The sequence below is a fragment of the Alosa pseudoharengus genome, unplaced genomic scaffold (genome assembly GCF_046254945.1).
Source record: "Alosa pseudoharengus isolate Yale_2024_CS ecotype anadromous, Long Island Sound unplaced genomic scaffold, YU_APseudo_1.1 YU_APseudo_1.1_scf_2, whole genome shotgun sequence".
Classification (NCBI taxonomy): domain Eukaryota; kingdom Metazoa; phylum Chordata; class Actinopteri; order Clupeiformes; family Clupeidae; genus Alosa; species Alosa pseudoharengus.
In genome coordinates this window covers 48454288-48524659 of record NW_027468663.1, presented here as the reverse complement: position 1 = coordinate 48524659, position 70372 = coordinate 48454288, and the positions used below count along the sequence as shown (strand labels likewise).

Genomic DNA, 70372 nt, shown 5'->3' with positions numbered 1-70372 from the left:
TGGCACATCGCAGCACACTTTAGACATCGTTTCTGTCTCTGCCACATTCCCTCCCAGTACCCATGGGGGTGGAAAACATTGATGTAGTAATCGAGACATGCAAGCTTAACAGTATGCGAGGGCTTAGGTTCAACGCAAGGACCACACTCTGCCCCCATTTCTGCACCATCTGCCCAGGGCCAAGAGTAGGGACCAGATTATGAGCTGAGCGCACGGCTACGCAATCAAACACGCCGTTGTCTCCTTATCCCCAATCCACCATTTTTGTTAACTGATTTCCAATCAATGCCTTGTAAGAGGAGGAAAATAGGGGGAAAACAAGGGTCATGCAGACTGTAACAGTTATTTTGTTTTTCATTACTGATTACCGCTGCTTTTACGACCATAACTCTGATATCTGGCTGAAAACATGGCAACGTGTGGGCGTTTTGATTATTGCCACTGCTATCCCAGTGCTTTCCATAACCCACCCACCCACAAAGACACGCACAAACACACACACACACACACACACACACACACACACTTTTCAAGAGTGTGGCTATAAAGCTTGTTAAGTTCATCTACATTTTGGTGTGGGCGAAAGACACAGATGATTCATACATTTCAGTTCTAATGCTTTTAGTACCTCACAGTCATCTGTGAAGATGTCACGGTTGCTAGGTGAGAGCTGTAATTGACATGACCTAAAATTTCCTAATAAGGTCAGGTAATTCTAATTTCTTATTATCCATTTGAAGACTGGAACAAATATGATGTCAAAGATAATTGTTGACATTCTACTTGCTTTGAAAAAGTGTGAGTCCAAGGTGATCCCAATGAAGGTATGATAATAATAGAATTCTCGGAACTAGTGCCAAACATCAAACTTTGTGAAGGCCTTGATAACTGAATTCAGAGTCTTTTTGTCTGGGTTACTGAAAGGTGCTCTCTTTGAATAATTGAAATGCAGAACTCCCAAAAAGGCAAAAATGGTAGAGGACCATGTCATTTTGCTGTTGCTCACGAGGATTTTTATCTTGTGTGGTGTTTAGTATATCTGGAATATGTTCTTGCACTACTGAAATTTTGTATTGAGATAACAAATAATTGATTCGATGCTGATTGAGTGAAACAGTGGAAGATGGTTTTCTTTGTAAAAACTAATCATTTGGTCATTTGTAACAATTATATGTACCTGCACTCCCCCAAAGAAGTTTTGGTGCCACAGCAGAGGAGCTCGACTTTCTCATCTCAAGGCAGGATTACTGTAATGCTCTTGTCTAGCAGAGGTGCAGTGGAGTAAGCCCCAGATGGTGCTCAACTCCTGTTTTCTACAGTCTCACACATGCATGCAGGGCCACACACCATGGGATGTAATCCTTTGTTATGCATGGCCAAACCTTCCTTTCTTTCTTTCTTTCTTTCTTTCTTTCTTTCTTTCTTTCTATGTAATAGTCCTTGAGCCAGAGGGCTTTGTTGGTACCACATGAGGGGAAAAATGTAATTTGTCTAAAAATGTAATAAGTCTCATAGTGACTTTGGCCGGGTAATAGAGTTGGTAGAGTTAGAAAATAAGTGATAGCATTCCATTGGTGTGAGCTTTTTGTGTTTTATCACCCTGTTTATGTCTATATGTCTATGCAGGGATATATTAGGTAAAAAGGGGGGGGGGGGGGAATCTTAACTAATAGATTTTTCTTCAAAACTTCCCCAGCTAATTATTTACATGAAAGGGAAACTCCAGCCTAGCAACAGTTTGTGGATGATAATGATTCAGTTGTAAACGCATATTCCAGTCTTACTCAATTCTTCACTGATTGACGTTGTCTTGGTCCCAAACAAAAGATTTGCACTCATTATCATGCAAAAATCGTCTCTTATTGTTGGAGCGGAGTTTCCTTTTAAGTTAGTATTTTTTGTACCGACAGTACTAGGAGATCTATGTTGCCAGAATTCTCTTTAAATGTAAATAATCAGCCGTGAACGTTTTGTGGGGATAAGGTAGGTATCTCCCTGCATAAACATATATAGACGTAAACAGGATGATAAAACACAAAAAGTTGCAAGCAATGCAATGCTATCACATAGATTTCTAGAGTGGTATACCTTGGCAATAATCACTGAGACTTACCCCCCCCACACACACACACACACCACCACCACCACCCCCCCACTCCCCTATTGCTCCATCACATACTTCTTATTCACACGCCCATACACCATCATTCATACTCACTCGGAAACACACACACACACACACACACACACACACACCACCACCCCACTCCCCTATTGCTCCATCACATACTTCCCATTTCTTATTCACACGCCCATACACCATCATTCATACTCACTCGGAAACACACACACACACACACACACACACACACACACACCACCACCACCCCACTCCCCTATTGCTCCATCACATACTTCCCATTTCTTATTCACACGCCCATACACCATCATTCATACTCACTCGGAAACACACACACACACACACACACCACCACCACCACCAACCCATCACACACACACACTCATTAAATATAAGCAAGCATTTTGTAACCTTCTAAAGTTGAATGAAGGAACGAGTTGACCTTTTTCCAACTTGGCAGGGACAGGACAATGACTTGATTGTATCCAATTAATCTCGGTTCGAATAAAATAGTTACTTAACAAAAGTAATAAATAGCTGCTATATCCCTGTAAACAAAGCAATCAGTAAATGATTTGATCTACAGTATAAACTATAACATTAGAACTAAGGCTGTGCCATTTGGTATCGCATACCAATTAATCATATAGCAATCCTCTAGAATTTTCATGTCCCAACTCCCAATATTAACATCCTTTTGGTCCCCAACAAAAATGTACACTCATTATGATCCATACATAGACCCTTGGTTGATTTTAGACCAGATTTATCCTTTAAACCCACAACTGGCTGAGTTTACTTAAAGTTGAAGTGACTTCAGTGAATGATTATGGATGGAGTTATGGCCCTGAACAACTGAACCTTGAATCAGATCTAATCTGTGAAGGGAGGTGAAACATGCATATTGTGAATAGGTTTGCAGCATTTAGTCCATTTTGTTGGGGTGAAATGAGAGAGTTATAGGTAGCTATGAGTAGCCTATTTATGCACCAATCAACACAACATCCATAACACTATGTAGAAGCCTACTGTCCGTTGCCAAAAATGCCGTAAAAATTGAAGACTGCATTGCTGAGGTAAGTCAGTGGTAGAAGGCAGCTTATTAATGATGTTAAAGAGAACGAGTGTCTGGCAGAATAATCTTCTCAAACAATGAATTTGTGTATGAAATGAAAGGCTTTGAAACAGATGTCCATGCATTTAAGAGCCAAAAGCTAACAAGTTTAGAGTTATAAGCTCAGTATAAACAGTGTCATTGCTAGCTACTGTAGACTTCATTCAGATTTTTGTAGCAAAAGCTACTAGCTGCTACAGAAATCCTCTTCCTCTCCCATTGGCTGTACTATCCTTAATGCTTGTTTTGATTCCCAGCTGGCTAACTGGCAATATCTGGTGTGGATATCCACAGCTTGGGTAGAGTGGTGGGGTGGAGATTAAGATTAATTCCACCCAAAAGCTGTTCAGAGCTCCATCACTGTTTCCAGATCAGCAAAAGTCACAGATCACCTAACACAACACAAAACAGCCCAAGAACTGTTCTGTGGTGCCAAAGCTTTCTGGGCAGGCCCAAGATTAGAGTTTGAGCTCCTAAAAGCTGTTCTGCTGGCCCAACAAGGATCAGTGTGGAGAGAGGAATATTGGGTCTTATGAATAGTTAACACTGCTGGGGATCTGGATCCATTGTGTGCAAAAAATATAAACACATGGCATGAATGTGTGGTATACAGTTGATGATACAAAGGTAAAATGATACAAAGGTAACAGGTGTTATGAATTAAGCTTCAGATTGGAATTCAGTCCATTTGGTGTTGTTTTCAGCATTCAGTTGAAACAGTTATTTGAATGATGAAAAGCACTTATTTTAGTCTTTTTCAATGTCATCATCTCATTATAGCTAAACTTGTTTTGACATAGCACCTGCAGTGATATGTAAAGCATATAAAATCTTCAAAACACACACACACACATACACACACAGGGTGCGATTTGTGTAAAAACCAGAGGGGGGGATGATTTTGAATAAGTTTGTAAACCCCCCCCCCACCACCCAAAAAATAAATAAAAAATGAACGAACGATTCATAGCCTAGTAATGTCATGGCTAATAATACCCTGTATTGTTTTTGCCACCTTTGTAACATTTTAGTTTTAGTTTACCGTGGTGTATGACTTTAAACAGCGAGTGTGCTTGGTATGATGATCAGCTCCTCTAATGCAGGGTAGGACTACGTTTTGTCAAGCATACAAATTTACCTTGTTCTTGCCCCATCTGAAATGACTTCTCTACTTTTGCTGCCTCCATCCTTTCTGTATTTGTTGTGTAAAAAAACGTTGTATATGATGGCACTGAAGTCTTAGTGAATTGGCTAACAGTGTTAGTTGGTAACCAAATAGCCTACACAAATATCTCCTCATTTAATGTAAGTTCCTTCGGACAATAGGCCTACGTTCTGCAGTTGTCCTCCATCTGTTGCATCAGTTTTCTCATTTTGAAGGTTCTAAAACATCATTATGCTTCACTGAATCCTTCTCGTTTTCTTTCATTTGTCCAGCTAACTTTTCCATTGAACCTAGCCATTTATGATGGATTACACACTCGACATTCTGAAATGTCCTGCACGATCAAGGCCAAATGAAGTTATCACGCAGCCACTGTGTCAGCAGCATCAGTGCTGACGGTGACGGTGCGTTTCTGATGTCAGATTATTATGTAGGCTAGCCTACTAGACTGTTCTCACGTTGCAGCGCTTTACTTATAGCATTAATCAATATGAGGGGCAGAGGGGGATAAATGTTGCCCCCCCCCCGACGATAAAAATAATTTAGCAGAGGTAGGGATAGGAAAACCAGAGGGGGGGGAATCCTAACCATCCCCCCCTACAAATCGCACCCTGCACATACAGTACACAGACTGTTCATGCCAAAGGATCAGCAACACACATTGAATCAGCTCTGGAGTTTGTTATGAATGAGAGGGGTGTTGTGAATGTGATTACATCTGCAATGTTGGACAGAGGAGGAGTGTGTTTGTGAGCGAAGGCTGGCCGGATGAAAAATGGAGGGAGTGTTTTTACTCAGCACTCTAGGTTGCACTCCTAAGATGTCTGTTTCATCACGCACTGTTGCTAACATCTGTGAGGTCTTATGTAATGAGAGGGGCTTCATGGTTCAGTGGGAGGTTATTTGAGGTAACTTGAATCTGACATTTTTATAAATCTGGTTGCTGTAGTCATTTTTATGATTGCTGGCAGACCACTGTGTTTCAGTCTTTCTGGGACGTACAGTATAGTGTTGCCTTGTGGATATGTAATTATGTAGGAGAGTCGTGTACCATTTGTCTTCCAGAAAATGTTTCTACAACAACAACAACAGAAAAACAATTCCCAGCAAACCAGTGTCTTCCAGTGTGTCAAACTGTAAAACATTATTCCCCACAGCATTCTATCTGAATATGAACCACTTTGTCCAACATCTCCAAAATCATTTAATTGTGTTAGTACATTATATTAGTCATGCAATCATTGGAAGTGAAAAAGAACAAGAATCACACAGAATTGGCTATATCACAGTTGGCATGTCATGACTGCAAATCTTGATCTTGTTGGGCTGACAGAACATCCTGAGCAGAGGGCATCCTGACTCCCCCTTTTGAGGGCAGACCCAAAAGCAGCACAGTCTATGACACTCATATTATTGATGGTTCAGGAGAGTAGGAGGCTGTAGTGTATTGATTAAAAGTAAAAAGCATACAGTGTACTTGGACAGGGAGTGTTCTTGTTAAGATGGTGGATGATCCTATGAATGTTTGGTTTCTACTACAAAAGCATATAACAAGCTACATATTAAACAGATCAATGGGTTGCTTTTTAACTACTGTACATGAATTCATTTGCTCAATAGTTAAAAGCTGGAAAATGTTCAAGCTGTTAAATTAAACAGAACCAAAGAATCCTCAAAGTTCAAAAGTCGTCTTTTTTGTCGGTGAGATGTATGGCATGTCCCTTTTTAACGGAATTGCCATTAAAGCCTTAACTAGTCTCAATCCATTCATGAGCTGACCACAGAAGTCCTGTAGAAGTAGAGGGAAACACCTCCACCATCGCATCCTCTGTCCAAACTGATCTCATTTCTCATCTCTTCCTCCATGACCAGTCTGATGTCTGGGCTGGCTGCCCTTGATGCCAAGTGCTCCAGCCGCCTGGGCATCATGACCATCTCCTACTACCTGTGGACCACCTTTGTTGCCGTAGTGGTGGGCATCGTCATGGTGTCCGTCATCCACCCCGGGGGCGCTGCCCAGAAGGAGGACTCGGAGGACAGTGGCAAGCCCATCATGAGCTCCGCCGATGCCCTGCTTGACCTCATCCGGTAAGGTCTGCGGGGATGGGGAAGACAAGGAAGCATCAGTTGTCAGTGTGACTGTTTTGTACTGAAAGTGTGTGTGTGTGTGTGTGTGTGTCAGATTCAGCTGAATGTCTCATTTACATAGGTACAATTAGGACATTAAAACAAACACTCATGGAAAAAAATACCTCCCATGTTATTGTAGCACCCTTCTGCTCTACTTACTAAAAAAATGTACTTTAAAGTAAAAAAAGGTGCCTCTATGGGTTACGATTTGGTTTAGGCCAGTTCTAGGTTCGGCATTAAGGGGGGAGAAAATTGACAATACAACAGTATGTAAAATGGTATAAATAAATAATGCAGGTTTATTAAATACAAGTATATATTTTCTCTAACAGAAAAGAAGAGGAAATACTAGTAAATAGAAAATAAATAGTAATAAATATAAAACCCTATAAAATAATGAAACAGCTCTTAAAAAATCAAAGTATCAAATCAATTGTTAAAAATTCAAATATCCAAAACAAAAGAAATACCAGGGTAAGGTGGTGTGAGTGTACAATGTCAGTATATGTATGAAGGCTTAACTGTGTCCAGGGAACAGAGAATGGGGTTGATCCAAGGGGTCGAGTTCAAGGGGTTGGTTATCCAGTTTGAAAAGGGCAGAACAGTTCAAACGATCCAAGGGGACAGGCTCGCCATCCAGTGTTCCAGTGTAGGCTACATAAAAAACAATCGGAGTTCGAGATTTCAAAAACTTCAGAACTTCAAAAAGATTTCAATTCACTTTCCAGCAAACCAAAAAGAGAATGAAAAAGAAATACATATAATCATGTAAACTCAGCTTCTTGTTCTTGCTATTTGTTCATATTTATTTATTTATTTACGCGAAACTTTCATGTGCTCATGTGAAACTTTCATGTGCGCACATGAAACTAAACTTTAGATTTTATTTTGCTCATGTCCCCTTAGGGTCTCCGTAGTACTTAGACCATTCTAATAAGTTATGGCCTTAGTAACCAAACTTTAAGGTGGGTTACATCATGTTTAGATTTGATAACCGTTTCTGTGTGGTAAAATCGTAGGCCCTACTCTCTTTAATATGCCTCTGAAGTCCACTTAAACATTTTTGTGAATGCTATACTGATGTTTCTACTGTAACTGAAGCAACTTCCTCTCAGAGCAAAACTCTCGCCAAAATGCAACCTAGGGTCTTTTTTTAAATATATAGTACCCAAGTCAAACTTTCATTTAAAAGCACAATTACAATTGACCGTATTTTCGTTTTCTGGTCAAATGGCCTTTTGAATGGGAGCGCTAGGGGCACTACTATGATCGCTATTTTTTAAAACACTAAGAAGGCTCGACACAACATGAGACTTTGCTCAAAGTATCACCAGGGTCTCTACACATGAACTCGAGCATTGAGAACATTGTTTGTGTACACAGAGTTTAGCCTACTAAAAAGAAAGGTTTTGGTAAGATGGTGGCGAGAGGAAAAACCAACTGCTGAAGTGAGTTTTTCAAAACCTTTCTTTTTAGTAAGCTATACATTTATCAAACACTGGTTAATTGAAGCTTAGAGCTTAAAACTTAGAATAACACAATGTATTTTAGAAACTTTGTTGAATAATCCTATGCCCCTGTAGTTTGTTGGAGTAGATGTTTTCAGGACGCTGGTATAACTACTAGTTTTACAGCATAAAATTGATTAATCCAACTGAATTCTTCTCAAGACATCAAATATGACTTGGACAGAATTTTAACATACTGTATGTTTGAGCTGTTTACGGCACCCAGTCTTGTGTGAACTTTGAAGTCACAGCTTGAAGGCAGGGGCGAGACTAATGCAAACACTAGGCTAATTGCAGAGAAGAGTGTCCTTGAAGTGACCCATATCAGGACAGCAAAGGCCAGCAAATACCCTCCTCAGCCTCTTCAAACATGCCTGATGGATGACAAGCACAGAGATAGATATCTAGCCATTGTGTTTTAGATAGAAGTAAAGATGCATAGAGAATCCTACAGAAACAAATCCTGTCTTTTTAGCGTGCGCTGAAGCTGTGAGGCACATGCTCGATTAAACACATGTATGGTTGCGACTGAGAGCGCAGACTATAGGGCTGACTGCGTAGGTGCTCAGGGGGCGTTCTTTGTCACTATACTCGGCTTGTCATGCTGACATGCCAAAGACACAGGTTCTCTTTTGACTCGATGAGCTTATCAAGGGCTGTTCTTGGAGGTCTATGGTTACAGGTTCAATAGCTGAAATGTTTTTCATAAGTATAGGCTAAACATTTTCTCTGGTAACAAACTTAAATACCTCAGTGTGTGCGTGTGTGTGTGTGTGTGTGTGTGTGTGTGTGTATGTGTGAGAGTGTTTGTTCCCAAAACACAGCTGTGGTTGGGATTTAATGCTAAGCTACTTTGGCCCTTATCGCGTGTGTCTGTGTGAGAGTGTGTATTGGCTGAATTCAGGGTATTTTGTACTATTTAGATGGCTAGTAAGTTGTCTGCAAATATGTCTGTAATCCCACGAACTGCATTTGTGTAAAAGTACAATGCCGTGCATAAATTAACAGGTAAGGCTCTCAAGTGGCACTTTAGTAGATGAACAAAAGAAAAAACAACAGCGTTAATACACATCCAAATTGACAAGAGCCTGTGCATAAATTTGCATTAAGACTAGATAACATGTGATAATAACCCACTGTTTCTGGTTGGACACTTGACCCTCTTACAACAAAATAACAATGACAGTGGCCCAACCAGCGCGAAACGAATGGTTACCAACTGGGGCTTAAAAGAAGAAGTCCGTTTGAAGCGGCTTTGCATGTCTCCTCCTTTACTTTCCCACACCACCTGGGATTTGGAGATTTGTTTGTTCTCCCAGCTGGAGGCAGGAGGTAGAGAGTTTACAGTTCTCTGTGTCAAAGACCTTAGAGCGGCTTAAGTGCTGGGTGTCAGGCCAGGTGGGTGACCTGAGCGCCGGCACCTGTCAGCGGTGCCGTGGCCAGAGTCAGTGTGCAGAGTGGCCCTTGGGTCAAAGGTCATCTGGATAGGGTTAATTGCACCTGCACCACCTTCACCACTTCAGCATCAACCAACTGCTAACCCCACCCACCCCCCATCCCGACACACACACACACACACACACACACACACACATACACACACACACTAACACACACACACACACATACACACACATACACACACACACACACACACACACACACACACATCAGGTGTACATACAAGGATTCATACCACATACACATATGCATACACACATACACATACATACGCATCGCAACTTCGTGAGACACACTCACCTTTTGAGATCCCTGGGATCCATATGTCAGCTTTGAGAGCTTTGAAAGCTGTAAAGCTTTGACACTCTCAGCTGCTTGCAGACATCACCATATGGTCAGAAGCGACCTACGAGGATCCAGCCGAGGCATCAGAGAGGAATCAAACAGGGAGGAAGAGAGAGGAAAACTTACACTGACATAAATTATTACTGATTCCATGTCATAACATCACATTTTGATCCCTGTATTTTCAGCATATTTAAAAACTGTGACAAGATATTTCAGTATATGTTTAAAGTTTTGTTGTGACCAGCAATGTAGTCCATGGTGTATTTTTATAGAAAAGTTCCCCAGTGCTCATTAGAGGATTGGTGCATTAGATTGGAACACACTGATATCTGGACAGTCAATTTAATGCTGAATGCAATTTACATATGCTGTTGCTCTCCTTACTGTTTCACATGAAAGCCACACTATAATTCACACAAAGAACTTTTCTTTTAAAGTGAGCTTTCCACAAACCTTAAAAATGTCCTTGACTTGTGCCTGCCATTTAATGGTTCTTTTAATTCTCTCTTTCAGCAACATGTTCCCAGCCAACCTGGTCCAAGCCTGTTTCCAGCAGGTGAGTCACACAGTCATTGTATCAAGAGGGAAAATGTTGACCTTTTTCTGCACACCGAGCACTAAAAAATAAATCTCACTCGTGTCAGCCTCAATAATTTAATTGCGCTGAAGTATGTGTTATCAAATGCTATTTCCTCTTTCTTTTCCAATTCATTAGAAAGCATGAGAATCCTGAAAATAAATGAGACCCATCGACAATTATTCAAGCTCTCAGTTTTGATTTTGGATTTTCAGACATTTATTCCCAACTATCTCTCAGTGTGGGATTTTAGTCAGCACAATCAATGGAGGATTAGTTCCAATAATCAATAACATTTCATGTCTTGGGTGTTCCATGTTGCTCCCTGGTCCATAGTATCGCACCCAGAGTATCCCCATCATGGCCCCCAGGCCTACTGTGAGCCAGGAACTTGCCGAGTCCACCACGAGAAGACTCTTCATCTACGGCATCCAGGACGACAATGGCACCGACATCCAGAACTTCTCCCTGGACCTCACGCCCCCACCTGCTGTCACCTTCCAAATTAAACCGGGCACCAGTGAGGGCATGAATGTCCTGGGCATTGTCATTTTCTCTGCTACCATGGGTAAGATACGTACATAAATTCACAACAATCTGTAATATGAGAAAGAATAACGACATGGGGCAATAAAGCCATGTGGATTGAGCTCAAATCTGTTGCTAAAAAAATAATAAACCAGAGTTGATGGAAGTTCTTAGAGAGCAAGAAAATGTATTCAGTGAGTTTTTACTGTGAGTTTTTAGTCAGTATTGCAACTATAGTACACAAGTTTGATGTGTTGTCCAAAGGGACCAAACACATCAGACATATTTACAGAAATCAACCTTGACAGGAAAGGTAATCTGTCTCATGCTCTGCTGAAATGCTCAGTGTTTGTCTTATAATGTAATTAAGTTGATAAATGAGTCTTTTCAAAGCCAGGGTAATTTATCAGAGTTAACGCCACTCAGGTAAAATGGCACACACATTTCTACTGACATAGAGACCTCTCTCTGGGATGGAAATGAAAGCTGCAGGACAAGTCTTGGTGTAGGTGGGTTCAGTTAATTTACCATAGCCTACTGCCATAAGACTTCTCTTCCTTTAAAACAGGAAGCCCCTCTCTTAACATGACGGATCTTAAGCTTTTGTCATAATCTATGTGATGTTCTGTGTCTTTGCTCTAGGGATATAGCATGTTAAAATGGTCTAACTATCATGTGTCATGCCAGAGCGTCTGTATATATTGTGATGAAGTGGTACCTTTCTTAGGCATAATGCTTGGCCGCATGGGACCCAATGGCAGTGCCCTGGTGAACTTCTGTCAGAGTCTAAACGAAGCTGTGCTCAAAATAGTTGCCATTGTCATCTGGTAAGATCAAGGACATTCATCTTCACACATTCACCCCACAATGAGCATCTTCCTCTGAATGCTTCACTAAGTGCTTTCGTAGGAATAGGATGTAGTCACATACACTGTGTTATCACATATCACAGTTATGAAATCTGAGGCTCTGTGCCACATGGATATTTACATAATTCATCTTTCTTTTGTTTAGTAGATAACATAGCATCAGAGTGGATGATCACATGAGATTTTAGGAGCATGTCAAGATTCTACTTCATAATGTAGTCACTGTTTTTTTTATATATAAAAATGCATTATGCACTGTATGAGTAGAAAAGCTGTGTGGATATTAATCTGACATTTACATTAATAAGGGCAAATTTAGCAAGTTATTAAAAAACTAGCTGCTTTAAAAAGCTAATGGTTCAGAGTATGTTTGTTCAGAATGACTATTTAATGAACCAATACTGACTGCTCATAAACTGACCGTATCAACTGCACTCTAGGTATTTCCCATTTGGCATCGTGTTCCTGGTCGCTGGCAAGATTCTGGAGATGGACGACCCTTCCGCCATGGGGAAAAAGCTGGGATTCTACGCCATCACTGTGGTTATGGGGCTAGTGCTGCACGGCCTCTTCATCCTGCCTGCCATGTACTTCTTCATCACCAAAAAGAGCCCCATAGTCTACATCAGGGGCATCCTGCAGGCCCTGCTCATATCCCTAGCTACCTCCTCCAGGTAAACAAGCAGTCCACATACACTTGGTCTCGGCTGAGATGATGTGTAGACCCGTTTAAGTTTCAATAGCAAACATTGCAGTGTGAGACAATCACAGTACTAATATTGAGCATTGTCAACAGAATTGTATAATTGGAGTATTGCGCTGATGGTAATTTTGATACCATATATTTAATAGAGACCCAGTCAGACCAATAGTATGAAAAATCAGGAACAGAGTTTATTTACAATGATGCGCATCAAGGGAGAGACTGCATGACTTCACCTGAAGATCGATCCATCAGCTGCTCTAACTAGACAAGGAAATAGTTAGGGTTTAAGTATCCTTCCAGGCTGACGGGAGATGGCGTTGGTCATCCCATCTCACGTGGACTACACTGAATCAGACCTTGATTAGTGGCAACCTGGCAATCCGGAGCTGATAGCTACTGACGCAGCCATGCAGAACAGTGAAACACTGCAAAGTCATAATATTCCTGCTTATCTCTAAAGTCACACACAGATATACACAGGGACAGTACAGATATCATACAGTCATTACATAGAATCATAATTTTAGTATCAAAGTGACCCACTAATGAGAAATGCAGAACATTAAACCACACATTGGAATATTGGACATAATGCAGAACATTAAACCACATATTGGAATATTGGACATAATGTTCTATTCCACTTTCTCTCAGCGCCTTGTTCATTATAATCCCAGGGGGAGCAGGCTAGTAACAGTACTGTTATCAGTTACATAATCATACCGGTATATGCATATATGCAAAAACAACAAGAAATCTGTGCAATATCTATAGCTGAAAAGTTAATTTCAGTTCAGGAGGACTAACGGCCAAGGCAGGCAATTTTAACAATGCTGTGTCAAAAGAGCATTGAAAATATATACTGTGTACATATCACCAAGGGCACAGCTGGAAATGTTGGTCCCATGTCCATCAACTCAGACTATATTACAGTATTACATATCTAAGCCTGCTATGTTCCAGACAGCCAGACGGGGTCAGACGGTCAGACACACACACACACACACACACACACACACACACACACACACACACACACACACACACACACACACACACACACACACAGAGAAAGAGAGAGAGACACTCACACACACTTTCATGCTATGCTACTGCACATCATTGTCACCTTTCTATTTGTCAGTAGTTGACACAGCAATCTGTTCTTTGCCAGCTTCGGACCGGCCCTCTCAGCTCCTAACTGTCCATTTATGGCTGACAGTAAGACCTGCAACATAATGCCGAGACGACTCTGAATAACCCTGATAATATGTTTCTCCCTGCAGCTCTGCCACACTGCCTATCACCTTCAAGTGCCTGCTGGAGAACAACCACATAGACCGTCGCATCATCCGCTTTGTACTGCCTGTGGGTGCCACCATAAACATGGACGGCACGGCGCTCTACGAGGCAGTAGCTGCCATTTTCATCGCCCAGGTCAACAATTATGAGCTGGACTTTGGCCAGATCATCACCATCAGGTGAGTCTGCCATTGAGTGTTTTTTTTTTACCTGCAGTGGACATGAAGCCCTTGTACCATAAGCCTTACTTCAAAGTAGCCTTCTATCCGTCCAGTCCAATGAAATTACATGATGATCAGAGTAAGCAGATCATGTTCATGTTATATATTGTGTTCCCTAAATTCTCCTGACTAAATATGACAATATTTCCTGGTATTTTTTGCAATAATACTAGGCCACATGTCCCACCTGCCTAGTGTCTTGAGTGCATACAAAAACATGGGATCTTGGCTCTTCTGCCTTGTCCATGGTTTGCACTCCACCTTCCACCATGCTTGTTCTCATTCTACATGTCAGCTGCCTATGTTGCAGTGCGTATGTAAATACCATACGTCACCATTTGGCCAGTCTGCTTTTGAGTGCTTTTTCCGTGACATGTGAATCCCTTCCACTGGGCCTCTTACTTAAAAGAAGCCTTCCATCCATCCGGTCTAATGTAATTAAATGGTGATGATCAGGGTAAGCAGACCATGGCCATGTTACACTCTCTATGGTGCTCCTGTACTAATCTCTCATGACTAAGACCCATATGGCCTGTATTCATTTCATCTCTCTCATCATCTCAGAGTAGCCTTTTATTGATGTTGTTGCTGTCGAACTAGCCTGTTATTGATGTTGTTGCTGTCGAACTAGTCTGTTATTGATGTTGTTGCTGTCGAACTAGCCTATGATTGATGTTGTTGCTGCTGGAGTTTCACACAGACTGCCTTTATTTTGGCTGCTAATGTAACAGCAGTGTGCCACAGCTCTCTGGACAGTTTCCATCGGACTGCAGCGTGCTGGGTTGTTGAGAGCGCAGGTGTTTTGAGGCTGGCTGATGTCATAATGCAGACACCCTGGAGGGTGGTGGTAGAACCTTAAGAGGATTTGCCAGGGATGACTTTGAACAAAGTAAAGCTGTATATTTGAAAGGAGAAGCTCAACAGAAATGATCTTTTATACCTCTCTTGACCCTTTGCAGCATCACTGCTACTGCAGCCAGTATCGGAGCTGCTGGGATTCCACAAGCTGGCCTTGTAACTATGGTGATTGTGCTGACTTCGGTTGGTCTGCCCACAGATGACATCACTCTCATCATCGCGGTGGACTGGGCGCTGTAAGTTCTCAAGTAGCCTTGCAGCCTATATGCATAATGTGGATGGTCAACACTGCTCACTCACAAAGACTGTTTGTATTTGTATATACATTATAATATTTCCTTACTTCTTGTTGTTAACAAAACATTATTTGGCAAAACACATCACAATATTTTCATTTGAAGTTTCATTAATAATCAGTTTATTACATGAAGCAATGTGGAAAATGGGAACTTATCCAATGCTAATCAGTTTTAAATGACACATAAACTGACAGTGCAATGTTCTTCCTCACGGTACTTGTGTGTGTTCTAGGGACCGCTTCAGGACCATGGTGAACGTAATGGGGGATGCCTTGGCCACAGGCATCATGGCTCACATCTGCAGGAAAGACTTTGTGAAGGAGGGTGAAGAGGTACAGACAGTGTGGCCCTCTAGAGTGTTTTCTCTTTTCATATTCTGCACTCCAAGGACAAACAAAAACAGCATGAGCTTCTTCAAGTAGTCTTTAGAATCTCATATTCGGCAACGGGATCAGTACACCAATCCCAAACCGTCTGAATAATGAAACGAGTATAATGCACATTTAATGAAGGCCATCTGGAAAGGCTGTGCAGATATAGGCCTAGCCCAATGTCACACTGACATGATGGAGGAAAAGAAAAACTAAAAAAGCCCTCACATACTGTATTTCTGTGAGCCATTAACTGCAGATATGGTCCACCAATGACGGCATTGAGTCATATTGCCATGAAAGTAAACTGGAAAAAAAGGAAAAATAAAGATCATCTTATAATTCAAATGATAAGATTCAGTAATAACATTCTAAAAATAAACTAGTCCGCTAATAGTGAGTCATCTTTTCTCTTGTGCACATTCCTTTTCCCTCACACAGATCCCTCTCATTTGCGAGACCAAACCCATGATCAGCATCCAGCAGATGATGGCCTATCAGAAGAACGGCGGCTTCCAGCCCTCACCCACAAGCATGCTGAGGAAGCCGGAGCACTTCTCCCCGGACGTGGCCCGGATCCGGCAGCTGGAGGAGGGCCGGCCCATGGAGAAGAAGAGGTCCTCACACCATCACAAGCGGGAGCCTAAGGACAAGGACCACTGCGCCATAGACATGAATGGCCTGGAGACCAACGTATAGGCTCTCACATGGACCAAACACAGACACAAACACAACATATGTATACCTGCTCTGAAAGCAAGGATCAGAGACTAAGCCTGGAATGCACCGGACCTTAAAGGAAATGACGTTTTGAGGTGTGGGGTTCAGACAGACACCGTGCTCTTTTCATTTGTGTGTGAGTTTGGGCTTGTTTTTTTCTTCTTTTTTTTCCATTTTTTAAAGAAATGAATTGCAACAACATTGCAGTGTGTGGTTGAGTTGATCTATACGCTGTTGTATAACTTAACAGGAAACCAACTCAACTGACAAGAGGAAAGGGATGGAGGCCTGTGGTACTCTGCCATTTTCCATCCCAGCATCCCCACTGAACCTTAGCTCAGAGGGGTCAAGCCCCCGGTTGAACCAGCAAAAGCATGGAAGTGGTCTGTTTTGTGGTGGTGTTCCGTTTCTTGCTGGTGACATCAGTAATATAGGGGTGATGAGTATGTCTGATTCCTCCACGTTCGGGGGCAGGATATTAACCCAGCACTTAACGTTCACTCAGATGTGTTTATGTTTACTGTTATATAATGTAATTTAAGATTTCTTTCTTTCTTTTTTTCTCATGTTTTGACTTTTATAAGATTTCTTCATCATACTGTATATGAGTTTCTCTTTTTTTGAGGTAACAATGGTGAACACAATGTCTTGAAAACCGACCCATCTCAAATGTTCCTCAGAACAGTGCAATGTTTCTTGATTCAGATATCCTTGTTGCTTGGTCTTAGGTTTTAATGTTTATTAAATGCATGGACGGATCATGGACTTTCAGGCCCCTGGACCCAGATGTATTAAGGGCCCCCCACTAATTGTTGCATATGTGGGAGGGGGGGTTTGGGGGTCCTCCCCCAGAAAATGTTTAATTTGTTTGATGTGATTTCCTGTATTCTGGTGCATTTTGGGGATGGCCAATACTTTAATTCAATCAGATTCATAGCCTACATCCTGATGTATTGATATTGAGGCAATGATTCCATGCAAAGGTTTGGGCTTCAGGGCCCCCTGACCCCTTGGGCCTGGGTCCGGTAAGCCCGTGCAGTAATCCATCCCTGATTAAATGCTATAATCCTTTGTACAGCATCTTTTTGTAGATGCCTTGCAAGCGGGAGCCCAGTATTTGCTGATGAGGTATATCTGATGATACAGCTGTTGCAGCTGATAAAAGTTCCAGCTCTGGGGCCCTGGGCTTGATCATAAACAATTCTTCTAGTTTTAGCAAGGTCAAGAGAACTGTACACAGTAGTCCAGTCTATTTCTGTCAGCACAAGCTGAACCAAGCCTTTATGTAAACCAACAATTACCTAAATAGGATAAAATGATTGGAGAAAAAATACAAAAATTAAACTCCAGCTGATAAAAACTCTGGGACAGAAGCTCTGGGAGTGATGGTAAAAACCCATTCAACTGAAAACCCCAAAAGCCTGAGGTAATCATAAGAACTACTGGATTGAGTATGGACAGCATGTAGTAAGCTGAAAACAAACTCCTTTTTCACTTTATTTAATGGGGTTTAAACATCGCAGTTTATATGTAAAGTAACTCTGAGGCTCAGGCGACAAAGTATGAGTGATGAACTTCATTTCTGGGAAGCACATGAGACACCCCACCCACCCTACCCTCAATGTTCTACAAATTACTTACTGGGCAAAAGCACCAATGGGCACATCAGGTAATTTGGAACAAAGAAATTGTAATTATTCCAATATTTTTGGGCAGGAAGGTGACTATGGACCTTATGTATGTCAAGCCAGTTGTATGCTTCAATTTAAAAACCACTCTCCTCGTAAGGATTCTACATAATTCTTCATTTCATAAAGGACACAGGACAACATTGTGGCAGTACATTCAGAGAGTAAATGCAATAAATTATTTAACAGAAGAGATTGTAGAAATCAGTCTTCAAGTAGATAGAAAATTAATAGAAGCTTTATTTGATACAAATCAACAAAAGTGGCCTCCTCAACCACTAGTAAGGGGGAGGGAAATGTATCCAGTGTGAGTGCCCTTCATTTTCATTAGTTTATTTTTGGAGACAGTCATATCTTGATTCTTGGTGTCTTAAAAAGTGAGAAAAAAAATGTCTCCATTTTTTCCTGTTGGACACTGATCAATTACAATTACATATCTATACAGGTTGTTTTCTCAATTTTGTTTTTCATATCTTGTAAACAAAACTGGGCACATTTCATAGTAGTACCGGTATATTAGTTAAAAATATACCCTGTTCACCTGTAGTGTCTTGTTAACAGAGAAAAATATAAAATGTGAGAGAGGTATAAGAAACTACTCAGAAAAAATGGAGACACAAGTTCAATCACTACAGAAGACCAATCGCTCTTTTCAATTACATTGAAAATTGTGTAGACCCCGTACTACACACATTCGTGTTTTTTTTCCCCAAAATGTAATGTTATTTAATTATTCTGGTGGATGACAAGTATGTAATTTGCAAACAATTTATGTCTGACAAACTGCAGTAGAAATGCCTCATGTCTTATCTGCCATGGAATTCATCTGTGGTTCATATACAATGGTACTGTATGTTGAGACAAAGCATTGTACCGGTACTTAAATGTCAACAACTATACTACAAATCACAATTAGTCACCCAAGGGCCACTGCAATTGCACTGTCCACATGAATTAATATCAAAGTCTTCAGGGAATTATTAATGTAATGATAAAGTAAAATGGCATTTAAAAAATGGGAAGTCCATGTTTTAGTCACTGGCCAGTGACTGAATACAGAGCAAGGCAGCAGCATATCTCTGACAGGGGGGCTACACTTGGGGCGTAACCATTCCATTCGCGACGCATATGCTGCAGCACTTAGCTTCCACTATAATCAATGGAAGTAGCTACACCAAATGTGATGGCGGCACGTACGTTCGAAAGAAATAGACCAGTCTTCTAAAATAGATTTTACGCGTCACGAACGGAGCGCTTCAGTTACGCGCCCGGGGTAGCCTCCCTGTGAGACGTGCATACAACAACATTTACTCCTGCCAGCCTCATCATCAATTTTTATATGTACTGGAAATAGCACAAGAATTATTCAGGTTAAAGACTGTAAACAGTCTCACAAACTCATGGTAGGGCATTTTAACACCATTTAACAATTACTTGCAGTGTGCAGTGCTTGTGCAACAGAGACACAGTTTTGCTAGACATCAGTCTCTACAAGAAAGACAGGACCATGGTGTTTCCACACTGAGACTGACGTGGCCATAAAATGCTCTTGATCATTGTTAGTAAGCAGCAATTATTAATCTGAAGTTCACAGACAGGTTGTCAATCTTATCAACACTTGTGAAGGGGAAGAAAGACAAATACATGAATCAAGGATGTGTGACTTCACAGCTTTGCTTTGCCAGTGGTCATCTGCAGGCTCTGAAGTTTCATGGCCATTCCCATATTTCCAGTGATCTTCAGTTTTCCTTGGAAAAATGCCTTTGGATAAAATGAGATGATGATTAGAAAAATACTGTAATGAGTGTGATATATTATAAACACTAAAACACAGTCTGTGATGAACACATACACATTTACAAAGAACCCATTAACAACACTTATCATGCGTGCATAGCCACAGCAAAAAGAGAACGTGGACAGATAAAGAAATGCAATCTCTAATAGGTTTAAAAGCCAGAGACGGGTACCAGACTGCAATTAAACTCTCATTTCTGACAGGCGGGTGGAAATCGTAGTGGAGGAAAGAGAAAGAAGAACATCCTTGGGCAGCCAATCACCCAGCCATCTCACACATCTACACTAGTCAGCGCGAGCACAAGCAGTGTGAAGGCCGACTCCAGCGTCAGGTTGTCAAGCATGATGCATTTTCTGTGTATGACAGACTAATTTGCAGGCTGCTGAGGCACGGTCTTCATATGCAATCGTCACAAAAACAGATATTTCTCATCAATTTCATATCAATGTTTAATAAAAACAAATATTCCTAGTCTGTCTCTTTTCAATCAAATTTGATGACTTCTTTAATGGATGTGGTTGAGTTGCCGAGGTGCGCACATGAATACATTTTGCTTCATTAATAAATTAAATGGCAAAGCCCCGGGGTTTCATTAAACTGTTGTAGAATTCACTGTGAAATGACGTGGTTTTGATGAATAACAAATCGGGATATACAGAATGGGCAAGCTGTCCTTCACGGCACAATTTGTCTAAAGAATCCCAATGATGACCCAGTGCTCAGACGGTCATCAGTCACAATGACACAAAGAGTCCATCAGCTCTGTTAGTCTATTTATCATCAAGAGTGACTGCATAAACAGAACTATCTGTCTGAGATTTTGTAAACCAATCAAATTAGAAGGTGGTGATGAACGGACCCTTCACACAGGTGTGTAGCCCCTTCAGTAATGTGTGCAAGCAATGTCTCCCAACAGGTTTTCTCCTCTGTTCTATTTTGGAGGTGGTCCAGGTAGAGATGAAAAACAAGAGTTTGTTTTCTCAAATCAAAGCAGACACAATGCTGTCCTTCTCTTACTTCCAGCAGCTTTCTAAACTATTCTTGGAAATTACAATGAACACTTACAGTCTGTGGATTCATTTTCCCGGTCATCAGGGATAGAAGGTCTTCATCTGACATGGCGATGGTGCAATCTGCTTTTTTATCTGTGAGAGACGGGAAGGGGAAAGGGAGAGAGGTATAAATAAGTTAAGATGTCTGATCCTACAAGTCATTTTGATCTTCAACATCACTTCAATACAAAACAATAAAATAAAATCAAGAGGGGATAGTCAGAGAAAACAGAATGTTTACTTATTCTAACTTATTCATTCATTCTTCATTATATTATTCATTTATTTGGCTGACCCTTATATACACAGCTACTTCCATCTGTCAATTAATACAGGGCCAGTCTCCCCAGAGCAGGGCTAACTGCCTTGCTCAAAGGCACAACAGCGGCAGCCGAAAATCCCATGGAGCGGAGAGTCTATGGGGTTTTTGGATGGGTCGTGTCGTCACAGCAATGTATTACAGTAGCGGCGGGAAGTCACCACAGATGACCGGCAAAATGTATTGCTGAACGAACTAACCATGAAGTTGAACACGTTTTTAGCATGTTCTAGTTGGTCTAGTTAGTCCCCTGTAGTCTTAGAGCAATCGCCTCTGTACCACCGCCCCCAACAGTGTTGACATTTCACTTCAACTCACATAACACATAAAGTAGTTAAATATTAATCTGAGCTGTTATTTAAGCACGCGGACATGCATGAAATCATTTTGGTGGTCCTCCATTTGAGAGTGAAATAAGTCAGCAAGTAAGAAAAGGTAAAATCAGACAACACAGATCCTACGCCTTGCCCATTGTAGTCAGTTTCTTGTGTAATTTCGTTCAATTTTTGGGGGGATTATGAAAACTATATATTTTTGGAAACCTTAGAGTATGAAGAATCAGAAAATGTTTGGTTGACAATTTTCCAAGGTCAATATGGCGGCCATCTTGGATTTTCAAAATGGCCGCCTTCAAATACTAATTTCTCAATCTCACATCTCCAGGATTACCTAGAATTTAATAATATAATGAAGAATGAATGAACAATTTAGCTGTCAAAATGTCAAGTTAAATGGCAAGAAATCATGTCAAATAGATTTAGATGATCATTGACCCATATTAGGGTTTTTGTTTTATATTTTACTGCCAAATAGCTGCCTTAATGTTATGTTTTTGTGGTTTGTTTTTTTACCCACCACCACCCCGCTCATTGGAGGACATCTTTATTTTATTATATGTTGTGTTTTGTTTTAGTGTGTTCTTTTTATTTATTTTATATTTTTTTCCTTTTTCCAACAGCCTGCTTTTGGTCAACATGTCTGTTAGACCTGGCAAGGACCAGTAGTCTCCCATAGAGATTTTTGGTCTCTCTGAGATCCACAGTTTTACAGAGGATTTAAGTTTACCTGACATGAACATATTGTTGTCACCATTGATTCTGCCTTCAACATAGTCTTCATACAATTTCTGTCCAGTTGCATCAACACTCAAGATTTGTGTTACAAATTCTTGTGGGACATAGGCATGTGTGATCATGTTGTACAACCGGTCACCTTCAGCAGTAACTGGATTGCCATGACTGAGTATGGCAGCCTTTATCTTGTTTATTGCCTGATGGTTTCTATTTATCTCACTAGGTCCTAGTTGAGATGTTTGCATGCATGGTCTGCACCGATTGACACAAACGGAATGCCACTCCTTGTGACTGAGAGACTACCCTCTTGATGTTCCTTCCAGGTCTTAGGATGCTTAGCTTTGAGGTCATGCATGTCAGCAATGTATCTTGGCTACAGTCGCTTGTATCTGATTCTGTCAAATGCAAAGAAAAGTTTGCTAAGTCCTTCTGCAGCCTGAAGATGGAGTGCAAGATCAACAGTGCGAGAAGCTGCCACAAAATTAGGACTGTCTCCACTCGATGCAAGTAGTTCATGATGGATCTGAAAATTGCATTTTTAGCTTTCTTTGCTTCCCACTCATTTAATGATTTCACAAATTCTGCATTAGTCAAAGCTTCAAGGAATGTACCGTCAGCCTGCATTTGTGCACTCAACCTTGGTGGATTTGTCCTTTTCAGAGCAGGCCGATTCAACTTGCTCTGTTGCCCGCCAGCAAACATCTCTCAGTTGTGGGTTTTCCTTTAAGAAATCCTCCAGAACCAATTTGTACAGAGCCACATATGAGTCGATGGGCACGCAAAGAATGCTTGTAGTGTGTACACTTGAGGATTTGCCTCGTTGTTGCTGCACCAAAGACTCCACTTCCGGATATTCGCCCACTGCCTTGCTGAAAACAGTTGGCACAGATGGCCATGTTGACAAATGGCTGCCACGGCCACCATGTTGAAAATTCACGATGGTTCAATATATTTTTGAACATGCTTTCTGAACAAAGTACACAATTTTTCAGCTAAGCATCTCCATTAAGACAATAAAACAAAATATCCAGGATTCCCGAAGCTTTGTTAACATTCTAGCATGCTGCCTAACACCTCCATGGTGTTTAGAGCAGGGGTGGGCAAACTGCGGCACGCGGGCCGGATCCGGCCCGCCACGCACTTTCATCCGGCCCGCTGAGCATTTCATTTGGTTATCAGGCTGCTCGCTATTTTTTTCCTGCGATAGAGACGACGTTGGTTAGCTTTACTGCAAACTGCTTTTCACTCTCCTTAGAGAACGTTTACAATGTCAATGTCAAAACATGATGTTAAATAGAGATAACATCATGTTAAACTAAGTTAACTCTTAGGTATCTCCTTTGCAGCAGATCTAACGTGAACATGCGATCCATTTAATTGGGAACGCGTCTGCACTCGAGATCAGATCAGAGCCGCAGGTTCCAGCTGGCTTGTCATTGTTGATAATTGATATCTCCTTCTTATAAGAAACTTTTAAAAGGAAATCATGAAGGCACCAGTAGTTCCCACTATTGACCATTTAAAAAGTGTGAGAGGGCCATACCGTAGCAGGCAGAAGATCATTGAGAAATAAACGTGAATTAAAGCGACTGTCTTAAAGCGACAGTGCACAATTTATACATTTGTTAAACAGCATAACATTAGCAGTATTTTTAAGCCATTAATATTTCCAAAGAAATACTTTTCATAGTAAATTATAGGCTATATAGCCTATAGTGCGGCCCGCAGGCCAATTTTCAAAACCCAGTGTGGCCCTTGAGCCAAAAAGTTTGCCCACCCCTGGTTTAGAGGGACCTTCTTTACTTGCTGGCTACTATTATATCATTAAACAGCAAAGCTAATTTTTAAGGCTTCATCCAATATGTACGTGTCAAGTTTGGAAATTTGTGCACATTAATGCATATTTGCATTATTTGCACATTTAAACATTACATTTCAGAAAACTTGTAATGCAAAAAATACTTGTCTTAATGTAAGTGAAAAACTGGGAAAGTTTTGTGGTGATACATAAATTTTACATTTTTACCCACCAGTATTTTCTCGCCTGAGAGCAAGGCATCCATTTTTGAATGAAACTTCAGAGAAACTGGGGACCTGATTTAAATGTTATACGGTGGATTTGTATTAAGGACCCTTTGAACTATCTAAAAATGCTGTATAACAACTTTCCCTCAATTTTTTTACCACAGATTTACTTTAATTTCAACTCTGCAAGATATCAGCAAATTAGCCTATGGCGTTTTTAGTGTAATAGTACACTGTTTTCAGGTCCTAAAATGACTGCAGTAATGACTTCTAAAAATTGTCAACCAAAGATTTTCTGATTCTTCAGTCTGTAAATATATAGTTTTACAAATCCCCCAAAAAACGAACAAATTGGTCTGAACAAAGTGTCCTTCACTATTGTCATTTGGCTGTTAGGTACTCAAAGGGACAACCATTGAGGCAGGGTGCACTCTGATGTTTAGAAATAGCCACCATTAGTGGACATCGCCCATTAGACCCCCTCTTAGTGCTTCTACAACCAAGCAAATTCAATGTGATCATGGCTCAAGAGACCTTTTTTAGGACAAAAAAGTACCATTAAAATGTGCTTGACATGGTGTTGGCATGCTATAGACTTTCCTGTAGCCTCACAAGGCCACACATAATCATTCTCTGTGCATTTCTCTGTGCAAGATTCAAATACAAACAAGGTAGCCTTGGCTTGGTATCCACTGAGAACGGTTAAAAGCCTGTGAAGAGGCTCTCTATGTCTCCTGCTGAAGAAGTATTTGTTTGATGCAGTCAGAAAGTGTACAACATTGGATGTAAGAGCTGTGACCTTCCATATGAGAGATCATACATACCAACCACTTACTAAGGGGAAGAGAGGCTCCCACATCCACTTACTCAATGTTTTAGTACTTTCATCATCAAATTGAGAAATCAGTCAGACTAATGGTCAAGGCAAGCTTAGCTTAGTGTGACTGATGCACAATTGCACAATTTCAACCCATTTTTTTGCTGCTCTTATTTCTTCACTGTATGTGCCTTCTTATTTACTTTTTATATTGTTTAATTGAATGTTATGTTTTGTCTGTGGACCTAATTGGTAAAATGTCTTGTCTCCACCGTGGGATAGTGGGAAACGTAATTTCGATCTCTTTGTATGTCTTGACATGTGAAGAAATTGACAATAAAGCAGACTTTGACTTTGACTTTGACTGATGATCTTTTTGTCCACTGTTGCTGACCTGCATCGTTGGTCACTGAGCCTTTGCCGTTTTTCACGTCCACGACCCACAAGGCATCCGCACCCCCTGGGCCACCCTTCACCTTGAAGGCGAAGACGCCGCCGATCTTCTTCACGAGCTGCTCGCCTTCCTGCCAAGATGGGAATGTGGAGAGAAAACAGCTTAAAATTGCGTGCAGATAGCTCTCTTTTCACTACAGCCTTGACCTATTGTTTGTTCTCTATTCTTCCCGTTTGCAGAACGATTCACAAAGTAATGCGTGTTGAGTAACTGAATTATAAGAATTTGTGGTTCAACTTTGGTACCTCTTCTAATTTGTTGCCGATCTCTTTGAAGACAGCACTAGCTTTGAAGCCATCCAAGTCACTGGCTGCACTAGTGAGCACTGCTCCAATCCGGGGCCTGACAAGGCAAACAAAGAAACATTTCCTAAGGCCTGGGGCACATGTTTAGGTTATCACATGGAGAGAGACATTCAGCAACTACTTCACCCAGGTCCAAAGGTCTGCAAAATGACCTATAGCACTCTTTATGAGACACAATATCAACAGTTTGTCTGCTGTTCAAACAAAATGTTTCAACTGAAATATACTGTACATCCATATAAACATTTATCTGCATCATTCTCTGATTGTTGTTTGTTAACATATTGTATTAGTTTAGTAATGTTTGGTATGTTGACATTGCAGAATTATATCAAAATGACAGGACTCTGATAATGGTTAATCAAACTATCTAAACTGACATAACTAAAATGTCTGAAAACAACACTATGACCCTGGACATTTGGAATAATTTGGATAATTCGGATAAAGACTGAACAAAAACAACCGACTGTATTTTCAGCATGGTTGCATAAGTTCTTTACATACAATTATACCTTTGCAGACTGACTCAAATGATTGTAATGGTTTTTCATAAAGAGGTTTCATGAACTTCAGGGAAAAGGCTTTCTGTACAGAGCAATCAGAACGCTATCAGTCTCAGGCAATCTCACAATTTAACACTTCATACAGTACTACCCACCAAGCCAAGCAAAATACACATTCCAGTTAGAGAATGGGCATATATAAGACCAAGCCGAACCCCTGACCATTTAGGCCAGTGAAAAGCAACAGAGAAAAAACAAAGCACCCCTCTGACCGTGTATCCTGAGGGAATCCCATCCTGTAGAGTGTGACCACCACAGCTCCTCCAAGGCCGATGTTGTGCTGCAGGGCCACCTTTGCCCCCGGCACCTGCCTCTCCGCAGCCTCTCCTCTCAGCTGCCAGCAAAGCTCCGCACACTGCGCCAGGCCTAACCAATCAATCGCAGAGAGCGAGATAGAGAGAGAGAAAAAAAAAGAGGGAGCACATAAGCTATACAGTATTTAAAATCCATAATGTGTAAGCTCTTATGTCGACACTGTCAAGTGAAGTGTAGGCAAATATCCTAGAGTTTCAACATACCACACAAATGATCTTTTCTACAGCACAAACCAGTTTCACAAAAGTCTCCAAGTGCACTGCATTTGCATTTTTAAATCTGAAAATGTGCACATTGTGATAGAATAGAATTTCTGAAATGGGAGTTACATAACAAGTGAGATGAATCTTTTTTTCACTGGTGGCCATGGTGACTCGTATCTGAGCTCTTTTGATGAAGGCTTTTCAAAATTGTTAGGCTATCTCGGACTCTGAAACACTAACTCAGTTCAGCTGTATTGGAACCGAAGTCTCAAAGATCAGAGTTAAACTGAGTTTGATCAACCTCTTTCCTGAAATACCCACCAGAGCTTCATCAGGATAGATCAACTCAGGATTTGTTAAACCTACTCTATAGGCTAAAAGAACTCTATGATGGCATCAGTTGAAGAACCATACCCTGCAATTTGAGTTAGAAGACTGCACTGGATTAGAATGTATCTTTAATCCAGTGCAATCCAATGGCTGCAAACCTCATCCAGTCAACCACTCTACTCTCTAATATTCACTATCATTCAAAGATAAGCTCTTAAAACCTGCATAAAATGGACTTGGAAGTTTTCAGTGTGCCACCATGCAGAAGGAAACACGAGCTGAATATGCAGTGGGGCGATGTAGTACAGAGTAAACTAAGTACAGCACATATGAAAATAATAAGTCCTCATATATCGTCCACAGACAATGTTTCTTTGTGGATGTGTGGAAGTGTACATTCGTGTGGGTATTCAGCTCTGTTGCCAATAGACAGGAACCATTTATTTCCATCCGTGAACTCAGAGTGACCGGGCCATACCTTTCCCTGAAAGATCCCTCACACCCCTGCCCAAATAAACAGTCCTGTGAATACTGACACAATCAAAATAAATCCATAAGCCAACAGTTTCCTCTACAAGAGAGAGTGATGCACTTCACACCCTTACCCATTCTAATATTGGGTGGACCAGCTCCGCTGAGGCCACTGAAGCTAGTATTTCATCACCTTTGGCCAATGGGCTTTTTGCTTGGAAACCACTGCAAGATAAGGGACTTAGGGCCCTATCATGACATTCTAAAGTGCATCGTCACTCGTCAAAAGTCTATTCAAATTTAGTAGGATGTCCAGTTCACATTGGGAGGGTTTTCGTCCTCAAAAGTGGAGCGCATGGCGTAACAAGGTGTTCCTAGGTCTTTTAATCAGTCATATGGGTGTGTTTGGGGCGTAACATCATTTTAAACCAATGAGAATGACATCTGTCATTCCCTTTAACGGCGCAACGCGCGATATGTCAAATAAATGCATCGGTATTTTGGCATTCAACGGGGAATTTGAAGGAGGCTGCTTGCGAGACCGTATGGAATAGTCATTCTTAAACCATGCTTTACTAAAACCTAGCATAGCCTTCACGCATTTGCACTCGTCTATTATTTGAACTCATTGGCAAAGTGAAACTAACTTCACCAAGGAGTCAGTCAACGACAAGACAGTTATATGCAGTTACTTTCACTATTGACTGACAATGGGTTACCATCGAAAACATAGGCTGGAAAAAGCAACACTTACCCTAATGTTGCTCAAATGACTGAATAAAACAACATTTATCCTGCAGAGGAGTTGCTTATATCTCGTGACAGTGCGTCTTCAGCTGTGCTCCATACGTGTCTCTCGCCTCTCCCCTAATCACTTTTAACCGTCATTACCAATTTGCAAATGATGGTGAATAACTACTCATCATGAGATGTACAGTATTTCGTAATATCTTTATTCTAATTATGTTTACCATTGTAATCGTGCAATTTCTAATGCTTTGCATGGACGTGCGCTGGTGTGCGTTCATGAATGATAGAAGGATGGTGCGTGCACCTGCCAATATGACTGTTGACATGCGCTCTTAAAATAGCATATGAACAACTCGCCATTGACTTCTGACCAGGTTTAGGTGGTGTATGATAGCGATTTTTAGACAACGCGCCAGGGCCCGCCCTAGGTTGTTAATTGCCACACCCCTGGGCGCAATGCTTAAAAAATAAAGGTGCAAAATACCGAATTCAACTTCGCGCGACTGAAAAACGAACTGTACGCCATGCGCTGGTGCCCCAAAATATAGCCCTTAGGGTAAGGACCTTTACCCAGGGCTGGTCTCATGCAGTATTGTCCATTTTTCATGATCCATATTTGAGAAGATGGGGCGAGTATGGGAAATTACTGGGATGTGCTTCTTGACCTGGTCATGCTTATGGGGTGAGAGATAACTGCCACAATGTCTGAATCAGGATGACTGATGGGAAACCAAAAGTGAAAATCGACCTCCTTATTACAGCAAATCTTCTGCACATTTTAATAACAGACATCTAAATGTATGTGATATGTTAGGATATGCTGCTTTAGCTGCGTACTCTGCATACACAATCCACTTGACTGGACAGATAATAGACAGATAGATAGATAGATAGATAGATAGATTATTGATCCCCAAGGGAAAATTCAAGGTCTCAGTAGCATACAGACATCACACACAACATGCACTTGATACATGCCTTCATCTGACTCCGGTGGAGACTTTCTCACATTGTGGTGCACTGCTAGTTTACAACTCATGTCCTTGTGAGACAAGTCATTTTAATACACTCAAGCATCTCCCACATACCCTCTTCTCTCTAAAAACAGACAGTCGGGTGGTGAAAGGTAACAATTCATGGTATTGTTAGGACTTCATTACAGAGAGACGAAGATGGAGAAAGAGTGGTGGAAAAAAGGAAAAGCAGGATAGACACAAAGAAAGAAAAGAGAGAGAAATCCAATCAGTGAAGCATGTCCTCTCTGTGTGGTTGTGATGAAACGGCATGAACTTTCCCCTTCACGTTGGCCAACTGAACCAACTGCCACCGAGCACCAGAGAGGCTGACGAGAGGAGATGGGGAATGGATGAAGTGATTGATGGAGAGATGGACTTGAAGATGGAAAAAAAGAAAAAGGAGAGATGCAGGGAAAGAGAGAGTGGGAAGAGGGAAGGAAGGCAGGAAGGCAAGAAGAGAAGACTGTGGTGTCCTAAGACTGCAGGAATTACTCTCACAGCCAGTTGGGGTTAATTACTCTGCCTGGCATGAGTCACGCCAACTGGCAGGAAAGATTGTGGAAAAACAGAGGAGGGGAGGCGAGTGAAGGGTGGACTGCAACTGAGCTCTGGTGACCCCTGGTGGTATCAGATGATATTGATGCCGGAAAACTTCATGCTGAAGTTCATATCAACCGCCCGTTTACACTGGGTTTTAACCACAGAATAATTGGGCCTCTGTTTAGGTTATTAAACAATGGAATAATGTTGTCTACTGTTGTTGTCTTCCCTTGATTATTGCAGGATATCTGTATAACATGACTTTTCCCAGGGCTGGTGTCTTTTAGATCTTGTGGTCTTGCAAAGTGTCTACAGCTTGACAACTTGAAGAATCTCTGCCATCACAGCTGCTGAAGCTTTTAACTCCTTCAGAGTTGTCATAGGTGTCTTGGTGGCCTCCCCCACCAGTCATCTTCTTGCACAGTCACTCAGTTTGTAAGGGACAGCCTGGCCTCGGCAGATTTGCACATGTGCCATATGCCTTCCACTTCTTAATGACAGATTTCACTGAACTCTGGATGTTGAAAATCGTTTTCTATCCATCCACTGACTTATACTTTTCAGTAACCTATTCTATGAGTTGCTTGGAGTATTCATTAGTCTTCATGGTGGAATTGTAGCCGGGAATACTGATTGACCAGTGGCACCTCTGTCTTTATATACTGTTAGTCAAATGGAGATCGTCTGAGTGCAGTGAATGTGTACAGTCTAATTGTGAGACTACTAGCACCAATCCGGCTGGACCGCTGTTGAATTAGGTCAGTCAATTTGAGGGAATATTTATGCGACCACTTTTTCTACATTATATATTTCTTCTACATTATATATTTTTAATTAATTGACATTACTTTGTAGACGTCTGTTTTCACTTTGACATTAAAGAGGTCTTTTTTGTAAATTCTTGCCATAAATTCTTGCCATAAATGATTCCATTTATGAAAACAATAAAAGGGGAAATATCTAAGGGGATGAATTATTCTTATAGGCACTATAGTTCCAGACACATTTCCTCAATTCCACATAAGAAAGAGAGGTCACTCTTTGGGATACCTCAAAAGTTGAAAGGTTAAAAAAAGACACCAGTGGCTTACCTGTGGCTCCAAGGGGATGACCTTTGGAAATGAGGCCTCCACTAGGGTTCACCACCCACTTGCCCCCGTATGTGTTGTCTCCTCTATCTATGAGCTCGCCTGCCTTCCCTGTAAATGCCCAGACACACCATCACTGTAATTGGCTCACACCAACAAAACAACACCTCAGAACATCCAGTGGAAAACATGTTCATTAAATCCATTGAAAGATTCAGAGTCTGGGGAGTATAAAGGCGTTTCTTGTTGTTTTCCAATCACATATTGTACTCCAATTAGATGAAGCAGATGAAGAAAAGCGAATCTTCGCATTGTATCGCCAGAGACGGTTGTATATTAAGGATCTTTGGTATCGCGGCATGATTTATTATTAGCTGTGCAAAGTCTGAGTTGAAATGTCCAGGGATATTCCAACTCATGGAATGTCTCTCGGCCAATCAGAAACAAATAAATAGTTTCATAGAACCCAATTGTTGTATAAATTACTTGGCATTTTATTCATTGTAAAACTATTATAGTATAAGTATATATACTCTTTTGATCCTGTGAGGGAAATTTGGTCTCTGCATTTATCCCAATTCGTGAATTAGTGAAACACACTCAGCACACAGTGAACACACAGTGAGGTGAAGCACATACTAATCGCGACGCAGTGAGCTGCCTGCTACAGCGGCGCTCGGGGAGCAGTGAGGGGTTAGGTGCCTTGCTCAAGGGCACTTCAGCCGTTCCTACTGGACAGGGTTCGAACTGGCAACTTCATAAAACACAGACCCAAACCAAATGTCTTGAGAAAATTACTTCACACCTGAAGAATGACAAATCAATTTTCAGTACAACTGCTAATTGTGCTACAAATGACAGTGTAGTCCTTAGGCTGGAGAACATGTGTTCATATATTTGGACCTGAGGTAGACTGGCTGATTACATGTCATTTTTAAAAATGATTGATATTTTCCTTGATTCTAAAGTTGACAAAATTGAAGGGTTTGATTACCTTCACAACAAACTGACTGATGATGTAACACAACCTTTACACAAGAAAGATCCATGAGGCTGCAACATGAGCACACAATGTTTGCTGTCTGGCATTATTTTCCTATTTGCAGAAGGGACTGACTAACTTCTGACCATGGACAAACAACCCCCAAAATTACTACATTCACCTCAACCACGCGTTCAAAAAACACGAATGTGTTACTGAGGTGAAGAATGAGCTACAATCATCTTTTTTTTTTGGATATTTAGCTTGACAGGAAACCACAGTGTACACACCTTCTTCACACAGGCCTAGGGCTTCGTATGTGATGAGCTCATTGGCAGAGAAGCAGTCGTGCAGCTCAATGACGTCCACATCAGATGGGGTCAGCCCGCACTTCTCAAAGCACTTTGCAGCCGCTGTCCGTGTCATGTCATAGCCCACCTAATGGGGAGGGGTGAACTCGTATAATTTCTCATGTGCAATTTGATCAGTAACACGATGATGCACTAAAAATAATAATATGACCCAAACTGCCCTGAAGACAGCCTGTGTTTGTTTGAATGTTCACTGTTCCTCAGTCTATTAAAGGAACACGCCACCCAAAATCAGTAGTGATATATGTTCTTACCGTAACTTTCACGAGTTGAGTCGTACCTCTCCGGCGTCGGTAGGTGCACTCAAACGCTCTGTCGCGCGGCGCGAATGTGTTAGCATGTTGCTATGCTAGCGGGCTCTGCCGTGGCCGTAGAGAGAGGCACATAGCAGTATTCAAACACCTCCACGTTTTACCTACTTAAATACAGTTGCACGAGTAGTTGATGAAAAATGTTAGGGCACACAACATGAAACGTGACAATTTTCCAAGCGAATAAACATGAGAACTACAATGTGTGGCGCAATAGCACTTGGGAGTACTTCGACCTAGCGTGGTAATATTATTAACACCTAATTGTAGATCCTATCCACCACAGAGTTTAGAATCCATGCTGGATCGACCCTCAGCCTCTCCCTCCCCTCTGAGCGAGAGAGGCACACACACTAGAGATGCGCTGATGGGCTATTATTTCAACCATAACTGCATAGCAAAACTTATCATCCATCAGCCATCCATCAGCACCAAAGTTTGTTGACCAATTTTCAAAACTGCACCTGCCCACCATCCGCTGGTTGTTTTAATGTAGGCTATATGGGTGATGCAGCGCTGCTGACGTGAGGCTAGAAAGCCCTTGCCTGTTCTAGAAAGACTGATCTAATGCAGCAAATATATTAAAAGGCAAAAGTCGTACATTGGCTAGGCCTATCCCCAGAATATCAGCAGCAAACTCAGTCTCTGTCACGCAAAACAGTCTCCAAATAAAACGCACATCGGCCTGTTGCCTATTCTGCCAGCTTGTGACAATATATCGTCCAAAATGCTTGATTGCATTGCATTCTCCACATTTTTAGCTACATTTTCATGTACCACATCAGCATTTTTGTTCAGTGAATCTTTTGTAAATTGCTTTACAATTACCGTCGGGCCTATAGGCCTATTGCCTGGCTTGCCTCAGCTTCGGTCACGTCCTTTTACAATTTTATCATTGTAATAAAAAACGCAATTTGCCACATAATTTCAGCATGCTCCTGGCCTACTAATTAATGCCTATTGTACTTTATTTTTTGCAAAAAGAAAGAAATCCTTGATAAAATAACAAGGCATTCACATTATAGGCTACTTTACACACTGTTATGTCAGGTTGACTGACAAGCCTGTTCTGAAGACTCCCATTCATTTTGACTGCACGAGCGCGTCTTTTTCAGACAGACATCGCAATTCATTTTATAGCAGGCCATCGGACAAATATGACGCCTCGATATTAAAGAAACTCCGACTCCATTCATTCTGAAAGTCCACCGCACAACAATGCAACGTTCACATTTTTAGTAACAACCGCCAAACTTGCTTGCTTGCCTTACACATCTAAGTTTTCCGACTATTTTTCTTACCTTCTTTTTCCGCTGTGGATGTTAGTGAGTTTGTAGAAGTTTTAGCTCTTACGTTCTGAACATCTCGCACTGCCATCGCCCGATGTCATTTCTTAGTCATATCACTCTCTGTCTCTTTTAAATGCCTATTCCCTGAATAGTAGGCTACAATTATGTGTTTTATATATAGGCTAATATCTAAACAAAATAACCCAGGCAGTCTCATCTAGGATATAACACAGGTTGAAGTTGGTTCTATTTAGGGAGGTGAACATTTGTAGATTACTCAGAAATGACATCGGAAGACAAGGAGTGAATATGGCAAGAGGCAAGCCGAAGTCTGCTGACAAGGGCCCGACGGTAATTGTAAAGCAATTTAAGAAAGATTCACTGAACAAAAATGCTGATGTGGTACATGAAAATGTAGCTAAAAATGTGGAGAATGCAATGCAATCAAGCATTTTGGACGATATATTGTCACAAGCTGGCAGAATAGGCAACAGGCCGATGTGCGTTTTGTCGTGGTAGAAGGTCATCAAATCGGCCAGTAGATAAGTAGAAAATTTAGCTCACGACTTCAAGAAAAATCACCAATAAAACTTAAACTAAAGCATAAAAGAGCTTCCAGGCAGGTAGAATTCGATGCAAAAATGGTTTTATTGATGCTAGCAGCAGTACCAACAGCAATAAACCGTGAGTGTATCTCGAGAAGGCACTCCTGAACAAAGGTAGAACTCTCCTACTTATACCCCTCCACAATGCTGACACAACACTACCCCGAACCCACAGATGGCGTTATGAAAGGATCGTTGTTCGCTCTTATCTTCGCAAGTCAGCAATATTGCTGCCAATGGTACGAACTTTTCACCTTAAGTTTACAGAAAGTTCAGGGGTGTACAGTATAGAGTGATCTCAGGTCATACATTGTGCATGGGTTAAATATCGTTCGCCCCCCCTGCACTCTCCTACTGGTTGTTATGAGTAGAGCTCCCCTGTGTACGCGTTATCTTGCAGCTTCAAGGCCGACTTAAAAGGCCTAGGCTAATGCAGCATGAGACACGGTGCAACAAAATGAGACACAGGGCAGCAAACAGAGACATCAGGATACAGAGTGCACATTCTGGTAGGATGGCTTCGTTATGTTATTAGAAATAGTTAAACTTGTTATTTAAAAAGTTACGAAAGGTTATTATATAAGAATGATGTCTGGGTATTACTTGATTGTCATTTGAGGTTATATAAATACATGTTTTACCGTTTAAACACTCTTTGTCTCATCATGATGTTTACAGACATTAGTGATAATTTTATACCACAGTTTTATTTGGAGACTGTTTTGCGCGACAGAGACTGAGTTTGCTGCTGATATTCTGGGGATAGGCCTAGCCAATGTACGACTTTTGCCTTTTAATATATTTGCTGCATTAGATCAGTCTTTCTAGAACAGGCAAGGGCTTTCTAGCCTCACGTCAGCAGCGCTGCATCACCCATATAGCCTACATTAAAACAACCAGCGGATGGTGGGCAGGTGCAGTTTTGAAAATTGGTCAACAAACTTTGGTGCTGATGGATGGCTGATGGATGATAAGTTTTGCTATGCAGTTATGGTTGAAATAATAGCCCATCAGCGCATCTCTAGTGTGTGTGCCTCTCTCGCTCAGAGGGGAGGGAGAGGCTGAGGGTCGATCCAGCATGGATTCTAAACTCTGTGGTGGATAGGATCTACAATTAGGTGTTAATAATATTACCACGCTAGGTCGAAGTACTCCCAAGTGCTATTGCGCCACACATTGTAGTTCTCATGTTTATTCGCTTGGAAAATTGTCACGTTTCATGTTGTGTGCCCTAACATTTTTCATCAACTACTCGTGCAACTGTATTTAAGTAGGTAAAACGTGGAGGTGTTTGAATACTGCTATGTGCCTCTCTCTACGGCCACGGCAGAGCCCGCTAGCATAGCAACATGCTAACACATTCGCGCCGCGCGACAGAGCGTTTGAGTGCACCTACCGAGGCGGGAGAGGTACGACTCAACTCGTGAAAGTTACGGTAAGAACATATATCACTACTGATTTTGGGTGGTTTGTTCCTTTAAACCACAGCTGTGGTTCTCACCATTTTCAGACAGCTGTTCTCCTCAAAGGTGGAGGCCGTGTCAGTCACCATCTCCTGGGCAATGATCTCCACAGCTTTGTTTTCCAGACCATGACTCCTAACAAAGTCCTCACTGGCCAAGACGGCTGCTCCGGCACCATCTGATGTGGGGCTGTGAAGGTCAAATTGAACCCCTTTACAATGAAGCATACTAAAAACCTCTTATTAAAGTAAGCAAGTCATAGTTAAACACCCGAAAGCTATAAATGTTACGTGAAGGGGTCGCATAATCATTTCATTGTTTTGCACAAATATATTTGTGTCCCGATAAAACATACACTTAAGAAAGTTAAATACATAGGTTACAAGCAGGCTTGGAATTTCACCATTCTGGGGGCAAGGCCACTTGGCCTTCAGTTGGGCATATTTGGTGGGGGGCACAAAGGCCACATGTCAGGGCACCAAGGCCAAAGTTAAATATACAGTAGTAGGCTATAAAAATGATCAAAGTTGTATTTAGCCTATTCACTGCAGTAGACCTGCATCACTGTATGAAACATTACAAAAACATGAAACATGACATATTACATAGAACTGTAAATCATCTGATCATCTAATATTTGCAGATATCTAGGCTATATATAACATTTATTTTATATTTGGCCTGTTATGAAATCATGTATTGAACAATTTAAGCACAGCTCAGCTTTAAGAAACTCAAATAGCCTAGATGCATGCTTAGCATTTTATGATCGATCATTAAGGCTACTTTCACAAACTCTTAGTCAGCTGTCCTATGATTTACCAATATAGGCGATATTTGTAACATTTATTTTGTATTTGGCCCGTTATGAAATCATGTGGAACAATTTAAACACATTGTAAAATGTAAAGCCCAAATTTGGAGACATCCATGCATGTCGAAATTTACTGCCAATTCAAAACTAGATTACTCTGGAACGGCTAACTGTACAGGGGACTGCTTTACACTTTTGTGTTCGGTAAGGTCTGCTGTTTATTCTGATATATGGTTTGTCATGTGTTAAAAGAAGGGTTCGTGAAGTATTCCACCGAGATGAATGGGTAGGGAGATCATGGGACGCAAAACCTTCAGTAGAATGTATGATTAAATTGAATTATATTATTTACTTTTCTCACGAACCGTTCAACACAGCAATTATCGGCTAACATCGTTTAAAAGCTGAGAAAAAGCTCTTTCATGTGATACTTGTGATGTCTGTGTGATGAATAGGCTACTTCGCGAGTAGTTCAACTGAGAAGAATGGGTGAATTTGGACGCACTTTCTTTCTTGCGCTGTCACTTTCTCCACTGCGTAAAAGACTAAATTAATTTGCGCTGTGAATGCTAAGATTATTTTGACAGGCCACAGGCTAAATAAAAATCGCTATTAGTAGGACGCAAAGCAGAATATTGAAATAACGGGGCACCAAGGCCACCGTGGCCTGTAAACCTCTGATTTTCAAAGGGGCCTCACGGCCAATGCAAGGGGCTACAACGGCCATGGCCGTCGTGAAATTCCTACCCTGGTTACAAGGCTACTCAGTGGCATTTTACATATGATGTAAAAGTTGTAAAAAAAAATGCAGTCGTAGGGGTAAAAAACACCTTTTCTGACAGGGCAAAAAAAAGATCAGAAAAGATTCCCCTGTAATACATTTATCTTATCAGTGAACTGTGAGAAACATTTCATTACATCATTCATGGTCACTTCTCAAGTACAAAAAGGACCTTGACTTCAAGGACACTACAGCAACTCACCTGTTATCTACAGTAGCACTGATGGCACCAGTGCATTACTTCCATGCACCGCTCCTGCACAGTTGTAATTAAATGACTTCTTAGATAACTTTAAGGTTTGTTGACAAAGAGGAAACCCTTACCAGCACTGCAGTAGAGTGAGGAAATCAAATACTTTTCTGGACTTCATCACCTGTTCTAGACTGTACTCATCACGGAACTGAGAATACCTGTAACAGAGATCAGAGTTCAACCACACTGTTTCAAGTCCACCTCTGGCTAAATATGTGGTTCTAATTTTATTTAGGATACTCAATTTCTTTATATATTTGAGGGAATATAGTACACTGGTGCATGGATTTAAAAATAAGGAACTGGCTACAACATGCCAAAACATTAGGAAGAAATGAAGGCAATCTTTTTTCAAATCAAATGGCCCTTTACTCAAATTAAGGAGTAATTTAACTCTGGTGAGTTCCCTATTCACTGTGCATGGGAATGTGGGGGTGTGTTCACTCACGGGTTGTTGATTGAATGCTTATGGTTTTTCCAGGCAATTTTGGCAAAGTGCTCAGCTTTGGTGCCTGTAAATGATCAAAAATAAATATCAGTGCCTTGAATCTATATAAATATCTCACTATGTCATAACACATAACACATACATTCACCATAGCATTTGACTTGACTGACTGTAGTTAACTGTTGTTCAGAGTACAGAGCACATTTTTGGTGATAAAAACTTTGCACTGTACATTGAATTTATTCAACCAAAAAGTACAATTAACAATCAACAAGCAAAGTTCTCATGCGTGAACTATAGCTATTGTGTAGAATGTGGCATCAGTGTTGGCAGTTCAAGTCTTGTATTGCCCAAGGTGTTAAAGTAGCATATTCATATTTGCCTAGTATTTAAATTAGCTCTAGCTACACTTAAGACTCATTCAAAGACATCATTCAAATTAGGGCCCATTGTTTTTGATAGGTAGAAAACTGTAACTGATGGATAAAATATCAGCACTAAGTTTTGTGCTTGTTCAATATGTATAAACTTTCTAAGAACTAAGGTGGTGATAGTGTCTTGTTTCCAATGTTGGTCTTTACAAATCTTACAAGTTGTCTGAACCAAACAGACTGAGCAGCCTTGCGTACCATACTTCTCCATGTGTTCCCGGCCAGCATTGCCAAACATCTGGGGTGCTGGTGGTGCTGCCACCATCCCGTAGCGGTTGATCATCACCTCCATGTGTTTGTCCATTGGACTAGTCCTGTCCATGTACTGCACAAAATGAAACTCTATATGAGACCACCATGATTTTACTTGACATTTTACATTCAAATCAACTCCCAGCAACCCATTAAAACATGAGGATATCAATGGTTTGTGCAAAGTTACTAACATGACCAAAACTAAGACTACACAGAAATATGCTGAGTAACATGGCAGTTGACATAACAGCAGACTATTATACCTTTGAGGATAGAGACCCCCTCTCCATCTTCTCAAAGCCCAGGGCAAGCACACAGTCAGCAAGACCTGACAGGGACACAGGAAAGGAAAACATGAAGTGGACGGTCATGCTCTATCAGTATGTTATATTTAATAAATCAAACTTATTCAATATATTTGAAAGACAAATACTGTACTTTTGACTCCACTACATTTGAAATATGAGCATGAAGTACTAGTTACTTTTGAAGTGAATTCTGAATACTTTTGAAGTGTTTTTTTAAATGCAATAATGCGATAGATCATCTTGAAGTAAATATTTTCACTAGTTCAATTTGAACTTGGCTGTGGTAATGATGGTGACAGCAGATTTTTCATCCCAACATCCTCCATGTAGCCTGAACCCAGACAAACTTGTAAGCAATTGAGATTTGAGAAGTGGTCTGGTGTTAACCAGGCTATCCTCCATGATCATTGTGAAGTTGGAATAAAATTACACAATCACCTGACATTCACCACATAGCTAGATCTTTAGCCTACATCATTAAATGATAAATAATCTACTCATAATTGAGTTATCTGATTTTGTACTGAAAATGTTTTAGATTTGTGAACAGAGAATTAACAATGATTAAAGTGTATTATTGCATCTATTTGAACAGTTGCAAACTAATGAAAATAGGTCAAATGTTTTTTTTTGTTGGATGTAAGGAACTATAGGTCTGATCAAGTCCTATGACCAACCAACGGATGTATACCCTATTAATGACCAAATAAACATTACATTACAATACATTAAAAAGGAAAAATACTTGTACTTCTGAATACTTAAGTATTTTCTAAAGCACATACTTCTGTACTTCAACTTAAGTAAAAATCTGATTTAGCATCTTTCACTTGTATTGGAGTAATATTTGACAAGGTGTATCTATACTTTCACTTAAAGGCACACTATGCAAGATTTTCACCTTTATGAAGCCAATTTGATGGTAAACAAACTTGTAATAGGCAAATCATTTACCTAGCATAGCTATACAGCATAAAGTCCCTACCGAGAAAACCAGCCATGCAACTTCAAAGAGTGGTGCCCCGCCAACAGAAAAATAAAACGTGGTGATTTTCTAGGCTGATTTGACATGGAACTATACTCTCATTCCAGCGTAATAATCAAGGAACACCATAGGCACAGCAGCACAATGATATCTTGCAGCACCTGAAAATAGTCCCTGTAGGCTAACTTCCAGCAACAAGGTTGAGCTGCAGCAGACGAATTGGTTAGTGACTGGATTATTATGCCTGAATCAGAGTATAGTTCCATGTCAAATCAGCCTAGAAAATTGCTACATTTCATTTTCTGTTGGTCTTATTAAACTTTCTAACTTGAGAGGAGACAAGTTTTAAATAGGAAAACTACCGGAAATCTTAGTCACTTTTAAACCTGATGCTAGCAGGCGAGATGCTAATGGTGTAATCTGATTCAATGATCTATGCTAGGCTGGAGCTAAAACTGGTATCACCAAACTCAGAGAACGGCTGGATGAACTGGAGAAAGGTAAAAATCAATTGTTTAACTCAAAGGGAGGTGGGGAATGAGTGTAATTCCCCAAATGGTGGAATACCCCTTTAAGTAAAGGAATTGTGTACTTCTTCCACCTCTGCCAATAGCTAAGAGACCTAGTGAAAAATAATCACAACAATAAAATACTACTACCAGAGGATGAGAGTACAGAGGTTTAATAACAAGGCAAGTGTATCAAAGGAGATGGTGGTAGGATATGCCTTCTAGACAGGCACCAAAAAGTGCCCAAATGAGACATCTGAATGTGATATGAGATTCATTAGCATGTCAAAATGGTAACATGGTTTGGTTTCACACACTTCAACTGCTGCATGAACAGCAGGGAGAGCTAGCAGTGCTCTACTCCTGATCTCTCACCTCCCTGAATGAGCTGGCGAGCCATGAAGAGTGCTGTGGAGCCCGTGGAGCAGTTGTTGTTCACGTTGACAATGGGGATGCCAGACAGACCCAGGCTGTGGTAGATGGCCCGCTGGCCACAGGTGGAGTCACCTACCGAATACAGCGGAAAGTGAGTCTAACCATCACATATGAGCACAGATGTGTGTAACCTCACGCTGAACACAAACTAAGAGATCCCAAATCTATGTAATTTCATACATTTATTCATAAATGAATTAATAAGTTTACAAGGCTTAACTCCTCAAAGCAGATGTATGCAAGATATTGCTCAAATATAAGTAGAGAATAGCCTACCATAGACATAACCCACACAGGCCTGTTCTATTGCGCTGTAAGGGATTCCAGCGTCTGCTAGGGCATTTTGACCTGGAGTTAAAAAACAGCAGAATTTTTTTTAACTCATTCATCACATCCATTCATTCATCACTATGATTTCAATTTCAAAGTATAGGTTACCATACCTGCTTCTTTTGCCATTTCAGGGTAATCTCTCGCCCCTGGTTTCATGAACTGAAAACAAATCCTTACATTACCACCACATAGAAAAAGTATTCATTTTCAAGGCAGTAGCCTACTCTGTCCACCTGTATGATTTCACCACAGTTCACCATATGAGGGCGCTCTCGCACTACAAAATGACTTGCTTTGTAGTGGTGAACCATGACCTACTAACTGATATCAAACCTTGAACTTTGAATTATGCCTGTACAAGCTCTGCAGTTATTATGTCGATATAGAAGGATCTTGTAAATATGTTGAGTAGTGAATATATCCTCATGTTCTGCCTCGACACTTTTGAAACACGTGTCTGTTATTTGTAAATATCAGCTAGCTAGAAATTGCTAACTTTAATTTAGCTAACGTTAGGCTACTCCATGGCCTTTTTTTTACTGTCGATTTGACACATCATTAGGCTGTCACCTTGCATAGTGTGGGTTAGGTTGGGTTGGGTGCCTCTCACAGGCAATATACTGTTTGGTTAAAACTGGTCCAGCAGTAGCCAGCTAACTTTGCACAAGCTAATCAGGTCCTTAACATGCAACGTTACGTACAAGCACCAGTCACAAATAACGTTAACGTAAAGTTGCAATAAAATGAAACTATACCGTCAATCAATAAACTATATTCAGCTAGGTTAACGTTAACTAGTTCGATTAAGACAGCACGTTTAACGTAGTGACAACTCAGTTGTTATCACTTAATAGCACACCTTAAAACATGAAACATAACTTACTTGGTTCAAGAAGTTTCAATTAACTTTAACTTCTGTGAGCAGCTTGTTCACAACATATTCACTTTACGACGTTAACGTTACAGTAACTTAATTGTTAACCAGTTGCCTAACAATTACGTTAATACATATCCAGATTTTTCGGTTCAGTGCAATTTTAAGATGTTTACTTTGTATACCTGCTACACCTACCTTTGTCATTCCCACTCCAATAGAAAATACTCTGTTCTTTGCAGGAGCCATGTTCAAAGTTGCTCATCTAGCTCTCAGTAGAGAACAATGACAGAGTGTTGGCAGAGAATGTCCGTAGACGGGCTCTGGTGCTAGTCGAGGTTGAACCGTGTACGCCAATTATGCAACTCCGCTGTCAGGGGCTGTCATTCTGACAGACCACAAGTGGGCTAGATACAGCTGTAAAAAACATCCAACTATTCATTCAAATTCTGATTTACGTTTGATTTTGATTTTTTATTCGGCCAAAAAAATTATTGTCTGGACATGACACCATCACAGAAATGAAACAACTCCTTTAAAAACATTTAAAGGATTCCTTGCCTTGATAGCGAGGCAATCAAGACAATGATCTGAAACATCTAAGTGGACAAGAAATGGGTTGCAGCAAACAAAATCAACCTTTTAGAGTGACTCAGCCAGAGTCCAGACCTGAATCCGATCAGCTAAAGGGTACACCTCAAAGATCACGGTCGAAACATGCAAAAAGCTTATCAATTATAAGAACAATTGTAGCCTAATTGCTGTAAAATATTAGTCATTCATTATTTAGAAAGGGTATGGATAAGAATTAAAATGTTTTTGAAAGAGCTATTTTAAAATTCATATCTGTAGCCCAAGGTCTTGCTGTTTTTTTGACATGTGCCAGTGTAATTTCCAGTCAGAAGAAACCTATTGGTCAAATAATAAGAAACAAATCACTTTAAATCTAAATATTCCAGGAGTATGAATAATGTTGGGCTTAGTGATATGTTTAAATTAGGATGCATGTGAAGGTTTGCAGTAGTAGGCTAGGTACAGCAAATCAGCCATATCAGTCAAAATACTAAGTTTGGACAAAACATTTAATTCTATAGGCTTTACCAAGCATCACATCTGCAAAGTAACACTGAATGTTTTTCCCTCCAACTTTATTGTAGAATCAATCACATTGCATCAGCACATTTCAACTGATAATTCTTGTAAATTATCCCTCTTCCTGCTTTTGCTCCCTGCTCCTTCATCGCCCAAGGCCAAAACCACACTGGTTTAATGGAAACTTCCACAGATGCTTGCAGTTGCAACTATGTCAGTGTTCAGCACTTCACAAACTTGTGTGTGACCTCATAGATGCCAACTGATTCCTTGACCTTCTCATCATAGTCTGTCCAATCCTAAAACATGAATAAAACAATAGGCAGGTTGTTTTGGCATTGCTTCATTCAAAAAAAGACAAACACTTTACTTTTTCAAACATTTTTAGCCAGGCACATGTCATATTACACACACACACACACACACTTACAATATTTCAAGAAATATAATCTACTCACTTTCTCCAGGAGGTTGACCTCTGGGAATGGTGTCCCTGACTCTGCTCCCTCTGCTGCAAAGCCAGCCTGGGGGAAAGATGGGGATGATGGGTGACGAGTTCACACAGTTCACTGCGTTCATGGTCAAGGTGTTGCTGAGTGATGTGCAATCTTTAGAGCAAACAAATGAAAATAAATAAATTTGTCATAAGAGTAGGAACACATGGAATGTAGGCAGGTATTATTTTTGAACCCATCAGACAAGACAGGTTTTGACTGTAGCTTTCCATTAACCTCTATTAATCTCTGTAATTTTAAGATTCTTTGTATTTGTGTAGATGTGACATTTAACGGATCACCTGTGGCTGGAAGTCCACTGGCTCCAATCCTCGACATTCAAACTGCACCATGGTTTTGAATGTCTCATTGTCCTCTGCCTACAGTACCAAAAAAAGAAACATTGAGACACATGGATTAAATTATGTACACTCTTTTTGTCACTTGTTGGGACATGATGTGGCGCAGACAACACTATTTTTTTACTCACATTATATGGTGTAATTGTGTCTTTCAGGATATCTACAGGGAACATGTGAAACATAGGAGATAACATTAGCATAACTTTAATACAAACTGTAGAAGATGCAAAAAATCTTTGATTATGTTATATTAATGGTATCCATGTGTATGTTACCCCAAATTGGAATAGAAACACAAGAGGTATACATTGCACAATAATTAACCAGCATGGGTACTTACCATAGACTGTATATATAGAATAATATATTATACAGTCTATAGTACTTACCAATTGAGTTTTCTCGAGAGCAAAGCTTGCATTTCTGGACCATACTTGCACTTCCTCGTCCACCTTTGAGTGGTGTACTTTCCTGTGCAGAGAAATATCACAGGATTTGCTTCGCTTTGTTACAGTTACAACAAATTCAAATTGTGCAAAACAATAAAATGTGTTCACAATAAAAATGTGTAGTGAAAGCCTGAGAACAGTACCTTTGATTATTCAACTTAAACTAGATCATTACACATTGCTACTCAATATAACATTCTACATTTAAATATTTCAGTAATTTGGGAAATCCAAAGAACAGCACTGAATACTGGGATTTCTGGATGGAAAACAACAAGAGTCCCAAACAATACAGCTTTTGTTAAGCATCATCATCATCATCATCATCATCATCATTATTATTATTCCTGAGGCACGAAAGATAAACAATTTTACTTGTAAAAACTGATTTTGCTTACCATGAGGTTCACATACTGCCATTTGTCTGGGACCTCCCCGCAATTTCCACACTTAAGCTTAAGATCAGAGGACCGAACAGATACACATACAGATCACACAAGCAGGTGCCAATGAGCATACTACGTGGGCCAATCAAGCACACATTTAGTTCAAGTTGTGATTATGACAAATACGCCCAGTGCAGAGTAAAACATAGGGTTACTGGTCAGTGAACTTTCAAATTTTCACGTAGCAGAAGCTTTAAACGTAACGTAGAATACAACATCAGTTGAGATAGACTTTTGTCTAGGTTTGTAAAATAGCATGTTTCAAATTCAGTTCTACATGTCATTCTATGCATCCAGTTTTCTGAGCTAATGATACCTTTAAAAACCACCTGAAGTCGTCCCCCACAGGTCGTACATTTGTGACATTTTCTAAAGTGGCTTTGAATTGCAGTCCAAATTTCTGCATGAAAGTAATACATGTGATTAATTGAATGTATAAACACTGAATGAACCATGACAGCAACACTTATACCCAAACTTACCACCATCTTGGAATAATAGTTCTAGTCAAGCACGCACGCCTGCATACGTAAACGTAGGCAGTGCGCAAGCGCTGTCAAACACTCTCTAGTGGCTGGCTCTCCTGGGCTCATTCGACTTTATGCAGCGCTGCGCAAATCTGGCTGAACGTGATGCCTGCCTGACTTTTGCCAATGCCAAACATACATTAAGTCCAGCATGCATCACGTTTAGCCATATCTGGCCAACGCAGCACGAAGTCGAACGAGCCTTCATTCTGTCGTAAACCAATGTGGAAGTTACTGTGCATGTTCAAGCATGTACCGACACAAACAGGTAGTCCATTACATAAGACAAAAACAACGACATAGGCCTAAGATACAAAACATTTATTTCGTCTTCTGACAAATTATACAGGTACATGTACCACATGAGTATGCAATATCCGGCTACTCGTCTGGAGATCACTCACTGCACTACACGGTTCAATATGGTACATTTCACAGCTTCGCCTACCATTTAATATTATCGATTCAATCTCCTTAAAATGCTCACAATTAAATGGAAAAAATCTGCTAGGCATTACTCTGCATTTTGGTGTGAAAAGTGATACATGATACAAAAAGATCAATCCATTGAGGCAAACCACTCAAAGTTTTAATAGTATGAATCTACTTATCCACAGGATAACTCCAGGAATTCTGACCAGATAATGCTAGAGAAGACCAATGTGACAACACATGGCTCATTTTCTCCAAGAAAAGGTCAGAAAATATTCCTATTCATTTGTTAAGGTCCTCTTATTCAAGTCTTTCCCAGTTTTTGGATTTTCACCACTGCAATCTGCTTTAGAAAAGCTAGGTACTTTACATTGAGTGCCACAAAACTGTCCCCATTTGCACCAAAGTTACATTAGCTTTTGAAAGTAATTCTCAAATATACATGTAAATTGCCACCCTATTTAATTTAAATATGATTAACATGCCAACTTAACAGAACAATAGAACCAAACTGACAAATCTAATGAAACCCTGAAAGAAAAAAAAAAACTCCTCAGGTAAATTACAGTAAAAGTACAAAAGTAAAAACCCAGATTGGGTTTATTCATTGCTTAGTCTACAAAAAAAACAAAGAACTAGGCCCAGAGTTTGAAAATAACATTTTCTTTTCTCCATGTTGCAATCAGTTCTCTGACATGAACCTCCTTTCACACGTAACACATGATGGCAAGATGCCAGTCACCAGGGTGCAGGGAGACAAAGCTGGAACCTCAAAAGCCTCGCCTCTAGTCTCCTCCATCCACTTTATTTGATGATGCAGTTCAAGGCGGGACAAGACACAATGGGAAAGCAGTGAATTTTAAGATAGCATTTCCCCACTCAACCCATTTCCAATCCCCCTACTCAGAAATTACACCCATCATCACAAAAATTCCATTGTATTTCCTTAGATCAAACCCAGGAAGGATTTCTTTTAAAAAAACCATAGCTCTTCTGAGACAAAACTTACCTATATCAGCTTTTTTTTTTTTTTTAACAGAATCCATTTCCTTCTTTCTTCAATCACTTTGTTTTTGTATATATAAAACAAACTGTATTGCTATTATGGGAACCATTATAAATTCCTAAAATGTTAAACAATACAAATGCATGTAAATCCTGCCAAGGCCATGTCATTTTCGCCTTGTCCCCTATCCACAGGCATTGCATATGGGCCTCCTTCTGAAGAGGACAAAGACTGAACATCAATGGGGCCTGCTGGACTCTGAAGTCCTCCGTTTCCGTGGTGTCACATGACCGTTCATGCAACCACTCTGTCGTTTGGAGAATCCACCATTCATAATGTCCTGTATGTGCTGCACGATCAAGTTTATTGCCACTGAAAAATGAAAGACAGCTTACACCATTGCCAGACATTAGTCCATTACATTTCATGGTCCATTATAAATATAATAAGAAACATTCCTTCTCTTTGTGGCTCGTCAACAGCCGAGAACCCCCCCCCACACACACACACATACATACATACATACATACATACATACTGTACACACAGTCTCAAAACTCAAACAATGCTGTCATACTGCAGAAGAGATGCATCCTTACCAAGATTGTCTGCTCCACGGGGAATGATGACATCAGCATATTTCTTTGTCTAAAAAACAATACATACGTAACTACATACACAAAATAGAAAGTAAAAAGCAACATCTGACTAACTGTAGGTATGAGAGTCTGAGGATTAACAGAGGGACAGGTAAGAGCAGCAAACTCACTGGCAGGCAGAACTCCTCAAAAGCTGGCTTCACAAAAGTTATATACTGGGTCAACACCTGTTCTAGGTCTCTGCCGCGCTCTTCAATGTCCCTTAAAACTGGCCCAAGCATAAACAATGCATGCAATTACAAATGTGTAATACAGACACCAACACAACTTATTCAGTTTGAATTTCAGAGCCATTGCTTTTCTTGCATGCATAGGGTCTCACCTCTCCGAGAGAGACGAGTGTCTGCATCTGTGTCCACAAAAAGCTTCATCTGAAAGAGGTCTCTGATCTCCTGGGAGTAAAATATAAGGATACCCTCGAACAGCACTACATCAGCTGGGTACAGGGTCACAAACTCATCCTTTCTGAAATCAGCAATGAAAGAAATGCATTCTTTAGATTTATCATTTTACAGCGATTAACAGCTCTGAACCTGAAGAGTTCAAGGTATTTTTAAGACCTGGAATGGGTGATGAAGTCATATACTGGAATCTGTACGGTCTTTCCCTGAATGATGTCATGTAGTGTCTTCTTGATGAGTTCATTGTCAAAAGCATCTGTCAATCGAAAACAATACAGAACCAAATGTATGAGACCAATAATAAAACAACTCTGAACAAAAAAAACAAGACAAAGAAAGCAACAGAAATGATTGTTCATGTCATTTTGGGTCCTATGGGCTTTATCTTACCTGGGTGGTCAAAGTTGAATTGGCCTTTGATTGCTTTGGCTTTTTGTTCAGGGGTGAGCTCTTTGTAGAAGCTGTCCTGGCTGAGGGTGGCCACCTGGCGTTGGTGATGGTCAATCTTGTTCTGCCCCAGCAGCTCCATTATCTTCTCACATACTGACGACTGCCAGAGTTAAGCATTAGTAAATTTCATGTAAGTTCATTGGTGACCAAATCATAAGCAGTAAGAATTTATTGAGGCAGGAATGTTTCCAAGCTAAGTGGGTCATCTCATGTGTTAGACCACTCTGAAGTCAACCAACACCACATTCCATGTAAGGGAATTCCATGGGACACATGTGGCACAGGTCCAATTGAACTAACTTTATAAAATGGAACACCCAGTAAAGCTTTTGGGACTTCATCAAAGACTTTAGGGAATGGTGTACACTACCTATTCTTGTGTCAAAATGTAACTGATGTAAACCGATACATTAACAATTAATCTCAATTTAGAAACTAACAGAGTAGGCTACCAACAACCACATCGGCCACTATACTGGAGCCATATAGTCTTGACAGGAAGGGGCTTTATTATTGTTTTGTCTCCATTTCCTTAAACGGAGATCAACGTCTTTAGGCCACCGACGTCATTTTATAAATATTAACATGCACATCCCAGGTACTTCCTCCTCCCGACGGACGATAACGTTACCTAGCTAACATTAGCCCATGCCCCGGACCATATCTGAAGTCGCACGTGTCAATCTGATATTATCCAGATGGAGGAAGAGTTCCATTTCAGTGCAGGAAAAAACATCTTAAACGCATTAAATGTATAATCATGGGGCTATGTTTAATCTATGGAATATTGCTCTGCCACGCAATGTTATTTCCAGCCAACGTTAGCTCCACTTAGCTATTCGGCTGAGCCAATGTTAGTCACGTAAGTTTGTCAACAAGGCCATAATATATAATAATTATGCGACTCATTGACAGTAACTACGTTAAGGTTCAATGACCAAAGAGAAACACATTAATTTTCCCGGAAAAACGTGAACGTTATACAAGACACGATACCCCTGCATGGCTTTCTAGCGAAAACCTGGGGTCTAGATTAGTCACAAATTCACTTGAAGTTAATATAAATATCAATACTAACCTTGCCACTAGCTGTTCCTCCAGATACGCCGATAAGAAAAGGTTGTTTGCTTATCTGTTCATTTTCAGTGGATCTGAGCCGTGTCTCACTGTCCCCAGCCATGCTCGCAAATGGCTTAACAAATAAGAAGTGCAACCTGTTTATAGTTCCGAAGTGGAAACATGTACCATCCCCCACGGACCCCCATTTAAACGTTCCGATTCGGTTAACAATGAGCCTACACTGAACAAAAAATGTATACATCACCAAACGCCATAAACCCGGATATGTAATAGATCTTATCTCTTCAATTGGTCCACTTTATTTTATAATAATAAATAATGGAAGTGCCCTCTACGTCACTTCAACTCAACCTATCAATATTGAACTGTCCCGTCTTCGTTGTCCCGCCCTCAAGCTGTTTGCTGAATGTTTCTGAACATTTCGCACAAGATATTTAGCCTAACGTCTCATCAAGAATGTCTAGATCTGAATGTGACTCATAGTCAAGAAGAACAACATATGACTTCAGAGCAGGTAAACAAACATTGCGGTTCTCTAAACGTTTAAACCTATCGTTGCTCCAGTTCTTCAATGAGTGTTTTGTCTTGTCTTGCTTATATTATCTTACAAACATAAACAGACGCTTATAGGGCAAATAAGCACTAAACAACCGACTCTTCAGCTGTGCAACTTCATGCATAGCAAAGATGCCACTCGTGAAGTTCTTGGTCCAGCGCGTCCGTGTGCCAGCTCTACGGCACGAGATCTCAAGAAGTGCCTCTTCAGGTACCATGGTTATCAAAGACCCTCTCAACTTTTGGGGTGCCGGTCGAGTGAAACTTCATGACGCAGCACATACAGAGGCTGTTTATGAACCTGCCACTGGTAAGTATATCAGGTCTTTGTTTTTAAGGACTCCAGATCCAGTTATTGAACGTCCATCAGACTTCGGTCAGTTGTTGACACATGGTTCATCACATGACCAGGCACTTTCAAGCCTTGGATGAGCTATGCTTGGCTCCTGTGTGTTAAATCATAGGATCAATTTTAGTGGTATTTGACTTACAGACAGTATGCCTATTGCACATTGATATGTTGATATTTGGTTTCAGGACGGGTTCTATGCCAGCTGGAGCATTGTGGAACAAAGGAGGTGAACCAGGCAATGTTGCATGCACAGACAGCTTTTGGGGTTTGGAGTAAGATGGCAGGAATGGAGAGAGCCAAAGTGATGCTGGAAGCAGCCCGCATTATTGAGGTATCACTGATTATGAAGAGATTTATGGGTAGTTGATTACTGTTTCAAATACATGATTGTTGATTAAAAAACCAACTATCTTGCCAGAGTCGAAGGGAAGATATTGCGGAGGCAGAAGTGGTGAACAATGGGAAATCCATCACGGAGGCCCGTCTGGATGTGGACTCAGCCCGTCTGTGTATCGAGTACTATGCTGGACTTGCCACCACTCTAGCAGGTTGGTACTGCATCAACTTATCAACTTCAGGGCAAAAGAGGAGTTTACAAGCAGACATTGTGACATTGTTTCTCTGTAGATTGAGGATGTATAGAGCAAAACAATAGATCAATGTACTGTACTAAACCTAGTAATTTGTCCAAATGATCATTCTTCTGCATTAAATCAAGATGCAAGCATTGTAACCCTGAGAAAAGAAAGTGCAATATTTTCTCTACATCCTACATGTGAATTTTGTCTTCCCATCCTAGGACAACATGTCCAGTTACCTGGTGGTTCATTCGCCTACACACGACGTGAGCCCCTTGGTGTGTGTGTTGGAATCGGTGCCTGGAATTACCCTTTTCAAATCGCAGCCTGGAAGTCAGCACCAGCCCTTGCTTGTGGTATCAAATGCTTATCCCCTCACAGACATATCTAGTGCTTTATAACAAATACTTCTTTTGGAGCTGAAGAGTTGTCAGTCAGTCCAAGTCTTATTGTGTCCCTAGGGAAGAATCCAGACTATATTTACTGAGTATGACTTGTTGGTTATTTTGGGCCCTATTATCGTGGTCTAAAACACATGGTCACTAGTCAAAAGCTTATTTAAATTCAGTAGGATGTCCAGTCCACGCTGGGAGTGTTATCGTTATCAAATGTCGGGCGGATGGGGCAACAAGGCGTTCCTAGTTTTTTTTAATCAGTCATGGGTGTTTTGGGCGTAACATTATTTAAACCAATGAGAATGACATCTGTCATTCCCTTTAACAGCGCATCGGTATTTTGATAGTCATTGGCGTATTTGAAGGAATCTGCTTGCACGCGAGACCGTATGGAACAGTTATTCCACTAAACCATGCTTTACTAGACTAAACCTAGCAGAGTATAGCCTACACGGAGTTGCACTCGTCTATTATCTGAACTCATTGGCAAAGTGAAACTAACTTCACCGTGTTGTCAGTCAACCACAAAACAGTTATACACAGTTAATTACTTTCACTATTGACTGACAATGTGTTACCATCGAAAAACATAGCCTGAAAAAAGCAACACTTACCCCAATAATGTTTGAATGACTGAATAAAAAACATTTATCCTGCAGAGGAGTTGCTGCTTGCATCTCGAGAAAATCTGTCTTCATCTGGGCTTCATATTTGCCTCTTGCCTCTCGCCTAATCACTTAAATCCGTCAATACCAATTTGCAAATGATGGTAACTACTCATTGTGAGATGTATTTCGTAATATCTTTATTCTAATTATGTTTCCCATTGTAATCGTGTAATTTGTAATGTTTTGCATGGATGTAAGCTGCTGTGTTTATGGATGACAGAATCAGGGTGCGTTGTGTAACCGCCCATATCACTGTTGATATGCGCTTTTGAAATAACATATAAACAACTCGCCATAGATGTCATGTGGCGTAATGCGTTTTAGGTAGTGGTAGTGTACGATAGCGATTTTTTGACAATGTGCCAGACCCCTCCTTAGGTCGTTAATTGCCACACCTCTTGGTGCGTTGCTCAAAAAAAGAGACGTGCAAGATAAGAATACATTTTGCGCTGGGATAATAATATGCTTTCCGCCAGGCACCGGTTTCTGAAAATAGGGCCCTTTGTGTGAATACACAGAAACTCAGCAACAAGACCTTGATGAGCAATTTTATGAATATGATGGGGGGGGTTATAGGATCAGAACTGTGATCTGCACCTTTAAAATAGGGCCCTATTTTGAATTATGTGCAAAGTCTTCAGTGTAACGTTAAAAAGTTAATCTAATAACACGGTGAAATCAATTGGGTTAGTCACTTTGGACAAAGGCTTGTTTGATGGAGTGTTGATAACTGGGATTTGTTTTTACTAGGAAACTCCATGGTGTTCAAGCCATCGCCAGTGACCCCTGTGACTGCAGTTCTTCTGGCTGAGATCTATGCCCAAGCTGGTGCCCCCAGCGGGTTATATAACATAGTGCAGGGTGGGCAGGAAACGGGCATGCTGCTGTGCCATCATCCATCTGTAGCAAAGGTCTCTTTCACAGGGAGCGTCCCCACCGGCAAGAAGGTAACACACCACTTGTCCTTCAGGGAGGACATTTCTCTTGATCTCATTGCTTAGCAGTTCAAAAGATTATAATTCAAAATTTTTATTTTAGGTATAGCTTAGGGAAAATGTACAATGTGTATACAGATCTATGTGTGATATTGTGCACGTCATGAGCATAAACAGCATCGGGCTTACGTGGCCTTAGCTACTACTACTGTATACACAATCAGTGAGTCACCGTGAGCTAAGAGACCCATTTTTATTTGTCTTCTTTGTGCTGTCCTCACTCTGCAGATTATGGAGATGGCTGCCAGTGGGGTCAAGCCAGTGACACTAGAGCTTGGTGGGAAGTCTCCTCTCATCATCTTTGAGGACAGTGACTTGGAGAACGCCGTCAAAGGGGCACTTATGGCAAACTTTCTGTCTCAAGGCCAGGTGCAGAAAATAACAAACAGTATACTTTGAAAAACAATGTAACCCTCCTGGTTTGGCTTGGTGTGTGGATTGATTGATCGTTGGATTGAGAAGAGTTATGGCTTTATCATATGTCATAGTATCCCTGATGAAATTGAAGCTTCAAATGTCCTCTTATTCAGACAAAGTAGTTAGTATGTAGACTCTGCACATTTCAACTACCTACACTTTAGAGGTGTCTTATGCTTGTCACTTCTGATCAAAATGACCCTTTGTGATTTTCAAATGTAGCAGTATTTTGGTGTGCTTTATTGTAGTGCCATTTAATATCTTATACTAATCTTAATAACTATCTCACAGGTTATATGGTGCAGGTTTACGAAAAAAGCACCTGTTCTGTTAGTTTCACAGAAGAAAGTGTGCACTGGTAGCCTAGAAATCTAGACACACCCTAGCGGCGGCAAATTGATTTGCTCAGCCTGTACATCTAGTACCAAACCATAGGGATTTCTATTGGCTGACGCCGTGGACGTCATCCAATCACAGCACTCTATTTTGTTAGAGAGTCTTAAGGCGGGCTTAACAGGATAACGACAGTCCTGCGAAGGTGAACAACAAGGAAGGTGGCTATGGCGAACGAAGAGCGGTTGTTTGAATCGGCGTTGGCGTCAACTTTGGAGGAGTTGGACTTGTGCTTTTCTTTGAAAGTTGAGCAACACAATGCACTTAAGTCATTCCTTTCGAAGAAGGATGTATTTGCCGTTTTGCCGACCGGATACGGATATGGTCGTTGCGCTGGCCTATTGCATGCCTAGGCAGTTTGAAAGACAATTCTCTGCCCGCCCCTTGGATTAAGCGAGGTGAATGGTTCGATTCCAGACTATAGATTTCAATGATATAGGATGGCCCGCCAGGCTAGTGCACTGGGGTTAAAAATGGAAAAACTGTTAAGAGTAATGTACTTCTTCCTTATAGTTTGTCCTTTACTCCGCTCTCTGATGCATTTGCCACTGCCCTCCTGCCTTTTAGGTTTGCAGTAATGGGACTCGAGTGTTTGTTCAGAGGCAGATTTTGCCTCAGTTTTTGGAGGAGGTGGTGCGAAGAACTAAAACCATCCAGATAGGAGACCCGCTGCTGGAGCAGACACGCATGGGTGCTTTAGTAAACAGGCCACACCTGGACAAGGTGCTGGGATTTATCAGCCGGGCTAAAGAAGAGGTAAGAAAAGATTTAATCATATCTATCATCATCTTAATTCATTTCAATTAAAGGAGAAATACGGCAAATTTTCACATAGATCTCCATTTCTCAAGGTCACCGAGTACTGTCGGTATGAAAAAACCCCAAAAACTATGGGTTTTACCTAGCTCGAGTTGCTACAGCCAGCAGCTAATGCAGCTACAGCGCTACACTCTGGGGGAAAACTCGCCGCATTTCTCCTTTAATTTCACACTGTATGTTTTATTTATAAAGTGGCACAAAGTGCAACACAAAGCGTTTTATATATATTGAAATTACGACATAACAATTAAAAAAATATAATTAGTCCAACAGTTAAAAATACTTTGACACTATAGAAATGTACAGTTAGTGAAATATGAAAGGTCTAATTTTTTTTCTGATGATATCGCTTTAGACGTTGTATTTATTGGTTCAGTTTATCAGGTTATAACATATAATCATTGTATTTTATAGGGAGCCAGGATACTTTGTGGGGGAGAGCCCTTTATCCCTGCTGACCCAAAGCTCAAAGATGGTTACTACATGTCTCCATGTGTGATTGGTTAGTTTTTTTTGTGTGTATTGGTTCTATACAGACTGTCCTATGCCTAGAGACTACTGTTATTTTTAAAGTAGCATAATATTAACATAGTGATAAAAACGGTTGACTGTATGGTCCATTTTATATTTAAATTATTTTAAACACAACTCTGTGCTACAATTTATATGCATAAATGTATGTGTATGTTTGTCTACAGATAACTGTACGGATGACATGACATGTGTACGGGAGGAGATTTTTGGGCCAGTGATGTCTGTATTGCCATTTGATACAGAAGAGGAAGTTCTGCAGAGAGCCAATGACACTACCATGGGCCTAGCAGCTGGGGTCTTCACCAAGTAACCAAATCACATTTGAGAATATAATTCTTTGTTCAACCCAGTTCACTTGGAGAATATCAAACACAGTGCCTGTTTAGGAACCTAATCATGCATTGGCACTGTTCAACTTCATTATACCTATATCAGAGGGTATTTGAAAACTTTATTTAAGCACAGATAGGGATATGACATTGGTTAGGTATCTGGTGAGCTTGATTGAGATCTATAGCAAATGCATGCTTTATGTACATTACATTAACCTTTTAAATATGTCAGCCCTGGCAGTCGCACATGAAACCTCTACAGCTGACATTTTCCCCCTGCTATTTTGTCGTTTGCTGCATTGCAGAGATGTGAAACGTGCGCACCGTGTGGTGGAGAACCTGCAGGCTGGTACCTGCTTCATTAACAACTACAACATCACTCCTGTGGAGGTGCCATTTGGAGGCTACAAAGCATCAGGTTTGCTCACATGCACATACACAAAACACACACCTCTGTATTTAAACCTGTATACTAAGCAATTTGGACGTTCTCACAGTTTTTCTAAAACTTTTATGTTTTATCCCAGCTTGATCCAATCTATTCACACTGCAAAACCATTAACATCCATGAAAGTCATGCCAAAAATGAAGTTTTACTTGATTATGTCATTTGGATCATTTAAAATGAAACAAATACTATTTTATTGGATATCGGTTTGGTTCTGTGTTGTTTGTTAACATTTTCCCTGTATCTGTCACAGGTATCGGAAGAGAGAACGGACAAGTGACCATTGAATTCTACTCTCAGCTGAAGACGGTAGTGGTGGAGATGGGGGATGTGGACAGTCTCTTTTAAGTACAAGTCCTGTGAGGACACACCGCATGCTGCTAGAACATGCCATGAGCCTTAAACATGTTGAAGCTGGCCACCTGAACACTGGCCCAGACCTTACAGTATCTATTTTGTGTAAGTGCACTATTTTGATTAACCACAAGGTGACACTATTGGGCTGAAATGTGCTTCATCCATGGGAATGATTACGGTACACCTTTCATGACCAGCCTTATTAATTTTCAGCCCATGTTTCAATTGAATTTGTAAAAACTTTGACTAACCAGATGCTACTACCCTGCCACTTACTTGTACAATAAGAACAGTTGATGTATATAATCACTGTTACAGTTTTTGTGATGGGACTGATTTTTTTCTTTTACACAAGTGTGCCAATATCTTAAATATTCATTGTATAAATCATTAAGATTCATTCTTACTGCAACATTACCCTGACAAATGTGATCGTGTAAATCAATATCTAAGGGAAGGACAGAGAGGGGGAGTAATGAAAGACCATTTATATTTTTCATTTTGGGTTCAATAAAGGATAATACTATTAAGCGTGAACAGTAAATGATAACTTCTTAATAATCATTTCAACAATTTATTATTTCTTTACACTTTGTGAAAGAGTCATATAATAAAGTAATACATGTGCAGAATTCTACTCTCAGCTGAAGACGGTGGTGGTGGAGATGGGGGCATATACTTGTTACCCTTCACTGCTTAAAACCGACTGTAAATACATATCCACATCACAGTTCTTTCCTTGTTCTTTTGGTCCGTTTGTTGCCCTGGATTTTCTTCTGTGTGAAAAAAATAATACATCTTATCCTCACCAGTCATCCACAACATCTAGTACTGTCTTTTTAAAGTCTGGAGTCTTTCACCAGTTACCGGAATCTTTTTGGGTTTCTTGAACTGCTCAACAGACTCTACAAAATGGGAATAAAACACAAATTAATGAAAACATCATTAATTTACAATTGACTGTTAATCAAAATGTCACTAGTGGCAGTATGGCTGTGGGTTTACCTTCATCAGATGGTAGGTTGTCAGCAGGACATCCAATGTGGGCAGCCTATTCGGGAGTTGAACATAGAACAGAGTACATTAGTCTACCACTGACTACTAACTACAATAACTGGATAATGTTAACACAATAGACCTTACAATGATTGTATCTGTTCTGAAATCCATGTTGTAAACTGTACCGTATGGACAACTGCAAACTGCTTTAAATTGATTCACACAGAGAAGGGCAACAAAATGTAACTGTAATTGTTGCCAACACTAAGGCCTTCAGCCATAGATCTCCCAAGCACACCTCTTGGTCAGAGGTGAGAGGCGCCTTCCCATTCTCCCTCAGATGGTTGCCTTCCTGCAGCTTCTTGACACGTCCTTGTTCAGCTGCCACACGCACCTTCATGGTGTGGAATGGGGTTTGAAGCTCACCCACTCTGAAGTGTACCGCCGTGCCCTCAAACCACAGGTCATCACTCACGCCCTCCTTGAACCCGGGCGGCTCATAGTCTGATGGCGTAACTGAGGGGTAATAAAATGTATGACTGAGAGCGAGATAGGGAACTTTGAACTGTCCGCTATATAATTAACCTGTAGACCAGACAACTGGCAACTCCTTTCTAAAACCTCTGCAAGTGAGATCACTTTTTAGAATTTTCTAAATACGATGGTCATATCATACACCATTCTACATATGTGAGCCCTACGCTTTTATTCACTTGTCCATGATGCATGTAAAAAACAGGTTTTCAGCAGTTACGTTGATTTATGTAAAAAAAAAACACTTCATTTTAAACATGAACACTTAAACATTTAAACATTTAAAACCCACACCCAACACCTAATTGATTCTTGTGCCTTTTCTGTATCAACTTTTAACTTACTGAATACAATTATGATGATTATTTTTAATTGGCAATAGATATGTTTGCTAAAGTTAAAGGCCAATTCACAGCACATGCAATCTTCTTCACCATCATCATAGTAGTAGAGTCTCATGGTGAGAGAAACTTCGTTTGGGAGAACATCCAGATTCTGCATGAGGAGGAACAACTTTCTGATGAGAAGCACAGATGCCTTCTTCGTGTCCTCCATGGTCACCCTCATCTCAACGTTCTCGTTTCTATGGTGTGGTGGAACATACATGAACGTGAGTGCGGAAACCAGAGTACCTTACCTATACATGTGTAACTGAGCTGTCTGAGAATGTTGTTAATAAACGTGTTACATTCTTCTGCTTCCACTCAGCAACTTCTGTATGTCCCTCACCTCACTATATAAAATCTATTAAGTGATTAGCTCTGGCACTGCAACGCAAGACCTTAAATTGATTGCAAATGCAACAGTCAACAGCCTCACCTTATAAAGTCCATTTGTGGCCCGCCCTCTGTGTATACAAATTTAAACTGGTAGGACTCAATGATGTGCTATTAACATATGAAAAAAAAAAATCAATTAAAAGATCAAGACTATACATATGTTTTTAGGGTGTAGCACCTAAAATTGCTCAGAAGTACTGTATACATTAAGTGATTGCTATCATTCATTGTAGCACTTTAATAGAGCAATGTTTTACATGGTTCTCCCCTTGTTCTTATGTTCACTTACGCAAGAGACTTCCTCTATATTACAAATTGTTCCAATATTAAACTGTAAAATAATACATCCTACTTCCTCTATATTACAAATTGTTCCAATATTAAACTGTAAAATAATACATCCCTACTGCCTAGCATCACTACAACCTAATACCAGTTATTTAGAGTTAGACAAAATAATGTAAAACAGACTTACATTGACATCTGCAGTTTTTGGGCAAACCTGGGGGGGTTTTTAATGTGCATAATACAGTTGTATGTATATTGTACCTTCACAAAATACAGAACCTCTCCTTTATCAGAACAGAAATAGGTGTGGAAAAATTTTACATAACCATTCAGCGGTTCATGAATTTGTAAACTGCTTTAATCTTATTTAGTCTCCTACTTACCCCAATGAACACAATTTGCAACTGTAAAACCAACAATTGATCATGATAAGAAACAAACAAAAACACTACTTATAAATTTGACTTGTAAAATTATGACAATATGCTAAATTAATGCTTACATATGATTTCTCCAAAGCATCAAAACACCCCATCATCCTACAAAAAAAAACAAACAAACAATATTAGTCATCTTAGACTGTCAGTCTCAGAAATATCTTAAACATCTTATCAATGAAGCAATACTTACCACCTAACAATTTTACAGGCCCCTACTGAGGAGCTATCTTGTCTTAGAACTTTAATGCTCAAGTCTGCAAAAGGGACAGTAAGGAGCAACAGTGCACTAACGTTATGTGTTATTTCAGCCCTGACTATAACCACCTTTGTCCAGTTATGAGTACAAAAGTAACAAAAGTAACAATAATCAGAGGTTAATGTTACCTTCCAAGTATCGTGAGCGGTAGGCATCCTCTGGGAAAACCCCACGCAAGTAGGTAATGGAGGACACCGCAAGGGCCATCATTCGCTTCACAAAAATAAGCGACTGTTCTTGCGTTTTAAGTTCGTTGTTGAACAACCCAGTCCACTGTGTTAGGGAACAACTTAATGTTATGTTAACAAAACAGCAAATTATGTTTAAAGTTACATTAACGTTAACATGTAGCCTAAAGGCAGCAAATGCCTGGGCCCCTAAAGGTCACGTTAGAATATAATGGTAAAGTACATAACTTTACTATTCTTTACATTTCTAAACAATCAAAGTAGTGTTAGCTAAACAGTCATTGTTAACTCTAGCCCAGATTCTGTAACTATAACGTTAAGGTTATAACACTTGTCTGACTAACCAGCTACTTCACGGTAATGACAATCACATGAAAACAAACAAGTGAATGTCAATTTCCAAAAGGAGTTAAGTTAACGTGAAGGTTGTTATGTAACACCCCCAATTATCACCACTTTTGTTCAGAAATTCTTAAACAATGAAGTTTTTTAACACTTCAAAATAACATTTGCTAAATGAACCTTACATTTTTCAGTAGCCATAGTCTAGGTGTGTAGATTTGAACAAAATCTGGTTTGGTTCTTAACGGGAGCATTTAACTTACACGGGACAATTGTCTGACTAACCAGCTACCTCATGCTAATGACAATCACATGAATTCTTTCTTTCTTTCTTGAATTTCTCCATGGGGATCAATAAAGTATCTATCTATCTATCTATCTATCTATCATGAAAACAAACAAAAGTGTGAATGTCGATTTCGAAAAGGAGTATAAGTTAATGTGAAGGTTGTTAGCTAAAGTTAAGGGATAGATAGCTGCTACCGGTAGCTAACGTTAACGTAACATTAGTAGCCTAGCAGCTACTCAGATGACATTAATTCATTAACGTTAATTTCCAAAGATTGGGAGACTACATTGAATTAACATTGTAACATTGTAAAAAAAAACTTACCTCGGCAGTATCTTGTTTAGTTGGGAGTTTAGTAACAGTGGCCATTTCTTACTTGTCTTGGATCTTGTCCCTGAGAACTTTTGGCAACCCTAAGAACTGATAGATGAGATCTCTACACCTTCACGCCTGCTCGTGCGTGCTCGCACATAGAACTCTTGGTGAGGCGCTCTCCCATCTTTTGAATTATTTGAACAAAGCTCTACAGCTAATTTCACTATAACACAAATTGTGTCGGCTTTGTTAATTCTATTCTATTCTGGTGATATGCTTTCTTTTTCTTGGGGCAGCCGTGGCCTACTGTTTAGCGCCTCGGACTTGGACCTGGAGGAGGGGTTGCCGGTTCGAACCCCGACCAGTAGGCCACGGCTGAAGCCCTTATTAGACATTCTCTGGCTGAAGTAATACCTAACCCCTCACTGCTCCCCGCGCGCCGCTGTTTTTGCAGGCAGCTCACTGCGCCTGTATTAGTGTGTGCTTCACCTCACTGTGTGCAGTGTGTTTCACTAATTCACGGATTGGGATAAATGCAGAGAACAAATTTCCCTCACGGGATCAAAAGAGTATATATACTTATACTTACTATATATACTTTTATTGTTGTCCCATTATAGGCTACTTTAAAGGTCAATACATGGATTTCTATGCAACATCACGAAAACATGCGTGCGCAACTAAGAGGCAGAAAGCACCATAAAACAGCATAGAGCAGCTCTCCATGAAAATAATAAAATGAGTTTTTGTGCTGAAAACTGCACCAATTCGAAATCACGGTGGTTAGAGAATGTTGATTATGTTCAATATCCCTAATGGAATGCATGTCTTCGCCAAAAATGACAAAATACAATGTTATATTAATAATGCAAATGAACGGCAAACTCTGAAATATAGCCTGAAATGAGATGTTATTATCATTGAGACAACAGGGGTATACAAAATTATGATTGTAGCTTACAGCAGCCGACTATTTTGGTCAAGTTTATAACGTTGTGGACGGCCACCAAGCCTCTTCTGCCCACGGCTGCACGCGCATCTAGTTTTGTTGGTAAACGGGAAACCCGTGTATCCAGGATTAGTAGCCTTTACTAGATAATGTAGGCGATCCGTACTAGCTCCGATTTAACCCTCTCTGTTAATCCTACTTGACTGCCAGTGTCTCAACAGATCTCATGCTTAAAAATATGTAGCCTATATTGGGGAAAAGCATTACAGTATTATTTCTGGGTGCAGGTCACACAAGACAGGGAAACATGACATTTGTATTTTCACTAATAGCCTGGGCATGTTTTATTTCACCTCAGCCAGATTAAAATAAATCAAAATATAGCCTAGTCATGATGCTGTAGGCTATCCTACATGACCATGTGTAGGCACAGAGACAAAGACGTTTAAAAATAAGTATTACCCTTTAATAGAAAACTCATTATCGTATACAACATTTGCATTTAGGCTGTCTGATGGAAATGTTTTGGATAGTAACCACATAACGTTGCAACACAATGAATCACCAAAGAATGTGACTCATTATTTTTGAATAGAACACATTTGCATGCATGCCAATAAAGTTAAGTTTGACTTGGGTTGCCACCCCTCCCCCATCTCTTTCTGGTACCATGCAACAGGGGAGCATCTGTGCATGTGTGAACAATCGATAAATTCACTGAAAGGTACCCATTTCAGTCTTCATGTCGAGTAATTTGTTTTTAAATAAAACACAATGCAAATACACAAGGGAGAGCAAAACACCCCCATTACACCAACAACAACGACAAGTTTATTCACATCGGCATAAGGCTAACAGTCACAATAGACAGGCCTACAGTATGGGAAAGGAATGTTAATATTTTCTTCATTTTTCAATGAACTAAACTAAAATGCAGAGTCTGGTCTTCTCAGTTCTGTTTGGAGAAGAAGTCTTTGCTCTTCTGGACATCAGGTTTGATGGTGTCTTTTCCTGGTTTCCAACCTGCTGGGCAAACTAGGGCAAGCCGAAAGTGTCAAACAAGAGCCACATTCTCCATGCCTAACAATACAAACATTACTTTGTCATGACCTATGGGCACTGCTTTCTACATTTGATTGACATCTGTATGATAGTGGACTCTACTGTTCCTAACATACCACAATGCAATAGTTATCACAGTGCAACATCACTTCAAAATGTGTTTTCCTGAGCAATATGTTGATGGTCTTTTGCACCTGTGCACCCACTTCCAGATTGGTGTGATTGGTTCCCTGATATTCATTTGAATTTAAAGAATTTAAAGAACAATTTGCAGCATGCTATAAATTAATGTAAACAGAGTTAATACTCTGCAAGGCCTGTGACCTCCAATGTGTTTGTATTGTGACAATATGAACCACAGTTAAGCCATTAGTAGTCAAATCTCTAAATAAACGGGGCTGTGCTCTGAAATTATTATGAATTATTAGAAAGATTATAAGCTAGAAAGACATACCTTCTCCGTGTTTGTCGGTGAACTGAAATGCCTGAACCAGACGCAAGGTCTCGTCAATTGAGCGGCCCACCGGGAGGTCATTAATTGTGATCTGCCTCAGGATTCCCTTGTCATCAATGATGAAGAGACCTCTGAAGGGAGAAAACCAAGTAACGAGATCTGTACTGGACTGGTGTCTTCCAAGATGACTAGGTTAAATGATGCAAGGCATTTTTCTCACCTGTAGGCAATGCCCTCATCCTCTTTCAGCACACCATAATCTGTGGCAATGGAACGAAGGGTGTCTGCTACCAATGGAATCTTCATGTGACCAAGACCACCTTGTTTCCGAGGTGTGTTGATCCTGTAAGGCAGTCAGGAAACTTTTTTTTTACAATTAACCAATTTTATCTACCAAACTGAGGTTTACTTATTGTGGTAATTATACTAATAATATCATAATATGAAGCTAATAAGAACCTCACCAGGCAAGATGGCAGAAATGAGAGTCAACAGAAGCGCCAATGACCTCACAATCAATCTTCCTGAACTCTTCCGCTGCATCACTGAAAGCAATGATTTCCGTGGGACACACAAAGGTGAAATCCAGTGGATAGAAGAAGAAAACCACATATTTGCCTAAAGGAAGAACAAAGAACCATGATAGGCAAACAAGACCCAGTTCTCTGAAAATGACTACAGCAGACAGTCGGTCAATGAATACAGATAAGGCTACAGAGAGAGGGAGAGAGAGAGAGAGCAAAATGATGAAAAGAACTGAGAAGCAATCAAAAACAAATACAAGCTGCCCTTGAAAGTAGCAACACAGTTAGTATTGACTTTCATCATCTCACCTCTGTAGTCAGACAACTTCAGATCCTTGAATTGGCCATCCGGCATCACAGCCTTGGCTATAAACTCTGGAGCCAGCTTCCCTATCTGAGCTTTGCCAGCAGCCATCTAAAATATGTTTAAAATAGGCATTATGGCATTGTTAGTACATAATTACTTTGCATTATTGTTATGGTTATGGTTTTTAACAGTTGTTAGTTCTAGAAGTTTTACCCAAGTCCATATAGGCTACAGATTGACAGAAAACCATGCCTCATCATGTAACCTGATATGTGTATGGTAAACTTTGACATTAACTCTGACACAAGATTATAGGACACAGTGAATGCAAAATTAAATCATTCTTTTCTTCCACGAATGTAAAGCTAAATGAAACTGAAAGCTACAATTATAGCATATGATTGCTGACAGAATGACCCGAAAGAGCCACTTCCTTATTTAATGTTAAGAGACGTTTCTTTGTGTGCCATGTTTGAAGCAGGCTATCCACATGGTGATATAAATCTGTTCAGCGCCTATGTTCTTTTAGTTTTGAAACATTAGAGTTGATTGTTTTTGAATACAGATGAAATTCTACATATAGCCTATAACTGAGTCTTCGCAAAGCGATTTAATAGTCTTAACACTTAATGTCAGCGTGACATTCCTTGACAAAGCGAACGTTTTGCGTTTGTAAAGACCGTACCTAAAACAAGTGTTATCCGGACATAACAGCTCTGCATTGTATCGTGCTGCTTATAGAATAGGCAACCGATCACGTTGATGCTTCCTCATATAGTTGCCCTAACAAACTTACACGTTGGTGATGTGCACTCACCTTTTCTTATGCGCTGGCTCTCTCTTCTTGAGAACAGTACAATACTTTATTGGCGGCTTGCTTGTATTTATATTACCCTACCTCACAGATCTCGCGATGACATCCCCACCTATGATCTCCACATACCGTCTTCTAGACACGACCCACTTTTTTTAAACAATACCGCTTGGACAGCATGACTTTGCACATTCGATCCAGACTGTGAAGTTAGTTGGCTACACAGTTCCAGTACAGCAGTGTTGCCACATGGGACCATTGCCATCATTGCCAGTAGGCTAGCTGTTTTGTAAACCAACCGGTTTTCACGCTGTCCATCAGATTAGTCTAGTTTTTTGTAAAACAAAAAGAAAAAAGAAAAGTAAAGAAAAGAAAAGAAAAAAAAACATATAACCCATTCATCATGCCTCTTACCATTTCACAGTAAGGCATTCCCATATACATACAAAAAAAAAAGGCATTCCCATAGAGCAATTGCAGAGCTCCCACCCTATAGAGCAGGGGTCGGCAAATAGTGGCCCGCGGGCCAATTTTGGCCCGCCATTGATTCTATCTGGCCCGCGAGATGACGTTAATTTGCTGTTGAATGAATTTTTTTTTTAACCCCATGTTTTTAAAAAGAAAAAAAGGCCTACAGCAATCCCATCAATTTCAAAACATTTATTGAGGTATAGATGATAGTCCTACTAAAGTGACAAAACAGGTGGAACATCCTTGCAGTTATCCATGACGCACAGGTCGGAACGGTATTGGCACGCGAGTGCGCGTAATCTTGTGCAAAAAAAAAACAACAGTGTCCTGTCTCCCTCTTCCAGTGGGCAAGGTCAAAAATAGCCTATGTTTCGTTAAATTAATAGGCTTGGCATTAAGAAATGCAGGCAGGCTCAACACATACCTCTGCTTCCATTCTTCTTTGTAGGTCCTGCATTCTGAATCAATTTTTCTTTTCAAGGCTTTTGACAACGACATTTTGCATCGATAACTAGCATATAGCAATGTTCAGCTAATCATTTACACGTCATCCAAAAGAATAATATTTGTAGCCTACACATTAGTTACGGCAAGTTGCTAGGCAAGTCGCCTGTTTCATGAGAGACGACAGGAGATGCAGCAGGCGGCATAAAAACAGCGCACATAAGCAAATAAACGTTTTTAATGGAATTAAATTAAATGCATTTTAAAAGTTAGATGATGTTTATTTTAATATAATATAATAATTAATAATTTAAATAGTAGGCCTATAACCCCCCCCATTACAAAAGCTATGGCCCGCGATGCCATTGTCTGAAAAAAAATTGGCCCGGGTCCAAACGTAATTGCCGACCCCTGCTATAGAGGCATTCCTGGTGTCAGGAGGTCAGGGTTGCATGCATCATATGACTTGCCTTCTCATTAGTCACACTGGATGACAGTGATCCCCAATAATATTTAAAATATGTTAGTACATTTCTTACTTTCTCACTATAACAGGCAACCAACCACACATACACACACAAACACAACACTATTCCTATTTCCCTGTGTAAATAGGCCTGTCATTGAAGGGGGTTAGGGTGCCATATACGTAGCAAGTATGTAGGCTGTTCCTGAGAAAGTGGGAGGTATTTTGTGACTTCCAGGAATAATGTGCTGCATCCTGAAATGAATCACATCTCATTTTGCAATGTGTGCAAGGTGTGCTTCATCACCTCACAAGTGTGTGTGTGTGTGTGTGTGAGAGAGTGTGAGAGAGAGAGAGAGAGAGAGAGAGCATGAAGGAGGGGAAACATTTATGCAAAATCAAATCACAGTTATTAGCAACATCCTCCATCTGTATAATTCCACAAAATATAGCAGACATAGGTGTACTGAAGGTTACCCAGGTTGTCACTTGCACACTTCCCCCTCAATCTCCCTCCCTCATTTCCTCAACCACAAGTATGGCTCTTCAGCTCGTTGCCATGGTTGCAGCATGGAGAGCCAGATAAGAGGGTCTGGACACAATGGACTCACATTAAAACACAGCTGTGTGCATCAGATCTAATAAAGCACCAATGAGACAGATAGGTCTTTAACCATGATATGCATATGAAAACCTCAGTAGGTCTCTTGTATTCAGCAGCCATAGAAGCTTTGTTTGATCCTTTATTACTCCAATTTGCTGTGATCCACTCCACAAGCACGACAGGAGTTTCATTCACTTTTTATTCAGTACCTCTTTTTGTGTTTTAAAGCGAAAACTTATTATGCACGTTTTGGTGTGTACATTTTAATATATATGCTGTAGCCACGGCGTGTTAGTAGTAGGTCTGTCTTAATTTAAAGTGCTTTCTTTTCTCAGTACACAAACAGTGGTCATTTGTGGGAGGATATCACAAAGAATTCCCCCCACAGCAGGCCGTGACAGCAGGAACCGACTCTAACAAGACTACCCCCCACTGAAGGATCCGTGCTGCACACCCCCCCCCCCTCTGATCACACTCGTTAACTCCTCTTATTCATCAAAACAAATTACTCCAGAGGGGCATGCTCAAAAATAGGAGTATGTAATCAATGTAAAACCTAAATTGAGGTGTTGAATCTCAGCATACAGCATACATTAATTGACAGTGATCTACATTTCAAAAGCCACATGAAAGCAATAACTAAATAAACTTTTTAACTTTTTACCAAAAATATTGCCAAACTTAGAGGGCTGATGTCAAAACATTTAAAAAAAAACTCATTCATGCATTTATCTCCAGCAGAGTTGATTACTGCAATGGGCTTTTCACAGGCCTTCACAAGACTATCAAACAACTTGGTTATGCTCTCACTCTGAGCTATTACAGGATGGCTGGTCCATTCAGTGTCTGAGCTGATGACTTAGCAATAGCTTTCAACTGCAACTACTGATAACATACTTCTAGCACCTATGGTTATATTATGATGGGTGCAGGGCAACATTCTTTCCTCATGAATGGGTGCCCACGATACAGCTGATTATATGCAAAGAGCTGGTGAGACTAATCTTTCCAGCTCAGTTTGCCTCATGGTGTTTTTTGGTCACTGGCTGCCATTGTGCATGATGTCTTTACAAGTAGGCCTACTAACTTTTTGCTCTGAACAACTCTTGGATTGGAGCATGCCTTTCCCTAACTTTGGTGGTATCACCCTGCGAAGTTGACCCAGATATGAGAGCTGTGAGCTCTGCTTCAGATTACTCAAAGTAAGAATACGTTAGATTTTAAATATTTATAAAAGTGTTTTTACATTGTATTAATATTTTTTTTAAAATCTCTCTAATTTCCTATTACAAATAATTTACAACAACAACACAATACATTTTATATAGCGCTTTTCTCGACACAAAACGCTTCACGGGGAAGGGGGAATCTCATTACCACCTATGTGTAGCACCCACCTGATGCAAGGCAGCCATTATGCACCAGAACGCTCATCACACACCAGCTTGAGGTGGAGAGTGAGGGAGTGAATGAGCCAATTACAGTGGGGGATGATTAGGGGGCCAGATTGAATGAGCCAGGTTGGGAATTTAGCCAGGACACCGGGCCAGAGGGAAGAGTGCCACCTACTGGCCACCCACCAACACCACTTCCAGCAGCAACATAGTTTTCCAAGGAGGTCTCCCATCCAAGAACCAGGCCCACACCTGCCTAGCTTCAGTAATTCAGGCCTGATTCTCTTTGCTCTAGTGACACATTCTGTCATGCTGTTGTTTTACATTTCTTCTTCAAGTAAAAACTACACTGATGGTATAGAAGAACAACAGTGATTAAAATTGTATTTGTGGATTGAGATGATGCTATCATGGTTGCTGTTTTAAAAATCCAGAACCTTGCCCTGAAATCAAAGAGGAATTTTAAGTGCTTGACAGTTTGCTCATCATGGCCTCGATCTTTTTAGACTATTTGCAATTGAGTATTTCAGTGACAGCTGATTTAATCAGACACTTCATGTATACAGGCAAACAGCTTTCAGTCACATTTATTCATATCATCTTATTTTGATTGGGCTCTTGATGAACAGATTCAGTTTGTTTTTGTCTTAAAAATGTATTAAAGCAGAGACTGTCTTCTAAGCCTAAATCTACTAGCACCTGACTCAAATCTTTACTAGGGATGTTGGTAGGCTAGCCTCAACATATGTGGCAAAACTGCATGCTTCTGTGTAGGCCTAATAGTTGGCCTACTTTAAGCTGTGGATGGTGTAACCACAGAAAATAACTGACATTGCCTCACTCAAATGGGAAGTGTGGGAACTTCTCTCTTCCCTCATGGTGTTGCCATATGGCAGTTATTATATCTTAGTGTTTCTAATGGGTAGTAACACAAAACCTATATTTACTATTTAAAAGTGAAGAAGGGGACTTTAATTTTGATATGAAAAAAATAATTGTTAGGTCACATGACTAGGATATGTTGTTACAGTACTTCACATTTCTATAGAGAGGTACCTCTGTGACCACCACCACCTGTCCGCTACCTTTGGGTGGCCAAATTTCAGAATTTAGGCATTATTTCTTTGAGAATTTTTTTAACACTATCTGGACTATGTAAACATGAACAATTTATCATTAAAACAAGTCTTAATGAGTTTTTTGTAAATTGGCAAAAAAAACAAATGCAAATATGGGACCTTTTTATGTCCATTCAACATCATAGGATTACACTAGGATTACATAGCACTAGGATACTCTAGGAATATTTACAACTTTTGACAATATTTGAAAGTAAAAAAAAAAACATTATTTACACTTTTATTTGTAATTCCAGACATATTGGAGTATTATAGGATATTGTAAATGTTTACCAATTCGCAACTTATCTGTGGAATAAGGTCCAGATATGATAGTGACTGGAGCAGTAAGATGTATTTTGTGTTATTGTTCACTATACAGTAACTAGACATGCTTTTTTCATCATTTCTGTTTGGGATTTTGGGAAAGATAAAAGCACATTGTTGGCTCTTCCACCAATGAAAAGTCAGGGTTATCTATAATGCAGCAGGGAGGAGAACAACATTGATATGTATAGCG

General features: G+C 40.3%; 7 protein-coding genes across 10 annotated transcripts in view; 2 read left to right on the top strand and 5 right to left on the bottom strand.

Moving 5' to 3' along the window:
* Positions 1-16296, top strand: part of slc1a7a (solute carrier family 1 member 7a) — a 20708-nt gene extending 4412 nt beyond the window's left edge. The window contains exons 3-11 of one of the 2 annotated variants that reach the window (XM_076296043.1): positions 6292-6507; positions 10380-10422; positions 10780-11011; positions 11699-11798; positions 12281-12514; positions 13833-14027; positions 15029-15163; positions 15459-15558; positions 16039-16296. In XM_076296043.1, the coding sequence (XP_076152158.1) occupies positions 6292-6507; positions 10380-10422; positions 10780-11011; positions 11699-11798; positions 12281-12514; positions 13833-14027; positions 15029-15163; positions 15459-15558; positions 16039-16296 (1513 nt within the window). Of the gene's footprint in view, positions 1-6291; positions 6508-10379; positions 10423-10779; positions 11012-11698; positions 11799-12280; positions 12515-13832; positions 14028-15028; positions 15164-15458; positions 15568-16038 lie in introns of both variants that reach the window. The other variant, XM_076296042.1, reaches the window with a different exon arrangement.
* Positions 16297-19117: 2821 nt separating this feature from the next.
* scp2a (sterol carrier protein 2a) lies at positions 19118-42948 on the bottom strand. The gene is made up of 16 exons (XM_076295304.1): positions 42773-42948; positions 41811-41859; positions 41644-41715; positions 41308-41439; positions 39394-39458; positions 39074-39200; positions 38445-38508; positions 38068-38154; positions 36187-36337; positions 32400-32547; positions 31131-31238; positions 26627-26780; positions 25789-25885; positions 25484-25613; positions 20869-20948; positions 19118-19766 (listed from the first exon to the last, which is right to left on the bottom strand). The coding sequence occupies exons 1-16, from the start codon at positions 42821-42823 to the stop codon at positions 19671-19673; spliced, it is 1611 nt and encodes a 536-aa protein (XP_076151419.1). The 5' UTR covers positions 42824-42948; the 3' UTR covers positions 19118-19670.
* A 690-nt stretch (positions 42949-43638) lies between these two features.
* czib (CXXC motif containing zinc binding protein) lies at positions 43639-45918 on the bottom strand. The gene is made up of 7 exons (XM_076295305.1): positions 45734-45918; positions 45370-45426; positions 44912-44993; positions 44651-44682; positions 44463-44540; positions 44125-44190; positions 43639-43965 (listed from the first exon to the last, which is right to left on the bottom strand). The coding sequence occupies exons 1-7, from the start codon at positions 45821-45823 to the stop codon at positions 43888-43890; spliced, it is 483 nt and encodes a 160-aa protein (XP_076151420.1). The 5' UTR covers positions 45824-45918; the 3' UTR covers positions 43639-43887.
* A 326-nt stretch (positions 45919-46244) lies between these two features.
* Positions 46245-50224, bottom strand: uck2b (uridine-cytidine kinase 2b). The gene is made up of 7 exons (XM_076295303.1): positions 49971-50224; positions 48833-48992; positions 48602-48698; positions 48364-48506; positions 48152-48249; positions 47982-48030; positions 46245-47754 (listed from the first exon to the last, which is right to left on the bottom strand). Exons 1-7 carry the CDS (start codon positions 50211-50213, stop codon positions 47621-47623), a joined length of 924 nt encoding a protein of 307 aa, XP_076151418.1. The 5' UTR covers positions 50214-50224; the 3' UTR covers positions 46245-47620.
* A 105-nt stretch (positions 50225-50329) lies between these two features.
* aldh9a1b (aldehyde dehydrogenase 9 family, member A1b) lies at positions 50330-57352 on the top strand. 3 transcript variants are annotated; one of them, XM_076295302.1, is made up of 12 exons: positions 50330-50486; positions 50635-50837; positions 51065-51210; positions 51298-51427; positions 51679-51813; positions 53271-53467; positions 53744-53884; positions 54893-55081; positions 55559-55646; positions 55843-55984; positions 56316-56428; positions 56712-57352. In XM_076295302.1, the coding sequence occupies exons 2-12, from the start codon at positions 50660-50662 to the stop codon at positions 56804-56806; spliced, it is 1554 nt and encodes a 517-aa protein (XP_076151417.1). In that variant the 5' UTR covers positions 50330-50486; positions 50635-50659; the 3' UTR covers positions 56807-57352. The 3 variants fall into 3 exon arrangements, with proteins under 3 accessions (XP_076151417.1, XP_076151416.1, XP_076151415.1); XM_076295301.1 differs by having other exon boundaries at positions 50603-50837; XM_076295300.1 differs by having other exon boundaries at positions 50593-50837.
* A 670-nt stretch (positions 57353-58022) lies between these two features.
* Positions 58023-61299, bottom strand: zte38 (zebrafish testis-expressed 38). The gene is made up of 8 exons (XM_076293310.1): positions 61255-61299; positions 60240-60384; positions 60046-60109; positions 59918-59954; positions 59772-59819; positions 59168-59235; positions 58783-58931; positions 58023-58330 (listed from the first exon to the last, which is right to left on the bottom strand). Exons 1-8 carry the CDS (start codon positions 61297-61299, stop codon positions 58023-58025), a joined length of 864 nt encoding a protein of 287 aa, XP_076149425.1.
* A 1347-nt stretch (positions 61300-62646) lies between these two features.
* On the bottom strand, positions 62647-65466 carry prdx1 (peroxiredoxin 1). The gene is made up of 6 exons (XM_076295299.1): positions 65359-65466; positions 64544-64649; positions 64175-64328; positions 63931-64053; positions 63711-63841; positions 62647-63229 (listed from the first exon to the last, which is right to left on the bottom strand). Exons 2-6 carry the CDS (start codon positions 64647-64649, stop codon positions 63144-63146), a joined length of 600 nt encoding a protein of 199 aa, XP_076151414.1. The 5' UTR covers positions 65359-65466; the 3' UTR covers positions 62647-63143.
* Positions 65467-70372: the final 4906 nt, after the last annotated feature.

Coding starts and splice junctions, on each gene's coding strand:
- prdx1 (XM_076295299.1), bottom strand. CDS start 64,649: ATGGCTGCTGGCAAAGCTCAGATAGGGAAGCTGGCTCCAGAGTTTATA. Junction 64,329..64,543: donor GAAGTTGTCTGACTACAGAG/GTGAGATGATGA, acceptor TTCTTCCTTTAG/GCAAATATGTGGTTTTCTTC. Junction 63,842..63,930: donor GATGAGGGCATTGCCTACAG/GTGAGAAAAATG, acceptor TTCTCCCTTCAG/AGGTCTCTTCATCATTGATG.
- uck2b (XM_076295303.1), bottom strand. CDS start 50,213: ATGTATACATTTTTTGTTCAGTGTAGGCTCATTGTTAACCGAATCGGA. Junction 48,993..49,970: donor GAGGAACAGCTAGTGGCAAG/GTTAGTATTGAT, acceptor TAACTCTGGCAG/TCGTCAGTATGTGAGAAGAT. Junction 47,755..47,981: donor CCGTGGAGCAGACAATCTTG/GTAAGGATGCAT, acceptor TTCATTTTTCAG/TGGCAATAAACTTGATCGTG.
- zte38 (XM_076293310.1), bottom strand. CDS start 61,299: ATGGCCACTGTTACTAAACTCCCAACTAAACAAGATACTGCCGAG. Junction 59,955..60,045: donor GCCTGTAAAATTGTTAGGTG/GTAAGTATTGCT, acceptor TTTTTTTTGTAG/GATGATGGGGTGTTTTGATG. Junction 59,820..59,917: donor ATGCTTTGGAGAAATCATAT/GTAAGCATTAAT, acceptor TTGGTTTTACAG/TTGCAAATTGTGTTCATTGG.
- czib (XM_076295305.1), bottom strand. CDS start 45,823: ATGCAGAAATTTGGACTGCAATTCAAAGCCACTTTAGAAAATGTCACA. Junction 45,427..45,733: donor ACTTCAGGTGGTTTTTAAAG/GTATCATTAGCT, acceptor TCTGATCTTAAG/CTTAAGTGTGGAAATTGCGG. Junction 44,994..45,369: donor GGCAGTATGTGAACCTCATG/GTAAGCAAAATC, acceptor TTCTCTGCACAG/GAAAGTACACCACTCAAAGG.
- scp2a (XM_076295304.1), bottom strand. CDS start 42,823: ATGGCTCCTGCAAAGAACAGAGTATTTTCTATTGGAGTGGGAATGACA. Junction 38,509..39,073: donor GGAACACATGGAGAAGTATG/GTACGCAAGGCT, acceptor GATCATTTACAG/GCACCAAAGCTGAGCACTTT. Junction 20,949..25,483: donor CTCAGTGACCAACGATGCAG/GTCAGCAACAGT, acceptor CGTCTCTCACAG/ATAAAAAAGCAGATTGCACC.
- aldh9a1b (XM_076295302.1), top strand. CDS start 50,660: ATGCCACTCGTGAAGTTCTTGGTCCAGCGCGTCCGTGTGCCAGCTCTA. Junction 53,885..54,892: donor ACTTTCTGTCTCAAGGCCAG/GTGCAGAAAATA, acceptor CCTGCCTTTTAG/GTTTGCAGTAATGGGACTCG. Junction 55,647..55,842: donor CATGTCTCCATGTGTGATTG/GTTAGTTTTTTT, acceptor GTTTGTCTACAG/ATAACTGTACGGATGACATG.